Source organism: Molothrus ater, chromosome 3 (assembly GCF_012460135.2).
Source record: "Molothrus ater isolate BHLD 08-10-18 breed brown headed cowbird chromosome 3, BPBGC_Mater_1.1, whole genome shotgun sequence".
Classification (NCBI taxonomy): domain Eukaryota; kingdom Metazoa; phylum Chordata; class Aves; order Passeriformes; family Icteridae; genus Molothrus; species Molothrus ater.
In genome coordinates, this window is record NC_050480.2 from 9,754,681 (window position 1) to 9,826,095 (window position 71,415).

General features: G+C 45.1%; 1 protein-coding gene and 1 long non-coding RNA gene across 3 annotated transcripts; one reads left to right on the forward strand and one right to left on the reverse strand.

Annotated features, from left to right (window-relative positions):
* Nucleotides 1–1,760: 1,760 nt before the first annotated feature.
* On the reverse strand, nucleotides 1,761–53,646 carry SYNDIG1 (synapse differentiation inducing 1). Its single transcript, XM_036380271.2, has 4 exons — nucleotides 53,360–53,646; nucleotides 42,843–43,393; nucleotides 35,009–35,146; nucleotides 1,761–3,534 (listed from the first exon to the last, which is right to left on the reverse strand). The coding sequence occupies exons 2-4, from the start codon at nucleotides 43,320–43,322 to the stop codon at nucleotides 3,376–3,378; spliced, it is 777 nt and encodes a 258-aa protein (XP_036236164.1). The 5' UTR covers nucleotides 43,323–43,393; nucleotides 53,360–53,646; the 3' UTR covers nucleotides 1,761–3,375.
* On the forward strand, nucleotides 53,570–57,403 carry LOC118684967 (uncharacterized). Of its 2 annotated transcripts, XR_004979911.2 has the most exons (3): nucleotides 53,570–53,704; nucleotides 53,987–54,066; nucleotides 54,161–57,403. It is a non-coding gene; the product is annotated as an uncharacterized LOC118684967 (long non-coding RNA). The 2 variants fall into 2 exon arrangements; XR_004979910.2 differs by having other exon boundaries at nucleotides 53,987–57,403.
* The last annotated feature ends 14,012 nt before the right edge of the window (nucleotides 57,404–71,415 follow it).

A 71,415-nucleotide genomic window follows, 5' to 3' on the forward strand; every position in this document is an offset into this window, starting at 1 on the left:
AGGGAAAAAAAAATCAATGGAGGTAGCAGGGAGTTATGAAATCCTGTCAGATGACAGATGCAATATTAGTCTCTGACCCAGCAAATTATTTGCTGAGTGTTTCTGTTCCCTTGAACTGTGAGACTTTTAGAAAGAAAGATTTTTTTTCTTCCCTCTCAGTGAACCTCCAGCACTCCTCATGTATCTTTTGAGGTTAATCCACAATGACATCCTACATTATACAATTAAGTTGGAGCTTTCTGACCCTGGACTTAACAGTTTGGGATTTTTCCTTGCAGCTGATCTTTATCATCTGGTTAAAGACACCCATGCCATTTCTTTAACACCTCCTCATTGAGCCAATATGGCAAAAAGCTCTCACTTCAGAAAGGCTTCTCTCCTCCCTCTCTGGGGTGGAAAAGATCTATTGTAAACTAAAGAAGATGTCCCTGTATCCAAACATAGGAGCTCACTGCATATGGACCATTCCTACTGTTCCCTAAGGATGAGAGAACAACCATGTGGGGTAAACTGGTGCTGTCTCAGAGAGAGCAGGTGTTGGTGGCACTTTCTGGTCTTCATGCCATAGACTTGGAGGATTTTAGATGTTTAGATGATTGTATCTGCTCTGCCAGCCAGAGAAGTTGCAGCAGGCCATGACAACATCACTTTTCTTAGGAACACACAGGTGCCTGTTCAGCTCCTCATGACCCAGAGCTCAATCAGCAAACTGGACCCCTACTAAGGCGCAAAAGCAACCACTGGGAGCTCTATCCCCACTCCCATCTGCAGTGAGGCCCAGGTCCTCCTCCCCAGCATGCAAACCCCCTTTAGCTTCCTTACTCATCACCCTGGACTGCCATTCCAAGTGCCAGCTCCATGTCACACCGTGGGTTGCTTCAGGGTGTGGAGCACAAGAACATCAACTTTCATCCAGGTGATGTTCCCAGGAGTGCTCCTGCTATGCAGGTCTTTCACACAGTGCTGCTGTTCCTGTTTGCTGCTCACTGAGGGGTCCTGGGCACATGGAAAGCTGAGCTCCCTGTGTTTGGAATGCTATTTTTAAATCTGGGTGCAAGGGTCCCTGTGGTATTTTTAAGGCTGCCCTTGTGGGAATGTTTTTCCTAGCTCCAGAGCTGGCTTTTGCCTCTCAGGTTAATATTCAGCCAGCACAATCACCAAAGATCATAAGGCAGAGTCGTCAACCATAAGAGTGGTTTTAAAATTGTATTATTATTATTGTTAGGCTTGCTTAATGACCTTCCTGTACCTGTATTTGCTTTCTAATTTTTTTGAACTCCAGGTATACTTCAAATCAAGTCTAGGAAATACTAGTTCCTTTCCCTTTAAGGGAATAATCAGTGGGTTTTTATTCAATACCATGTACTCCAAAGCTCAGGCTTTATGAGAAAAACTGACTGATTTCCCACAAATCACACATAATACATATGTAGAAGGGACACGGAGTACATTGCCAGTCTCCAGGCTTAGCTTGTAGCCCAACAATTTGCCATCTTATGTGGATGACATCCCTGTCCATGGCAGGGGGGTTAAATCTAAATTATTTTTAAGCTCCCATCCCACTGAAATCATTCTATGGTTCTGTGAATTCAATGCCAAAAACCTTGTCAGTGACTCCAACAGGCTTTTAGGTCTAGGGACAGCATGAGATGGTGCATACAAGCACCTCTCAAGATAGCTGGACTGGGTATCCTGGGCCAAGTTTCACTCAGTCTAAACTTCACATCCACCCCAAAAAAAAGTGTCACACGAAGCACCAGTAGCTGTATACCACGTGTTTTAATAAACCGTATAGCTACCAGAAAAATAGGATTGCATGTGTTTGTTCTCCCCCCCCCAAAAAATAAAAGAAGTCAAATTCAAACCAAAATAATGGAAACCTAAAACAAGGGAAAAAAACTGTCCCAGAGCAAAGATGACACACGATACAGAGCTGGAGGAAAACATCTTTGATGACATCCTTATTCAAAGAAACCATGTTTGTAAAACACGAGGCAGTTGAATAATAAAATGGTCACTGATTTGATTGGTTTTCCCCTCTCTGTGTAAATATATATGTAGCTACATATATATGTCTATGCTCTTACACCCTAGGGTGGGACAAAATGGTTAGACAAAAAAAAAATAGTTGAATGCTGGGAAATCTGTAAGACAAAAAATCATTGGAGTGTGGGGAGCAAGTAAAGAAGAAAATAAATGTATCATTTCAGTCAGTGAAGGAAAGACAAGGTTCAATTCCCCTACAATTCACCACTGCTCTGCTTTTTGGGGAACAGACTTGTCTCTCCATGGCTATGCCGTGTCCCTGATGCACAGCTGAGCTGTGAGCTTCTGATCTGAGTGGTATTCACTGGTCTGTGTATGAGCAGGACCCCAGAAATGTATGAAGCATTCCTTTCTCTGGTTAATTCCCATGCTTTACCATGATTTTTTTTTTTAATTAAAAACTTATTAGTATTTCAGGTTGCGTTTTTCCCCAGGTTTCTTGCACTGACTGCTGTGCAGGTCTCCACAGCAAGGTGGAGCAGCCCAGATGAGCAATAATGCCACAGTAAAGTGCTGTTATCACAATGTGACTGGATGGAGGAATTAATTTTACAACGGGTCTCACGTTACTTCAAAATTGTACTCTGTCTGCAGAGCCGAGTCATGCAGTTGTAACCTCAGCTGTTTCTCACTGAGTGGGCCTGTGGGGCACACCTTAATCCAAAAAACAAGGAAAGGAAGTAAAAATGTTTTTAATTCCCTTTTCTCCTTCCGTGGAAACCTACCCCCAACAAGAAGAGTAGGCAATACCACTCTACACTGAGGTGTCTGATTCCCTCTTAGGCAAATGAGTCCTGCATTCAAAAGACAAAACAAGCCATGGTCTTCCTGTTGTTTTTATATTGCTCTTTCAGAGAACCAGTCACTGTCCGTGCTTTCCCAGACCTCAGTGCCGTGCTTAACAAGCAAATTAAGCACAAGCTCATGCTGGCTGCAAAGTTCAGGTGACCAAGAAGGTAATAAGAGAACAGCTCAGTTTGCCAGATGCTTGTAAACACCATATTGAAAAGAAGGCAAAGGCAAAACACCCTTCTCCACACTTCCCCCGTCCTTCTTCCTTTTATTTTTTTATTTTTTTCATTCTTTGTCTCTCTTTTGCTCTTTCTTTCTCTTTGTTGTACAGGGGTTGATGAAGATAAGCAAGACTTGTGCATCACAAATGGTGAAACTCCCCCCAGCCCCTCCCTACAACAATGCACAAGCCCATCTCATCCTGTACCTGCCCCCAAAAGTGTTTGTCTGTTTTTTGGAAAACCGCTCAGTCTGATGTGCTGGGGACTCCTGCAGTGCAGGAGCTGGCTTGGCTGGTTCTTCCCCCTTTCCTGAGGCTCATAGATGGTTGTTTTTTGACAGGTAGGCAATAAGAGCCACAGCTACCCCGACGTAGATGCCAGTTCCAATTGTGATGGACAGGACAGCCAGGAAGAGAGCTCGCCGGGAGCTGGAGCTTGCGTGGTGGAAATCCCCCTTGGCCACTGCTTTGTTTGTCTGCAGGAGATACAACAACAACAGATACTCATTTGTTTTACCTGGTGAAATAAAGGTGTGACTCTAATTTCTTAGCTGAAACAGGATCCTGGGATCTGACAGGTTAAACTGGTGGGCAATCAGACATTTTTTAGTCAAATGAGATCAATTGCACAATTGAGATGGTGATGGAACAATCATTTTTATAGAGCATGGTGTGGTATCAAGGAGGTACACCAGTAAGAGATCTGTCAGCTACAAGACAAGTCTTGTATAAGCAAATGAGCTCCTTAAGTTCTGCAACATTCTTTGTTCCCTCATTACAATGAGTGAGGAAACCTCAACATTTTAATTGTGTCTCCACAAATGATCGATGTGCTGGGACACTTTCTTCTTCAGAGCCATCTACTACTCTATTTTTTTCTTTGTCATTTTTTTTTGTTTGGTTGGTTTTTTTTGTTTGCTTTTTTTTTTGTTTGTTTGGGTTTTTTATTTTATGTTTTTGCTCCTCAGACCAATCTGCAGCAGCCAAATGACAAGCTTCCACACATTAAAAAGGCCCCAGAAAAACTCTTGGGCCATTCTGTCAATGACTTTATTAGGAGAACTGTCTCTTCTCATTCATCAACCTAATTTTTTAAACATAATGCTCTATGAATATTTCAGGCAGAAACAATATCAAACAATACAGGCGAGGCTGCGGGCTGGAGGGAGCTGTTTCAAAGCAGCAAGATAGAAATAACACAGGTTTACACACCTGCTGTCATGACCTTTGGTTTAGGTGGGGAAAGCATCCTACTCACTCTGCAAAGCCTCTCAGCAGGGTAGGTAACCAAAGATTTCATGGTCTTCTTGTCTGGAACCACCAAAGACTCAAAAGAAGATTTCTTTTTAAAAAAATGCCAGGACCTTTTGGGACCATGTTAGTCATCATCAGCTCTTAAAAGTGTGAGCAAGGAAAGCAGAGAAAGCTTTAGAAAGAGCTGGGCCTTCAGCTCCCCTCAGAGACTTCCCCCATGCACCTGCTGCCCACCACAGACCAGTCTGGAAGGTTCCTGTTTACTGAAGTTGAGGTAAATGCCCAGCAATGAACATAACAGAACTTTTGGATAAACCAAGGTTCGACCCCCCCAGAATGAAGGGAAAGTTTTAAAATGATAGAACATTTTGAAATTGGCATTTCTTAAATGTCACTTTATGTAACGGAAAAATCTGCAACGTTTGGGTTGACCTCTTTTAAATGAAACTTTGTGAAGTTTTAAACCTGCATTTCTTTACCTAAAAATAGGTTGGAAGTCAAAGGGAAAAGAAGCCATTAGTCAAAATGTCAAATAATCTGAAAACTTGACAGTATATCTTGATTGCTTCAATAGAAGAGGCTGGATTTACCAAAAATAATGAGTTAAAGACCCAAAAGGATTCAGAAGGCTGATTTTTCAAAAACTAGTAGCCTTTTTTCTGATAGAATCTTCAGTGTAGCAACAACCCTGCTCAAAAGCAACAGGGTTTATTCCCTTGATGAACTCTTTGAGGACAGCCCTGACCTTTGTGAAAGGATTGGATCTATGGTGAAAAACCAGTTATGTTCACCCAGCCAAAACCAGATATCTTGTATTAGTCATGTGCTGCCATGAAGTTTTTGAATTATGCAGCTCCAGACAACATGATCAAAAGTGATTTTTCTTGGGGAGCACACCCGCGCCTTCACAGAAATTCTAGTTTCCAAAAAATTACCTAATCTGAGTGCATTTTTTCCTCTTAACTGAATGCATACTTTGTAATTTAGGAGAGTTAAATTCCCTCCTATATGGAATTTTAACTGTAGACTCCATTCGTAAGGGCGTATGGGAAGGACAAATCTTATAGTTCTCCTTTATTCGGGTAAAAAAGATTTACATTGAGATGGAGAAACCAACCACACAGAAACCAGCTTTTTTCTGTGAAAGAGTAATCTGAAGGAATTTGCTTAGTAGTAAGAAAATTCTTTGATGCATTTCCTAATTAGCAAAACCCTCACATTGTTACTCAATGTCATTATATGAAAATGACAGCATTTCTGCAGGTTTAAGCTAAAAGGATCTGAAAATACTTACCAAATAATGTACAGCTAAGGCCAAAAATAATAGTTTAGTGTCTAGCCAATAATGAACAGTTTTTCTTGATTTTCCTTTTTTTTTTTTTTTTTTTTAAACAGGGATCAGCTCTTTGGTGGTTTTGATCACTTTGAGAAAGTCCCTTAGGACAAATCCAACCATCCCTTTTCATACCTGACACAAAGAAATTACATCCTGCTGAGTTTTCCACGAGAGATGTCTGTTCTTTGGCAAAATCCACCAGGTCAAGAAATGTCTTGTGAGACCAGACAGCCAAATCACACCCAGCTTTTTCTATAGCTTTTTCAGCAACATCTGCTTCAGAGAACAGTGTAGCCAGGACTGGTGCAAGAATGAAGACCCAAATGCTCTACCAACAAGAGTTTAATTCACTACAGACTCATCAAGCTACTCCAGGTGTCTCAACTTTTTCTAATGCACTTGAAAGTTGCTGAAAAAATTAGTGTTCTTCCTGAACAAAACTGTGTTATCTGTGGAGTTTTACAGTACTTCTGTCCACTCACTTCTTCCCTTCCCTGGCAAGGCTGTGGCTGGCAGACAGATGATGGATATAATAATTTAAAGCAGGTTTTGGATGGGAGCAGGGGGCACAGGCTGTGATGAAGGTTGGTTGCTACAAAGCTGAAAAAGGGGATTTTTGCAAATACCAGCCACCAATCAATCTTCTCTTTAGAGGCTTTGAAAGTAAGCCAGAAAAGTGAAGAGGGGTGGGGGAAGAAGGGGTAAGGAGATCTGGAAGTATTATCTTCTTTTTTTTAAAACTAAAATAATGAATGTCTTTTTGAGAAACACTTTCAAGGAACTTCCCTGGAGGTTCAAGTTGAGCTTCTGCAGACCAGATTCAGGGTGTCTCTGGGCTGCAGGTTTTACAGGCCCAGACAAGATGAATAATGTACCTCCAAGCTGCAAGGCTAAAACATTCTGCTGCATCCCACAGTGACTCATATATCATACTCTCAAAATACCTCCTGGTACGCAGTATCTGCAAACAAGAAACACACTGATCACAATCATTAATCCTGCCTCTTCTCCCTGAGGCTGGAGAGCAGGATTGGCTCCATGCAGGAGGAGAAGAGATTATCATGACCCCTTTGGCCAGATGGTGAAAGGATTTCTTTTCACTTCGTGGGAACAAAGAGCCAGAAAGGCCAGGGATGCACAGGCTCCATGCAGCCACTAGCCGGATTCTGAGTTTTACTTCTTCAAGTGACATGCAAAAAAAAAAAAAGGCACAGAATGAGGACTAGCTCATACAGATGATGCTTCTGCTCCTGTATCTTCTATCTTTCTTCTAGTTAAACACTCTTTCTTTATCCTCTTTTTAACTTGCCTAAACTTGTACTTTTGCTGATCTCCAATTTTTGGGCAGTAATTCCACCTTCAGGCTTACACCACTTACTTCCACTGATGGTGAGAAAAAGACTCCATGGATGGGTAAAGAGTGAAGTCAGGATCTGGCTCTGGACCTTGACAATGCCAGCAGGGAGGTGTCAGTCAGCTGGGGAAAGCATGGGACTGACAGACACTCAGCACAGGGATTGGGACATGGTAGGCTGGGTTTCAGTCCTGAAGAGAGCATCAAAAGGTCTGTGCAGTCCAACCAAACAGCTCCACAGGCAGAAATTATGGAGTAAATAAAGACAAATTGTTCTTTGCTTTGCCAGGTATTTGGAAATTCCATTATGCCCACGGTATAATGGAAAGTTCAGCCTGTGGGGGCAAAGAGCTCTTCCAGAAGTTTCTGTAATTTCAGCTGGAAGGATGGCCCAGGGAATGGACATGAGTCTCAAACAGACATTTGTCGTAGACATCTTTTATGAAAAATCCTTTCCTTGGGATTTTTCCTCCTGAGAAGCTGAGAGGCCTCAGGAACAAAATGTAAACATGGATTATCTGCTGCTGTGGAATGCAACAGGTGGATCTGTGATTGGCCCATCTTGGTTGTTTGTAATTAATGGCCAATCACAGCCCAGCTGGCTCGGACAGAGAGTCTGAGCCACAAACCTTTGTTATCATTCTTTCCTATTCTTAGCTAGCCTTCTGATGAAATGCTTTCTTCTATTCTTTTAGTATAGTTTTAATGTAATATATATCATAACATAATAAATCAACCTTCTGAAACATGGACTCAAATCCTCGTCTCTTCCCTCAACCTGAGACCCCTGTGAACACGGTCACAGACCTTCTCCTTCTGGAAATTACTAAGGAAACAATGGAGAGCAGGTGTCACCTGAAATGCAGGTACTTCCAAACAGATCCAAACAGCTTCAGTCCCTCTGTAGTTTAATCTGACCTTTCTTCCTCCAACCTTTCAAGTGGCATTTCCTGCATTGTGAGCACCTCCTTCTTTTCCCTGCAATACCATGTTAACTTCCAGCCTTTACATTTTCCTGCCAAGCTCCTGAAGAGTGATGTGGCAGGTGGAAAGCAGTGGCCTGAGAAATGGCCCTTCTACTGCCACCAAATTAAATGATGCTGAGTTGGTAGAAGGAGACACACTGGGAGCAATATTTATCTCTGGAAATCCATGAAAGGTTCAAGAGAATGGAGTGTGAATGAGGGGATGAGGGTGTAAATGAAGACCAGCATGAGTCTGTCTCTTTTTCATGTTCAACTTTCATAAAATCTGTGTTTCAGCCATTGCACCATTTTGGTATCAGAGAATTCTGCTGGAATTTGAAAATATGGCATAGGCAAAGACATGATTCAGCCCCTGGCTGGTGTTGCCTGTGGCATTTGATTGTGTCTCTGAGTAGAGATAAAACTACAAATGTTGGGAACAGCAGGAATAAAAGACCTGAATGAGCAGAATGCAGAGAGATGTTTTTAGACAAGCTCCACAGCAACAGCTGTTCATTTGCTTGCACTGGAGAGAATGAGACCTCAGCCTGAGACACAAAGGCAGTTCTCTTTTTCCTGGCATATAGAGGAATTTAGATGTTTATGCTAAAGAAGATGATTTTGCCCTTCCACTTTCCTTCTAGCCCTCAAGCAGATGTTTTGTGATGAAAGAGAAGAAAATTTGCAAAAGATGAGAGGTGGGAAGCCCAGTTTACACATAAAAATTCAGAGACTTACAAGTCCTTGCTGTTGTACAAAGTTTTGCAAGGTGTTATTCACAAAGTGCTTATGCACAAATCTGCCTGGGGAAAGTCTCCTCTCCATGTCACAAGGAAAAGCAGGGTTTTTAGAACCCTGTGATGATTTTGTTAGGGCCCTCCCGAGGGCCCTGCTAGAGGGAGGTTCAGGGGAAAGCTGCATTCATCTCTTTGTACCTTTAACTTGTTATGTAAGGTTGCTGTAGAGAGCAGATTCTCTTTGTCCTGATCCAAACCTGCTGCTCCTCCCTGCAGTATGTCCACAGTACTAAAGGAGAGGGAACCTGCCCTGTGGGGCTGGTTTTTTGTTTTTTGTTTTTTTGTTTGCTTGTTTGGTTTGGTGTTTTTTTGGATTTTTTTGTTTGTTTGTTTGGGATTTTTGGTTTTGTTTGTTTGTTTGTTTTGTGGTGTTTTTTGGGTTTTGTTTTGTTTTGGTTTTGGGTTTTTTTCCTGTGGTTCCTTCTATCTGTCTCTGGTCCTCTTCCTCATTTGTGATGCCAGTGTGTGCTTTACATTCATAACAATGTCTCTTCCCTCCAGCATGAGTCACACAGCATGGGAAGGGGTGGAGGATGCTGCTCAGTGCTGCCAGAGAAGATCTCAGTCCTCAATCCTCACCTCCCACCCTTGGAACAGGCAAGAATGATGGGAGTTTCTGCCTTGGGCACCCACCCTGAGCCACGTTTTGGGGGAGAACAAGGGAAAGACAACAGGCACAGTTTTAAAACTGTCTCTGGGGTGGTTTCTCCTCCTGACATGAAGAGATTTGATCAGAGAGTTAGTTCATCAATTTCCTCATCCACAGGTGTCCCTCCAGAGCTGAAACTAAATCTCTGGGAATTATAAAGTCCCCTAGCATATTAATGATTTTTGATATAAGACTAAGAACTCTGGAGGTAAGGTTCACTCATTTGTTGATCACAGTACCTTTCCCAGCTACTTTTTTTGGGATTACAACCACCCATGGTTTCCCTGTGTGTATTCTGTGTCACACTGTTTATCTACTCCCAATTTCATGTGTTGAGGGCTTTCAGAGCAGCACTTTCTGAACTGTTATTGGCAGAACCTGGTTTCCTTAGGAAAGTTTGTTTTTTGCCAGCACAAGTGGTGAGTACCACACCAGTTATATGGGATTGTCCCTGGAGGGCTGTCAGCACCCAGGGCATCCCTCTGGCTGTCCTGAGCAGCCAAGACCCCTGACAGGGGTCTCAGAGACCCTGGCACAGAGCCCAAGATGCCTGTGGCTTTGATTATGACCTGTGGAGAAAGTTACCAACCATGTATGAAGATCAGAAAGCCCCAACAGTTTAAGTGGAATATTAGCGAAGTTATCACGGGGTGGAAAAGTAGATTTTAGGGTTTTTGGTGTGGGGGTTCAGGGGGCAAGATGGAGGGAACTGGGCATGTCCAGCCTTTCTCCTTCTTCTTTTTGGCCTCCACCTTCTGCTGTGATGTTGGCACTTACAGATTGGTTTAGAGTAGAAGCTCACTGTCTAACATAGGTGATAGGTACTGGAAAGTAATTGCAAACATTGTACATGTAGTTTTTAGTATAAAGATATAACACCATCCTGGGGGCAGGCAGAGGGCCTGGACTGTCTTGCTGAGCTGACCTTGGCAGGCCAGGAGAAGATTTTTTATAGATAAGATGCAATAAACAACCTTGAGACCGAGAAATGAAGAGCCCTGTCTCCTTCTTCAAGCTCCAAGCTGGGAAAAGAGACTTTGGAACTTTTCTTGGAGTCACTCTGACCAGCTAGAGATCCCAACAGAGGGCGGTTCCTGGGAGTTCTGCCAGAGCAGCCTGCAAAGTCTGCAGTTCCTGTGATCCTCACCAATGTGGTTTCATTCTTCTGGGAAGGAGATCCACCCTGAGCTATTTCCTGGGAAATATTTTGTAATTCAATATGTTAACTAAAAGGGTAAGAAGTTAGCAGGCACTGTGGACTCTGCAGCACCTGACAGTGAATGTGAGGCAACTTGTTCATCTTCCCTTCTGTTTACCTTGTGTGAACTCAGCTTTTCAAAAGAGTCGCCAAAGATTGAATGATGAAGATCATCTCTTTCACAGGAAAGCTTTTTTCCCCTTTCCATTCCTCTACTTTCTCAAAGTCCACAAAAAACCCCAACAATGGGGAAAAAATACCTGAATCTTTTTTTTTTTCCTTGCATTACATTTTTGTTTTCTTTAAAACTTAATCCTCTTTTCTCCCTCTGTCCTGGAGACACAGCATAAGTGATGCAACTGGCTTTAGCAGGCAGGCACAAGGAGCTTCATGACCAGAGGGGTGATTAACAGGGAACAATAACCATACTCCATGGATTGTGTTGAGTGGGATATGAGAAAAAAATGCCTGACAAAAAAATACTGAGGAAAAAGTCGTTCTTGGGTTCCGTTAGTTCATCAGAAAGAAATTCTAAGGGCAAGGAGAGCCACAGGCTGTGAGTGTTTTAACCATCTCTTCACTAGGCCAGAATGTTTAGTCAATTTGCTTTATAACTGGAGAGAGCACCAGCTAATTAAGAGCCTGATGATCCTGCAGCACTCTTGCCAGGCAAACAACTGCAGCCCGGATACATCCCACTTAGGCTCCTGTCTGAATTAACATTAGCAGGCTGCCTCCAACCTCCCTGTGGCCAGGTGTAAGGACAGGACACGATTCCCTTCTCCCAACACTGTCAAGGCCACAGAAGGAACTTGCCCTAAGATAAAGTCACCACAGTGGCAACTTGAAATAAGCACAGGTGGCAGAAATTTGTCACAGAAAGGTGCTAATTCCAGGCCTGAGGGTGTGTCTGATTAGGACAAAACTTCCCCTTGTGGCATGGTGTCAGCAAGGAAGAAACTGCTGGTGCACACATCACCCCAAAGGATGGGAATGGCATGTGTGCTCCATGGATACACAGAATTTGGACTGCACAAAGGTGGAACCCCCAGAAAAACAACTCTCTGGGGCCTCCCTCATTGCCAAGAGGGGTGAAGAAGGACCAACAGGAAGCTTCTGGATCCACAGGTGGTGATTACCTTTTGCTTGATCTCTCTCACCCCCTCATCTTTTCTATTTCTTTCCATCTCTCTACCTCATATTTACTATTAATTAAAATCTGTATTATTGACTTTGGCATGTGATGTTATCTGCACATTAACTCGAACAGGGGCATCTCTCACCCACTGGATCACAACACTTGGAAAAGCTGGAAACTTTCTCCAAAGGTCTGAGACCAAATTCTCCTTTGGATGAAATAGAAGAATTAATGTTTTTTTCAAAGTGGCTACAAAATAGGGCTCAAAATCTCATTGTTTCTGAGCTTGCAAGATCCTCTAGAGATAGATCTGTGTCTTTTACACACTTCTCACTGGGAAATCCTGCAAGGAAAGGTGGAGGCTTCAGCAAACTCAGGCTTCTGCAATGTATGTGGATTCCACTAAACTTCTATTTTAACACCAATTAGAGAGAAGTCTAACTAAATCACAGGGTCACCAGGATACAGAAAGTGTCTACACAGAATATTTGCTGGTTTAATTGTATTGCTTTAAGATGCAAATCAGTTTGCACTGAGCTCTTTGTATCAGCCAGCTCTGCAATACATCACTTTGCAGGGTATGAACAAGGCTCTTTTTCCTTTCAGAGGAAGGCTTTGGTTTTGAAAAGATGCAAGGAGCTTTACTAATGTGTGTCAAGAAGAAAGTGACTCAGTTAATCTGGATCTGGTGTTGGAAGGATGCATTTGACATAGCAGGAAACACTGAAGATAGATGATGAGAGAGAGGAGACAGATAAACAGCAGGAAGCCCTAAATTCAACTTCAGAAAACTCCTGGTGGTCTCAAGTCCCCAGGGCAAGTAGGAAGTGCCAAGCTTGGCGCCACAAAGCCCAGTCCACAAAAAAGCAGGATCCCAGGAGCTTCAGTTCCTTCTGTTCATATCCACAGCCATCCCCTAACAGGAGCAGCACCTGCCTGCTCCCAGAGTCAGCATTTTCCTGCCTCCTGGCTTTGGCTCCCAGCCAGACAACAGCAGCAAACACAGCTGAGTGTCTGGAAATCCGGGTTTCAGGTGTCTCCAAGCTCTGGGATTCCTCCTGAGCAGCGACAGAAATGACCCTGGACAAATCTGTCTCTTTCTTGCAGACACTTAGGTGGTTGGGGTTTTTTTTATTTCAAAAATTTAATGTGTTACCTTTCTCGTCTGATTAAAATTATTAACATTTCTTTCCCATATATAGCAAAATATATATGGACTTAGTCTGGACTTAGTCAATTAATTTAAGTGCATTAAAAATACAACTGTGACATTCCATAAGATTAAAAACCCAGAAGGAAAGTTTTAAAAGTTCTAGAGGAGAAGAAGAGGGACATCTTTTAATAATTTTTTTTAAAGTCTAACTCTATTGAAGATTAATCAGAGATAAAGGCAAGGAGCTGAGATGAAAATTTTCATTCCTTTCTGACTAAGAGTAGAAAACACTGAAAAAATGTGTTGAACACAAATGTATGCCATCAGAATTCTTTTTTAATTATGGAAATTAATTTTAGGAGTTTCTAGACATAATTTTGAACTATTTATTGCTGCTGCTGAGCTTTTTTGTGTATTTATATATATAGATACACATTAACTAAACCTTGCAGATGAAAAGTTTCTTTCCAATTGAAAATAGCATTCCTTTTGTTCTGCTTGAATATGTATTGATAGGATATGATAAAGTATTTCTGAAATATTTTAGGACACCTTCTGATACAATAAATTTCTCAAAGAAACTCTTTTCTGCAATGCTGTATATATATTCATAAATATATGTATTTATGCACACAAAGCCTTAACAAATCAACAAGAATTTGGTGCATAAATTCCTATTTGGCTCTTTAAGCATTCCATTTTTAATTGCTTTTCAGTAGTCAACACATTTTTCTTTTGCATAAATGTGATCCTACTGAGGAATCAACTCCTCTTGTTGAGGCTGGGAGGTTTAAGTGAATAAACTCCTGGGAAGAGATGTTCTGGACCTAGGGGAAATTTTGTCTCTGCTGCTGACTGCAGACTTGAGGGTGTACTTTGGAAAGCACAGAGCTGAGAAGGGAGACACTAAGGAAATTAGTCCTGTCCAGGATGCTCATTCTGTGGGGGAGACCTGGTAATTGCATTACTTAGTGTGATCACTGCAGCACAAAGAAAATATCTGGCATCCTTCCTGCCTAGTCTCCAAAACCATCCTTGGATGAGGAAAGAATTAGGAGAAAAAAATGTTCCATAAGAGAGGCACCATACCAGACACCCATCAGAACCTGTGGGAACCCAGGAAATTCCTCTGGCTGCCCTGGAGGGCTCCAGACCCTGCCCAGGGGGCTCAGAGACCTTGGCACAGAGCCCAAGACCCCTGTGCCTTTGATTTAGCCCATGGAAAAAACAATTACCAACCTTTATATGAAGAATTACAAGCCACAAAAGTCTAAGTAGAGTGATAGTGAATTTATCACAGGGTGAAAAATAGATTTTTTGGGGTTTTTAGAAAGGGGGTTCAGGGGGCAAGATGGAGGAATCTGGGCGTGTCCAGCCTTCCTCCTTCTTCTTCTTCTTGCCCTCCATCTTCTGCTGTGATGTTGGCACTTTTGGACTGGTTTAGAGGAGAAGCTCACTGTCTAACATAGGTGATAGGTATTGAGAAGCAATTGTAAATATTGTCCATGTAGTTTTAGTTTAAGAAGATAACACCGCCCCAAGAGCGGGCAGAGTGCCTCAGACTGTCCTGATGAGCGGACCTCAGCAGGACAGGAGAAAGAATTTTATAGATAAGAAACAATAAACAACCTTGAGACTGAGAAATGAAGAACTCTGACTCCTTCTCCGACCGCTGGGCTGGGAAAAGAGACTTTCTAATGTATCCTGGGGTCACTCTGAGCAGCGAGAGACCCCGAGAAGCACCTGCCAGTGCCAGCAGCACTGGCTGCAGAAACTGGAGCACATGTGCTGGAATCTCTGGGTTCAACTCTGTGCTCAGCACAGGAAGACTCAACGAGATCCCCTTCCCACAATGGGAAAACTTCACCAGCTGACCTGGAGCAATTCACTGCCATGCATCACCACCGCTGTTGGCATGGGAATGGGAGGTCTAACCTTGTGTGAAGCTGCCAGCACCCTGAAATTACTGCTCTGCCTTTTCTATGACTCAGCAACTGCAAGACAAGAACTCCATGTTCCCCAGCAGAAGCACATCCCAGAGCTGTCATGCCAGCAGATACCAGCCCCTCATCTCTTGTAAACAAAAGCCCTCCCTCCTACAACTGCAGCACTCAGAGGCTCTGCTGGGTTTCAATGGGCAGGGTTTGCACGAGTGTGGGTGTCATTCAAGGAGATTTCTCTCTTCCCCCACAGAAGAGCTGAGCTGTAGGTGTGCAGAAGACAGTCAGGTGAGCAGCTGCAAGGAGCCCAGCAGCACCAAGAGCCAGCCAGGAGGGTTTTGCTCATCCTTCCACTGCACAGCGAGCAGGGCAGGAAGCTGGTGATAAATCAGGGCAGCTCTCCAGAAACAAGGCTGCTGAAGAATGAGTCACCTGCCCGAGTGCAAAGAGCTTCTCCCAACAGTTTGTCTGCCTGCATCACGGGGAGAGCAGAGAGACCTCCCCCCTCAACTGCAGGGCAATAAGAAAAAGAGTAAATGAGGAAACCCTGCAGGTCTTGTAGCACAGAGCTGTTGGTTTAAGTTCCATGATTTCATGAACATCTTTCTAATGACCTTAACCTAGGCTTACTCTTCCTCTGCCTCCATCGTGCCTGAGTCAGCTTCTATTCCTGACCTCAGGAAGAAAGCAAACTGCCTTGAGGCATGGATCTCCAAGGATTCTCTGACTCTGGTGCTCTTTTTGTCCAGCACCTCAGCAATGCCTGCTGTCACCACCTCATGGTATTGTTTTCTCCATGCAGCCTTGCTCCCTGAGTCTCCTGTTGCTGTACTTAGAGAAAGCAGTAGGATGAAGTAGTGCTGCAGCACTTCCTATGCTGGCACTCTGGGACCACTTCATTTTTTGTTTTCCAGGGCCCCAAGTCAGAATATTTGCTGCTTTGATCATTGCTGGTGGAAGAAAAAGTCAACCCCGGGGTCTCTTCTCCCTTTAACAAACTGCTCCACAGCGGCAGGGTTTTTCCTCAGTGGAAACCCGTTAGCACACAAACATAAGTCCTCATTGCCCAACAGGGAGGGCAGAGATTGCTAAAAAGGATCTTTCTTCGTGCCTCTCAGTAGTCATCAACAACCTGTTCAAGTTTTTTAATATAAAAATATTCCAGTGTATACAAACAAAACCATGAAGTCTGCTTATTTTCTCTTTCCCTCTCATTCTTTTGCATACATATAGGAAGTGTCTCCTCATCTGTGATTTAATTGGCCTGGCTGTTTATGCCAAAAGAAATGAGTCACAGGACTCGAGAGCTCTGCTCTCCAGCCTGTTGGCTTGTCTAGCAGCAGGTGGGTCAAGCCTGAGCAGCAGCTGCTGCAGCTCCCTGTGTGCAGGGCTGTTTGTCTGAGTCCCTGCATGGAGGGGATGGCTGGGGAGAGGCGGGAATGCACAAACACATTCCCTGCAGGAGCAGCCCATCCATATGGTGCGCTGTGTGAGGAGGGATAAAAGCCTCGGCAGGGCACCCTGGCTGAGCAGAGGACTCAGCCTGGCAGATGCAAAGCTCAGCAAACAGTGCAGGCCCCGTCCCCATGGTGAAAGGATTTTGCTTCTTGTTATTCCATCCCTTTCTTTTAAGGTGTGGGGAGCAGGGTGTACTACCCTGGGCATCTGGCAGGATGGCAGCATCTGGGAAGGAAATATCCTTCCACATGGAAGTCCCTTTGCTTGGGCTGTCTCATGTCCAAGATCACTCCATCACATACAGGCAGGAAGAGGAGTCCTTCAAGTTTGCTTTTCCTGCAAAACCCAGCTGAAGACTCTCCTTCCTTGTTAAATACTGGATGTCACTTTTCCTGGCAGGGATCACATGCCACAGTGCCACAGCAAAAACGTCCATCTGTCAGCTGAGACACTGAAAGTGCACGAGTCAGGGGCTTCACCTCAGCCTGGGGAAGGCTAGGGACCACTGTGCCTCAGGATCTGACAGCTCACAGGATCCATATCTTGGATTTGCTTGTGCCAGGGTTTTCCCAAGACCTCAGCCAGCTGGGAACAGATGGAAGGGGCAGTCAGTGCCAAGCTGCTTTTAAAATCCACCTCCTGTGTGGGTTCCTAAGTAAGAGCAGAGTACTGAAGGAAGACCTGCTCTGCCTCTGTGAACAGCAGTTGTTCAGAGTAATTCTTACCTCTTGTGGAGATAAACAGACCTGTCTGATTCACTCAGCTGCAGTTTTACACAAAAGGCTATGGAATATGGTGGGCCCCGTCCACAGGTGGCAGCAAGTCAAGCAAGGTGAGAGTCTGGATGCAAAGATACCAACAGTGTGGGTGCTTGACCTTCCACAGTGCAGATGTGGAGATACAAAGGAGAGCTACTCAGTGAGGCCCAAAACCTGTCCTGGTCTGATGTAACTGTTGCATTTGTCCATCAGAGGATTTTAGCAGGAAGTCATGCAAGTGGAAAAGGATTTGATGATTAATTATTTCAGAGTTTGCTTGTTCGCTTCTCCTTCCCTTTCCCTCTGTCTTCCTCTGTCATGTCTCCACCTCACTGGGCTAATACATGTTTCATGACTGAAATACATCCTCTCTGAAAATATTCCACTGAAATATTCATGAACAACAGTTTTAATTATTTGCTCAGTGCTTAATGACTTCATGGCAGCCACTCTGCCAGAGGCCTAAAACAACTGTCTGCTTTGGTGACCAGCACTTTCCCATTGTCATCCTCTTCTCCCTCTCTGTGTCTTACTTTTTTTAAACTGTAAGTCCTCAGGGATGGGCTGAAGCATTTTTCTTAATATTTCCAAGGTCTTTGATTTGTAGAACTCCTAGGAAAATAGGGAGCCTTTTCCTGGACAAGCGCTGGTGGCAGTAAAAGAGACACAGATGTAATCAAGAGCATCTTAGTGACACGAAGACAACTGTCCACACTTCTCTCTTCCACTGGAAAACAGCAGAAGGCCCCAACACTTCTTGGAACAGGACACAAATGTTATTACAGTGTGGCCCTTTGTTGCCCTTCAGTTCAGAGAGGAGGTTCTCACAGTGGCAAGGATGCCAACCCCAAAAACACTCAAAAGATATATTGCACTTGTAATTACATTTCTATCTCCCTCTACAGAAAAGCTGTCTGCTGCTGGAGGAGATATTTCCTTGTCACAAAAGTAGTTATTCCTGCTCATACAGAGTGATTCCTTGGTTTATTGTGCCAACAGCAGCATCGTAAGTACAACATGCAGAGACAGGAAATCACTGTCCCAGGGCACAGCTCCTCCACTCCTGATGGCAGTGGAACTGCAGGACTCTGTCCTTGACCCCCTCAGCAAATGTCTCAGTGACATTTCCAACCTGCTGCTGAGACAGATTTAAGATGTGCTCTGTGGTGTCTGCCTGCTGGGGGCTGAATAGAAGTATCCACTTGAGGATACCCTTTCAGGGCACGTCAGCAAATACATCCCACAGGAGAGCAGCAGCCAGAAAGAGGGCCTTCAAATGTCCTTCCCCATCTGGGATGATGGGGAGGCAGGGGAGTTCCAGGAAAGGGGAAGTTTTGAAGCCAGAAGGCTTCCTGACACCCCAGGGAGGTGGTGTGGAACAGCCACAGCTGCTGGTGATTTTGGCAGCCCTGGGCAGCAGGGCAGATTGGAATGGTGTGCGCTGAATTTCTGTGTGGGACTCCAGAGTGGGCTGGAGGTGGTGCTTCATCTCTCCCCTGTGCCATCTCCCCTCCTGGGCAGGAATGCAGGTTGAAACTTCCTTCTCCAGCTCAGTGTTAGGCAACATGCCAAAGAGCATGGGGAAAGGGGATGATAAGGAGAAAGGTAAGAGACCCTGCTGCAATGAAGAGTGAAGAATAAAGTGCTGGAGAACTCAAGCGGCAATCTTTAGTGGCCTTTAATTTCTGTGGAATTTGAAATTTATTGTCATTTGTATGTTTTACTCAAAAATCTCCTCTTGGCAAATTCAACAGAACATGAAGGTCTTCACAGCACAGAGTGGGCTGGCAAGGGTGCTTTGATTCAGAAAAACATTGAAAACTTGGTCAGACCTGACTTGTACCCCGTTCTACAGCAACCTTCCCAAACCCATGAGAATGCCAGGCCTGAGCCTTTCTCTGCAGCACGAGGGGCCAGTGGTAGATGTGTTGTCCTGCCCTTGCCTTGATACTGGTTAACTGACCTATATTTGGAACCAAATAATTTCTGTGCAGAACTGAAAAAATTGCCAGAGCAGTAGAAGAAGTGGCACTGTTCCTGCCAGTGTCAGCTGATCCCCGTGCGGAGCGGAGGTGGCATTCGTGTTTTGCAAATGGGCCTGAGCTGCAGCTCTTCTCACTGCTAAGCTGCTTTTGAAACTTTCTGCAACAGCTTTTTTACACCCACCCACGCAGGGAATGACACGCTCCCAGGGCTGCACGGGGAACTTAGCAACATTTTCCTGCTAGAAAGACACACAGGTAGCAACAGCAGCCAGATCTGAGGCACCTCTCAGTGCCTGCACCACCTCTCCTGCCCACCTTCCACGCAAGAACACTTCCATGCCTTGTCAGGGGTCTTGCTTCAAAGAACATGATCAGCCCTCGGCATTCATCATCTCAGGGGCAAAGCAACATCTCAGGTCACACAGCAGGGCCAAGGACAGCTTTGGGTGCCCCCAGCCCCGGAGTTGAGCCTGGGTGACCTGCTCCTCCTGTGGTTGGTATTCCACCATAAATGGGTGCAAATGAAGTTCTTCAGAGCAAGGACACTTGGTGATGAGGCACAACTGCAGCTGGGAGGGGATACAGATGTGGGAAAGCACCAGCCTAACGTGCACTGGGATTTGTGCATGTCCTTGGTGTGCAGTGGCATGGAGAGAGTTTCTAAAATTCCTCCCATCAACACAGAGGTGAGGACATCCTCCCACAGCAGACAAAGGGACAGACAGGACCAATGTGCACCAACTCCTTGAAGAGGTCTTGATAATTGTGTCTCAAAAACCCCATGGAATTCCCCATTGCAGACCCTTCTGAGAGACAGCAGAAGTGAGATATCCTTGTGGGATAACAAAAAAAAAAATAGCAAGAAGTTTGAGGAAGAGGTTGGAGAGGCAGACTTTGCATTGGTAGCAGATGTCCCAGACCCCAGTGGGACAGACCTGGGGTGTCCGATGGCTCCAGACAAGTTTGTTTCTGTGGTTCTGTTTCATGAAACAAAATCCAGTGCTCATGCTACTTTGTTGGTACTGAAGGACTGCCTAGAGTATTCTCATGACAGATGTGTTGCTATGAATCCTTGGAAATCTCATCTCTAATGCTGCCAGGCTTGGAGGAGAGACCACTCTTTGGGATCCAAAAAGGCTGGAGATCACTTCTTGCTCCATTAGCAGTTCCTCAGCAAGTCTGAGGCTGCACAAATGCAGCTGAGCTTGCAGAACATCAAAGAATGGACACTTGAAGGGACAGTAAGCTTTCATCAGTGGGAAACTTACCCTGGGAAGTGTAAAAAGGCTGGGAAAGTACACTCAGCTACTTCCCCTAAACAGCCTTCTAGTCTTCAAGGGAGGTTGCCATGGAAAAAGAACAAGTTGGAGATCTCAGATCCCTTTTGTTTGTTTTGTTACTTTGTTCATTCCTTTGTGCAGTGAAGATCCCAGCAGAACCAGCAGGCTGGCTGACACAGCCAGTGACAGATCTTAAATATTAACAAACAGATCTGCCTTCTGCAGCTTGGAGCAGCCTTCCAGAGAGGGGTGCTCTGAAAGCAGCTGCTTGCTTGCATGGTCTGGTTGAAGAGGATGTCAGAACCATGTGCAGGATCCAGAATTGGCAAAAGAGGCTGATTAAAATAGCTGTGAGTGCTGGCAGAGCACGGACTAAAAGTGCTCCTGTTCTAAGTGGGTAAGTTTCAATGGAGGAAATAGCTGTCAGCTGACTCAGCCATTGAGCCCCAGCATCCCAGGAATACTGAACCCAGGGGGAATTTTTACTTTCCTCACCAGTAAACCTGCAAGGCAGAACCTGAGGTTTACAGAAACAACCAGCAGGGCCTGGCTGGGAATTTTTTTCTCCATGTGCTTTATGTTTGTTTGCCTGTATTATGACATTAGACAGAATGGGGCAGCTCCCTGTGAAAATTTTCTTGGGGAAATGTAAAACTGTTCTGAGAAAAGGGAAATATTTTGGTTCCAATTCCAGCTCCACCAGGATGCTCCATGCCCAGGAAGCTCCGGGACGTTCCTGCAGGGACTCCTACAACCACTAAAGAACACAAATGAAAAGCAGGGTAGCAATTCTGTGTGTTGGGTTTAAGTTCTTTTTTTTTTTTTTTTTCAGCAGGGAGGGGAAATAAAAGGAAACATTCTGCTTTTGGAGCAGCTGTCAACCCCTTTTTTGATGGCCAGAAATGTATCAGCACAGCCTCTTAGACTGAATTTGTAACTATTCTTAGATAAATGTAACTATAAAAAAAAAAGTGACTATTCTTAGATATTCACTTTAGGTTTACTGAGTATTAAAAAACTCCTGAAAGTCTTCCTGCAGGAGGAGGCTACTGACTATTTTCAGAGTGTAGGGGAGTTAACAAAATAAAGCAGAAAATAACTCAATTTTAGTCTAAAAATATGCAGACTTGATCTCTGCAATCCTAAAAAGCAGAGGGGTCACCATCTAGGAAACTCACCAAAATATTATAAACATGACCTCAGACCAAGTGAACACAAACAGAACACAAATTGCTGTGACAGGGATCTCATGTGACTTCACCAGCTGAAGGACACAAAAGTTGCATGAAAAAGTGAGAAATCGTACAAAATGGACATTATACCTGAAAACAAAGGAAGCATACAATGTTTCATGGATATAAAGAATAATTCAGAAGGAAACAGCCTGGAGTCCCGATCTGTCCCATTACTCAGAAACAAAGTATAGACCTTAAGTAGAAAATTAAATCCTAGAGCCTTAAATGCACCCATTTATGGGAAATGGAGACCTCTTATCTCATAATGCAGGTTTTCCAGAGCTGCAAAGTGATTTCTAATCATCAGTCCCACCTCACTCCCATTTCTTCATAAAAAGCTTAGAAATGTCAGAACTGGAATTTGATCCTAAGGAAGATTTTTGAAGTCTGGAAAGACTTCTTAGGTTGAAAAATTAGTGGGCTTTTTGTGGTTTTTGGGTTTTTTTTCCTCCTGTTAAAGAAGAAATGAATGGTGGTAAAAAAGAGGCTCCAGGTATTTGCTGCCAACACTTTTCTGCTCTTTGCTGCCAACACTTTTCTGCTCTTTGAAGAAATGAGCTACCTTTCAAAGCAGCTCTTAGTCAGGCCTGCTCACCTGCCTCTATGCCTTGAAAGAATTTTCCTTTCCTAATGAAGTTGGCTTGGAGACACAGACAAGACAGTACTCACCAACCCCAAGGTCTGTAAATAAGATCATTGGGAAAAGACTGCAAATGCACCAGATATCAAAGTAGCCAGTAAACTAATTTAAGAAGGAGATTGATTGCTGCTGTGTGAAATTAAAAATTACTATGCTTTTTTTTTCCCACTGAAATTAGTCACAGAGGAGAGGCATGTTAATAAATCAGTTCTGGTGCGTAGCAAACAGGCATAAGGAAAAGTAATTAAAAGCTTGTAGAGATCTTCATCTGTGTCTATAAAAGCTGCAAAGCCATTCCTGGCTGCTCATCTAAACCTTTTGCCCATCTCTGCCTAGGTGAAATGATAGTCCATTTCACCCTCTTTACCTCCAGAAAGCTTTTTCTGAGATCAAACCCATCTCACTGGACTGTTTTAGTCATCCTGAAGAGTGTGTGGAGAAGAATATAAATACTTCCTGCCTTTCCCATGCTTGGAGAGCATTCCTGATTTTTCTCCCTGTTCATCTCTTCTCCAGCCTTGTTCCCTGCTCTGCTCTGCAGCATTGAAGAGCCTTAGCTGCCCTTCAGACATTGAATTTAATGATCCTGGTAACTGTGCCACACAATAGAAGCGCAGGCAAAAGAAAGAAGGAAGAGTTGGCACAGGCAGAGATGCATTGTGCTGAATTTTACATCAGGACCAGAAGGGTTTTTATTATATGATTTTCTTCTTTACAGCTCCCAGCAGAGCAGCAAGTGCACAGATAGGCTGTAAACCCATACAGTGCAGTCTGTATAAATCACAACTATAAAGCCATCTAATATTCCCTCGTGGTTATCCAGCACCCTCAGCCCTATCAAAGCCAAGAGGGCCCATTATTGCTGTTGGTGGCATGTCTCTGTTTGCAGAGATAAGAGAAGAATAAAGAGGGGGCACAGCTAGTGGAAGGGGCCAAGGGTACTGGGGATTCCCAATACAAGACCCAATTATATACCAAATATAAGGAGACTTACTCAAGAAATTTTATGAGGCCATGACAAAATGGGTTTCAGACCTCAAGACCTTTATCCCTAGCTGGGATTTTGCCCCAGAAATGAGATCCCTGCTCCTAACTGTACCAAAATGCCCCTTCCACATACATCCTGACACTCAAGGAAGCAGATGCAATGGCTCTGAAAGATGATGTTGGAAGATGTTTCTCTAGGGGGGAAAAAAAAAGAAAAACAACCCCTGTTTTGTGAGCTAATGAGCAGCCCTGCCAGCTGAAATGATCAGTGGCACATAATTTCATGTCAGGAGACATTTGCCTCCTGACAGCCATATTAAGGGGGTCCAACTGGGTGTTGATGTGGTTATCCTTTCCTGGTAGGTATGGAGATATTTTCCACAGGCAGACAGGCTGCAGGCTGCTGATCCTTCCTTGCTGGGGCTCAGAGGCAGCCGGCTCTCCCAGAGATCCCTGCCACAGAGAGCTCATCAGGGAAGTCAGGGTGTCGGAACTCAGCACATCCCTCTGGGTGTCCAGAGCTGCCGAGGACCCTGCTGGGGGGCTCAGAGACCCTGGCACGCAGCCCAGAACACCTGTGGGTGTGACTGTGACCCCTGGAGCAAGTTGCCAACTTTGTATGAGGACATGAAAGACACAGGTTTGAATAATGTAATAATAAAATGATCACAGGGTGAAAATGTCGATTTTAGGATTTTTGATATGGGGGTTATGGGGACAAGATGGAGGAATTTGGGGTGTACCCAGCCTTTCTTCTTCTTCTTCTTCTTGGTCTTCATTTTCTGCTGCGATGCTGGCACTTTGGGATTGGTTTAGAGTAGAAGTGCACTGTCTAACACAGGTGATAGGTATTGGGAATTAAGTGTAAATATGTTATACATAGTTTGTAGTATAAAATGACAACACTGCCTCAGGGGTGGTCAGAGTGCCTTTGGCTGCCCTGCTGAGCGGATCTCAGCTGGGCAGAAAGAAAATTTTATAGATAAGAATTAATAAACATCCTCAAGACCGAAAAGCGAAGAGTCCAGAGTCGCTCTTCAGTTGTGTGGGCCGAAGCAGAGATATCCTGCGCATCTCAGGGCAGCAATTACCAACAGCAACCCGAGAGCAGGGCATCCATGTGGAGGGGGAGCAGCTGTCCCAGCCCCTTCTGCTCCAGAGGGAAGGATTAGCCCATGCCCACAAGCTGCTGAGGCCACGGTGAGAGCATTCCTGGGAGCTGAGCAGGCAGATGCCATGGGAGATGGATTGGATTTTCATGTGCTGCCCTGGGGACAACGATTTCCTGTGGGTTCTCAGCATGTTAGAGAACACAGGTGCCATAAAACAAGTTGAAAAAGGAGCTGTCCAGCAGCATAGGTGATGGTGTTTGCTCATGCAGAGCTGCACTGCCAGCTCTGACAGAGCACACAAGGTTTCCAGTCAGCAGAGACCTCACAACAGCAGTAATGAATGTGCATGGGAGGCAGAGAGGGTGGCTGGCTTGTGTGTGACTGCAGCTCCTGAGACGTCACTGGTGTGTGCCCCTCAGCCTTTTCTTAGTGGTTTCAGGGTCAGAGGATGCCAGGTTCTGTAAAAGCATGTGATAACAGACCCTTTCTCTTCCACCAGCTTTTGTTCTAAGGCCTGCCTTTCATGCCCTGAATTTCCAGCAGATCACCTCTATTTCCAGCAGCTGTATTTTTTTACCCTCCAACCCGATGTCCCCAGTCACAGATGTCACCCATCAGGGATGATCTAGGGCTTTATTGTTCACAGTGACTCATAAAAGCCATTAGCTCTGAAAAGTAGCCCACTAAATGTAGAAGGAAATCAGCAAAACAACACATGACAAAGCAGTTGTGAGAAGTGATGTAAGCCTTACTTGGTGCTATGTGGCTTTGAATTAATTCACATCCACTTCATGGGCTCTGCTTTTGCACCCAGGTGATGTACAAAAAGGAGTAAAGAATCTTTTAGTATTCCCCATTCTTTAAGAGGACACTGTGTCTGTCTCTAACGTAGTTTCTTGGTTTAACATTCTGAATAAGAACACGGTGGTGACAGACAGATGGACAAGATGAACTTAAAAGTCCTTGCCATGTGCAGTGTCTATGATTTCATGAGTCATTTCAGTCAGAAAGAGAGGTAATGAAACATTTGAATGGAGCTAAAAAGACATGACATCATGGCTCTCTTTGCTCTCTTTGGAATTAGTAGTAAATTAAATTAACCTCAGCCATTTATCATTAACAAAAACCCCTTTAATTTGCTTTCCAATAAATACGTGCCCCCTCTCTCTTAAATCAATTCACCAGAGAAAAGTGAGAGGCTTTGTCCTGCATATGCAAAGCAGAACAATGTGGTCCTTGAACCACCTATAGAACTTCCATCATCAAAAACAAATCACCCACAGCTCCACCACAGCTACATCCAAACACCAACTAAAATACTTAACTGCAGCCTTTAGCAGCAGTTCTTGTTCTGGCTGCTTAACTGAGCATCCTTTCCATCTGGGCTGGCTGAAATGCCCTGGTGAGATTCCCTGGGCACAGCTGCTTATGCCTTTCAGAGCACTGCTGTGTCTGGCTGGTTTTAAAGTCAGGATTTTCCTTGAGACATCCAAACTCACAGTGACACAGTTTTACAGGATTCACCAAAGGGACCTTGAGCTGCTTAAAGGACTCCCTATGTTTTTGGAGGGTTACATGGACAAGGTTCAAGCCCTCTCCCTGCAGGTCTCTCCTTCTTCCACTTTTGATTTTTCTCCTCTCTTTTCTCCCAAAACAGACTCCATGATTCTGCTATGCTTGTGGTGAAAAGAATAAATAGAAAGTCACCTTGCCAGAGTTTACAAATGGTGGTATTTCTACATTTTACCATTGATACTCAGGTTGTAACTTGCTAGGAAGAATGTTCTTACTTGACACAATTAGAGTCACAATATCTGAAGCTTTGGAACAAGGTTGTTTGAGGAAAATTTGCTCAAGTTTCAACAGAACAAAGTCAGACATGGTAAAAATAAGAGAAAAAAGCCCTTGAGATTTAAATATGGATTTTGACTCTGAGGGGTACTGAATGTGCTGGGAAACAAGAAATTTGTGCTCTCAGCTAGAGAGCACACTAGAGACAGCCACTGAATGTCACAGGACAATGTGGTCTGCACCACATTTGACAAAGTGAATCTTTCAATTATGTGTGACATCCTGAGGACACATCAGGAAAGGCCCAGGTGATGCTCAGGTCAGTCAAACTGAGACTGGGTGAACACCTGAATCTTTAGCACAGATAATTTGGACAGTCTTGGGACCAGCACTTTGACAAGATCCCATGAGGTCACAGAGGTTCCTGCTTTACAATGGCTTCTGTGTAAACCTGGGCTCCTAATTAATTGCTTAATTAGTTACAGCCTGTAGAAACCTGCTCAGAACAATGCCATCTGTGCAACAAGGTCAAGGAATGAGGACACTTTTGGAACAATGACTGAGTGTGGTGTCTTGAATTAAATTCAGAAATGTCAGGCTGGGACAGTTACTATTTAAATTAGTACAAAGTCCCACGTGTCTCTGGAGCAAATCCCACTTCCAGGGTTCTCACACCTGGGAGGATTTGGAGTGTGCTCTCTGCCATTATCAGCCCAAGGACCACCGCCAGCTTCTGCAGCACGTCCTTGTCAGAGCAAAGGGAAATGCTGGGAGAAGCTACTTGGTTTGGATCTGTGGGAAAGGAATTCTCCACAACTCCTTCTACAGACTCCTCATCAAATGAATGAGCCACAAAAAGTCCAAATGCAAGCCAGACAAAAGCTCTCTGAACAGAACTGGGAAGAAAAATTGCCTTTCTTGCTCCCACCACCACATTTCTACCCCTCCTGGTAGAGACAGGACTTGTAAGTAAAGGTCCCTCATGGTGATACACCTCATAATTCTGGGACAGACAGAAACATCCATTGGGAATGGGAATTCCAGGTAATGTCTGGTTGGAATTGCACCCTTTCTCCTGGATTTCATGATGGTAGCAGGATGAAGAATGGGGTCAAGCAGAGACTGCCAAGCCCATCTTTCCCAGAGGATGCTGTAAGACCTCTTCTTTTGCCCCTGGTCTTGCCCATCCTCTTGGAGGAAGCTGAGTCCTCCTGCAAACACACGTGGGCTGGCAGGAGCACCCCTGACTCTTCCACACTACTCAGAAATAATGCAAGAAATGGCAATAATGCAACATGTGGAAATGTCATTGATAACTTCTTGTTCATCACAACCCATAATGAGTCTATTTAATACCAAACTGGCATGGGGGAAGGTTTTCCCAACATGAAAAAGCTGAGTTTTTTTCACCCCAAGCAGAAAAAAATTGCAGATTGGTTTTAATACCAAGAGTAACAGTTTTATTGCCAACATGACAAAAATGTCTTGATAGGTATATTTGAATCTCTTAGATGCAAATTGCACAGATGCAGGTAGATCCTGGTCCATTTCTTTTTAGCTGGTTCTTGTAGCTTGTCCCAAAATAAATATATAAAAAACTTGATCTCTTTCCTACTGCTGGGAAGTCAGTCAATTCAATGAAGAATTACCATTGTCTGGGAGGCATCTTTGGGTGCCTAGCTCACTAGATTCAAATCTTCAGAGAGATACTCTGCAGCCTGTTTGAAAGATATGCGTAGATTGAAATCAGAAGTGATCAATTTCCTCTGCTGTGCATTCAAACAAAGTAGTAATTCAGAAGCCCTCACCAAAAGAGATGCTGAGAGATAGCAAGCTGTATATTCAAGATTAGAATATAGCCCTGAGTCTCTGGTACATGATGTTAATCTTTGATAAGAATATTAAAAAACTCTGTGTATGTTGCAGACTGATAAAATATTAACCTCAAGCCTCCAAGACACCCTCATCCATTTACTGCTGCCTACACTGAACCTCAAGTGAGAGGGGCTTCCTTTCCCTGGTCTTGTTTTTTAAAGGGTGCTGCCACATCATGAGATGAAAGAAAGGTCTATGCTATAAACAGCACCCAAAGAGCTGCTCTAGATGAAGGTGCTGCTCTCCTTGCCACAGCAGACTTCAAAGCAGATCATTCACCCCCTTGCATGTGAAGACCTTCAGCACATCACAAAGCATTTTGGTCTTCCTTGACAATGGAAACAGACATTGGGATGGCCAGAGGGAAGGGACCGTGTTCCATTCCCAGGAATGCAAAAAGGTCTCTTTTTTTTTTTTTTTTTTTTTTTTCCTCAAGCCTCTTTCAGCAGGGCAGACATTGGGAGGTGCAAAAGAATGCATCCTGTCTCTGCCCTCAGACTGTGAACATGCTCCTTCTGCTTCCTCTCCTGAAATATAATTCTTCCTGGAAAACCTACCTTTGCAGATGGAAAAAAAAATGGAAGTATTTAGCTGAGATAACTGAGGATTACTAACAAAAGCCTCAAAACCATTTCCATAATCCTGCTAACAGCATCTCTGCTCTCTACATTTAAAAAAAAATTGCAAAACACTAAAACTCCACTGCCTAAGACTAAAAAGTTCCTTAAACTTAGTCAGAATTGCCTAGAAGTCAGGGAGACTGAACCCCTGATCAACGCCTGTGGAATATTTATTGCCCTACTCTTCTGATGACTCCACCAGAGAGGCCTCAGAGTGAATTTGTGAATACTACAGGCACTTCCAGCTTAGTGGCAGCTGTGGACTGAAACAATCCTCACATTCTCATAAAACTGTGACATAACAAGTCAATTGCAAAGCAACAAAAAGTAAGAGCAGGATAAAGAGGGTGCCCTCCTGGCATCAGGATATTTTATACCCTTGAAGTATGACTATATTGACAGGTCTCTGGGGCTATATCTGGCTTAGCAAAATGTGTGAGGCATAAACAACTGGCAGAGAAAAATTCATGTACAATACTTGCTATCATGCAGGATGCTCTTGAAAATAAAAAAAAAGATCCCTCATCTCCTCAAATGCTTCAAGTTGGTCTCTCTCCTATCTCAAAACTTCCTTGTAATTAAACACCTGCATAATGAATTAAACTCTCCAGGGAATGTTATTTGCCAGCTACTTTTTCAATTATTTAAAATTAGCTTAAGGGCTAAAGCAATCAGGTCATTCATTAATTTAATTCCTTTTTGTAGCCATACTTCGTGACTTGGAAATGAAGCTACAAGATCAAAAGGACAAAGAGGAATGAAGAGGAAATTATACAAGACACTTACAAAGTTCCCTGGCCCATGACCTCAGCCAGGATGCACAGTCTCTGCTGGTACACAACACACTCTAAATGGCCATTTTCTTGTGCAGACAAACACTTCTCTGGAGACATCTTCCCAAAGGGAAAAGTTGGCAGGAGCAACGTCCGTGCACACGCAAAGCACTGGCTGGCAGCCAGCTCCCACTTGGGCAGATGAGAACTGGAGATGCTGGGAACTCATCAGCCCCACTTCAGAGCAGCTATCTTTGTCTGCAGAGCTGCCTGGGGGAAGGAAGAGGGGAAGAGATCCTCTTCTACCCAATCCAGGGTGAAGCTTTCCTCTCTCCTCCCAAAGGACCAGAAGTTGCAAACTTCTTGAATGCATTAAACCACACCACAAGCTTTTGGCAGAGGCAAAGGATGTCACCCAAATGCCCCATGTCACCAGGGGCCAGGGTCATCTATTTCTGAGCTGCTTTTCCAAGCACAGGGAAGCCAGTGCTCTCTGATGGTGACATGTGTACCCGGCTCCTTCAGGAGTGTCGTGGCTGGGAAGAGAAGCCTTGCTCCTTGATTCCCCTCTGCCTGGCAGATCTGTCCCCTGCCTGATGGCAGTAAGGGGAGGAGTGTGGGCCAGCAGCCAGCTGTGACCTTCTGCAAGGAGCCCATGGCCTGGTGGCCTCCCAGGACCGGGGCTCTCATGTGAGTGCAGTGGCCACACCGTCAGCACTGTGCCATCGCAGCAAGGCAGCAGCACTGGGCTCCTCTAGGAAAACTCCTGCCACAAAAGGTTTTTGCAGTTCCTTGTGAGGAGGAACTGATTTTAAACTATTTTCACTCATTCCTAGCACAATTGGGTTTAATTGTTTTACACATCACCTTTTGCAGCAGAAAAACTGCAACAGTTCAGAAGGGTAAGAGGGCACCTGGGTGTGCCTGTACTTACATGCAGAGAGCTGGAGAGAGGATTTGTTTTCTGATTGAGCAGCACAGAGAGCTCAAACCTTTGTGTGCCAGCCAGCAGAGACTGGGCTGGGCAGCCCCAGAGTACACACAGGGCCCTTTACCCAATCTCTGTGCTCAAAGAAACAGCCTTGCTTAAGCAAAAGAATTGTGAGACTTGGTATCTGGTCCAAGACAGCAAAACAAAGGCCTTTTGTTTCCATTAAATCTCATCATCTTTAGACAGCTCTTTTGTCCAAGCATTACTTGGACCAAGAAATAATGCAGTGTGGAAAAATCTCTTGAAAATGCAAAAGCCTCCTGTCTGCTTTGCTAGCATTGCTTCAGCAATGCTGACCAGCATATCCTGTAAGTATAGATCTTGGCCTGTCACTGCCAAGGAAAGAAAAATACCACACTTTTTGTTCTTCTTTTGCCTTTTCTTCTTGGATATAGGAGGTTGCTGCATCCCCTGTGCAAACACACGCTCTTGGCTGTGTGTCAAGCTCTTTATAATAGACCATATTCATTCTTTCTATGGAGTAAAGTGGGACAGATAAGAAACAAAGCAGGGTGGATGGATAAGAGCAGGGCATCACCAGCCAGGCTGGTGGAGTGTGGCACATCATTCTGCTGTTCTGTCTCATTGTTTTCCCTGTTGATACAGGGACTATGAGCCACCTTTCTAAGGAACAAACAGCAGATAGCACCTGGCTATTATTTCTCTGTCCTCTTCTTTTGAGGTTGGATGTCAAAACCTTATGCCAGAAAAGCAAGGACATTGAAATCCATACATGTATGCTGAGCACTGAAACCCTGAAAAAAGCTAGAATTCATGTTATTTTCTACCTTCCAGTGGAAACATGAACATTCTTTCCTTCTCCCCAGTGACTACTGAAATATGTCAGAATACAGATATTTTCCTAAAGGCCCTGTCTCTGAAAACTGGATGAAAAGTAACCAAATATTTCAGAAGTTATCACAAAGAAAGACAAGCTACTCTTTTTTTTCTGCTCACATAGGCCTTGTTTCTGTGGGAAAACTGTAGAAAATCCTTTACCCAGTGAGACAATGTGAGCAAATAATTACAAAGCTTTGCATCCTTGCATGCCCCTGCCAGGGAGGCAATTACAGCAGGGAGCCAGAGCAGCAGACAGGCAGGGATTGCTCCCCTGTGCTCCCAGGGCACTCTGCTGCCTGGCAGGTCCCAGCTGCTGCCAGGGAGGAGGGAGGGAGGCTGGGGAGGCCATTTGAGAACCTTAAGCACGTGGAGAAGTGTGCAGAGGGGTTTTTCCAGGTGTGTGTCCAGGTCAGAGGTGGGTGCAGGCATTGTGCACGCTCCTGTTCCTGCCTGAAAGGGAGCAGGCACAAAGTGAAGCTCATTCATAGCATCAAAGGCTCAGCTCTCCCATAATGAATCTCTGTTTACAGTAGGGAGGGAAATGTGTGACATGGTATTGCTCTCATTCCTAAAAATAAAAGCAGGGAGAAAAAGAGGATTCATGCAAAAAGACCTTTCAAGATTGTTACCACCACCCCCCAGCCCAAGCAGAAAGCCTGACAGCCCCTGAGAAATCATCTGACAAGTTCAATGGTAAACTTGACAAGACAAAAAAGATATATTTTTAAAGTTCTTTCTTTGATTTATGAAGCTTCACACTTGCCTACCATCTACAATGCTAAAAATATCTTTGGAAATAAAAACTGAGGAACCCTCAAGACTCCAGAGGGTGGAGATTTATAAAAAAATAAACATAATGAGGTGGGTTTTTGATCATACACTGCTTGTGGGGAAGAGGTTTTGGTGAAAGACATAATTTACTTTCCTCTTTCCAAAAGTTTGTGCAAAATGCACAAAAACTCCTTTGATTGAGCTCTTCAACAGTTGACTAATGAGACAATCCAAACAATGGCAAGCCTAAAAACTCACATGCCTCATTCTGGAGAAGCAAATGTGAGAGAAGACAGGACACAGGGCCCCATCCTGAGAGTGGAGCTGAGAGGAGCACAGGACTGGGCAGCTACAGGAGGTGGGGACAAGACTCTTGTGGGAAGGAAAACACAAACAAAACCAGAAGGAAATGACTGAACAAGTGGGCAGCCCAGTGATGGCCTCAAAGCTCTGTGTTTTTCTGAGGGAAGATGAAAACCAGCAAGTCTCAGCTTTGCTTGGGATAGGATCACCAGGTGACATCCTGCTTGGAAAAGTGGATATCCCAACGGGAAAAAAACCACATTGATCTTTCTTAAAGAGCACTTCTGGATCCACTGCTCCTCCCTGCTGGCTCAACTGTGGATGCACATCTTCATTGCCACCACAGAGGCAGACCCTGCACAGCTGCACCCCTCAATACAGAGGCTCTGCAAGAAGCCCCAGGTCAGCAGCATGTTAGCAAGAGCCTTGGTGGAGACAGCAAGTCCCACACAGAGCAGAAACATCCCCTGCAGGAGAAACTCGGCTTTCATGGAGCACAAACCCCCCAAAATTCAATCATTCTGCTGGTAAGAAGCACCTCTGCTGTCTTACAGCATCCAACCTTGTGTCATTGTTTTGCAGCATGACACGGGCGTACGCGTCATAAATGCGCCGGCAGGTGATGCAGGAATGAACAGAGCACCCATGCCTGTGGAATGAGCTGTACTGCAGGTACACCTGCTGCAAACAGAGGCTGCATCTTCAAATGACCAGATTTTTAAAACAAAACTCACTGCCAGTGCTGTATACTGCATCAAAGAACCCGTCCCCCATCTCTGAGTTTCCTACGCGTTATGATTTATTCCCAGGTGGCCTTTTTGCTACAACTGCTCAGGAAACTTTGGAAAACACAAAATTTTCAAGAGCTCAAGCAACTGTAAAAAAAGAGGTTTGATCATGAGTAGCAAGAGTTGATCTTTAGCTATACCTCTGGCTTTTGATAAAGAAGGGGGAAAGCTGGACTATTCTTTTGAATTAACAAGTGATCTCAAATCTTATGAAGGAGTTTAAGTTGAATGATCTATATAAACAGAAATCACATATATGGTTTATGTGTCCAAGTATGAGTTGACATCACTGTCAATATCAGCTTAGCAAGGTGCAGTGTTTTGGTGGTTTGTACCAACTATCTCAGCAAGTTCTCAGCCACAGGAGGTTTGGGCTTAATGTTGGTTTCATTTTTCCCCTGGAAAATGCCTGTTTCTTGGATGTGGGATTTTACAGAAGAATCACTTTTTCCACGTGTTTTCTCAGGGCTGTGATGGACCTGCTGAATGGGAAGGCAGAGAGAGAAAGTTGCTCCCTGGGAGCTTGGGGAGAGGACAGAGAGATGTGATTTTGCTGGACTGGAACAAGCTGGACCATCTTTCTACAAGAGATTTGAAAACTGAGTTTAGGCAGTCACATTCAGCTGTTCTTCATCATTATACTGAACCAAAAACCACACAAGTTTTGGTTTTCAAATGCCAAAATCCTTTAGCATAGTACCAACATTTTTCCCTGTATTCATGCTTTTCCCACCTTTTGTATTCTCCCATGGAAGACAGAGGTTCCTACAGACTCATGCTGGCTCCTGGGATCCATTCACAGCTGCATGCCCTGGCCTTTGCACACTGGTTCTCAGCACATTCAGCTTCTCAGCCATATTGTTTTTTAGTATTAATTACATTGATTGGGGGGTTTTGTATTTATTGGATCATGCTGTGCTTTCTTTGCTCAGATAAAACTATCTCACAAACAATCAAAACTCAAACAGTCAGAACTTGTTATTTTCCACAGGACAAACACTAATTGTCTCAGAGGCTTCCCAGAGCAAAGACAGACTGTTCATTTGAAGTAAAAAAAAAAAAAAAAAAAAAAAAAAAAGTAGTTCTCTACCTCTTTTTGAGGTTTTTTTTTTTTTTTTGATTTTGAAGAGTAGGATTCTTCAGATCTGAAGAGCCTTCTCTGGTTTGACAAATCAGCAGGGCTGGTAGATGTTTAGTGCAGGCAGATTAGAAAGACAGCTGAGAGGGTGAATGTGAAGGGTGCTGTGGAGCAGAGACTGTAGTTTGCAATAGGCACTAGAGAGAAATATAATCAAATGTTTCCTCGTAGTCACTGATGAGGCTGCCAGTGTGACTCCTTCTCTGTCACCTCACATTATCTGCCCTGCTGGGAAACTCAGTAATTACACTGCAGACACTTGTGGAGACATACTTGCCGAGACAAATGATGGGCACGAGGTGATTGCGAGTTAAGAAATGTTAAGACTGCCTCGTGAAGAAAACAAACCAAAACACAGTCACTTCTTTGGTAAAAAAAAAAGATATTTGCATATTAAAATTTGAAAAGAAGAACTGACTGAGCAAATTTTTTCTGTGGGAAAGGAAATGGTTTCTGGAAAGCAAATTCACATCTGCAGAACAGAAATTATTTTTATTCTCCTGGAAGGATATTCTAGCTTATCAGCTTGGGACAAGTAGATCTGTTTACCCAATGGGAAAGCCAAGTGTTTGAGCTATCAAGGGTGTTTTCTATTCAAAAGCCATGTCCACAGAGGATTCTTAGCTGGATATATAACCTAGCATGGAACCTGACCATTGCCAACTAAAAGCTAAAATAATTTGCAGACACCTCCCTCAGCAAAGTATCTCAAAAGGCAGCCACCAATACCACGGAGACACATCCAGGTGGGGAAGATGCCACCCCTTGAACTGCCTTCCACTGCCCTGGAGAATGTCTGGCAGGAGATGTTTTAACTTTACCTCATGGGACAGGTAAAAGGCAGCAATTCCCAGTGGCCAGAAGCAGCAGAGCATGGAGAACACAGTGAGGCCAAGATGATCCCTTGGTGGCATCATCAGGAAGTTGTCTTCACTCTCGGTGTCACTCGAGTAATCGCTCTGGAGCGGCAAAAGAGAGAAACATAGATGTGCTGGTTAATGACATTATTGCTCTTCCTCTGCCATCAGCCAATTCCCTGATCATTTGACCATTTCTCCTCCTCTTCCTCACCCACTGTGTCACAGACTCCATCACTGTTGCATGAGCTTGAAAGCAAGAAAAGACAAATGTAAAGATATCACTGCAGGCAGCTGAGAAGGAAGCCCATTAAAGGAAGGGGCTCTCTAGTCACATGAACCAGGGTGAATATTTCCTTTCAAAAATAAAGGAGGAGAGGGAGAGGGAGAAAATCCACAGTACTGCTGAAGCCACCCCTTGAAATTGTGCACTCACCTGAACAGGTGAGATACAAAATCAAAAACTGCTTTTGATTTTTCAGGTTTTTGATTTTCAGGTTTTTGTGTACTGGCATAGTATCTATGGAGACTACCTTTCTGAAATTTCAATTGCCTTTTCTTTCACATAAAGATGAAATGGGGAAAAGATTTCTCAGGTAACTTTGGCCCTGTGCTGAATCACAAAATTATCAGTTATGCTGCTTCCCAAAGGCCAAATTGACCCACCAGTGAGTTACCAAGGGTGAGAGAATAATTCTAATCATACAGTCCTGACCATGCAGACCAACTGTGAACCAGAAGGGTGAAAAAAAATTCAAGAAATCCCAGAAAGAAATCCAACAGCAAAAGGTACCTCAACTCTTCCAGTTAAACACTCCTTTCCCCAAGCAAACCTTCCTTCCCAACACACTCTCTTACAACAGGACACCTCATCCTGAGCTTACCAAGAAATCTTCTCCATTCAGAACCCCCCCTGACATTGGGATAATTGATAATTTGGCTACCTAGCTCTCTGTCTTCTCTTATTCCTGGATCTGCAAGAGCTTCACCCTGACACTGAAGAAGCTGGATATTAGTCTTGTTGAGAAGTCAGAATTATATTTGTCAGTTAGGGTGCCTTTCCCTTCCCTTCCCTTCCCTTCCCTTCCCTTCCCTTCCCTTCCCTTCCCTTCCCTTCCCTTCCCTTCCCTTCCCTTCCCTTCCCTTCCCTTCCCTTCCCTTCCCTTCCCTTCCCTTCCCTTCCCTGGCACCATTTCCCAAGTTTGTTGGAGGAATCAGGCATTGGAAGGCAGAATGCCACAAAAAGCATCTACACAGGAAGGAAGAAAGAAGGGAATCCAACTCCATTTGTAAGGTGCATTTAAGATGCAGTTTCATCACAGCCTGTAAGTGCCTGAGCAGATAATTTCTGATCAGAGGCAGCTCTTTCATTCTGTAGAAAAGCTGAAGTGACTGAAAGAAGAATAGAGGAAAGCAGACACAAGGTGCAGATTTTTTTAACAGAGATGGTGATGAACCCTATTCTGCAGTTGTAATGGATTTTCTATTTAAAAAAAAAAACCAAAACCTTTTCTTAAATCAAGGCTGGCTACTCCTAAAAGCTATGAGCTTTACCTCAACTGAGACATTACAATTGCTCTGCAGACAGCCTGCCAAGCACACTGGAGATGTCAGACAACAGGGTCTGCTCTGCACTACAGCTGCCAGCAACCTCTGATGGATATTCAGGAAGCAGCCCTTTTACTTTTTTCCTTCAAAGCAACGAATTCAGCAACATGCACACACTGCATACAAAACTAATTCCTTATGGGGCCCTGTGGGATCTGCCTTCAAATCCAGATGGTCCAGTGCTCTGGTTTGACAAAGACCAACACAACGCTGCTCCAAGTTAATATGTGGTCTGTTTCCCTCCACACAATGCCTGCTTCAGTAATGTGGTTAAACAGGATGACCTGTTCTGCCAGCACTCTGCATCCTTCTGCTCTCCTGCAAGTGTTCTGAGCTCACCTCCATGCAGCAGATGCTGAAGGCAGCAGCTGGATGGAGGCTCTTCTGCCAAAGGCTGTATCTAATCACTGCTCTGCCTCCACACACTCACTCATCCCTGAGCAGCAGGGGGATGATTATTTATTATCTTTATTTATTATTTACCAGAGCAATTATCTTGCTGATAACTTCTTAAGAGGTGATGTCTCTAAAGCCTGCTATTTATTTAATTTTGCCTGTCTATTTATTTCTTTCTCTATACAACTTTGAGTTTTGCACTTGATTGCCTTTCAGTTTTAAAGGCATTTAAAGGAGCCATAATCCCCTAACCCTGACCTGCTGCAGCTCTTCTTGTTTCCCCAGCTCCCAGTGTAAAAATTGCCCTGTCAGTCAGGCAGCCAGCCTTGCAGAATGGGCTCACAGAGGTCTCTCCTTGCTTGGAAAACTTTTCACATGTAACTTGGCAACACCAAAATGCCATGGGCAAAATCCCCTGGATGCAGCTGCCCAGGCCTATTCTTCCTCCTTGATCCCTGGACTTTGATCACCTCCCTTGTGGTGTTTTCTGGACCCCCACAGCCAGGCTGCTCCTCAGGAACTGGCATCCAGCACATTGCCACTGGAAGGGGATCACTGCAGACAGAAATGAACAATCTGCACTAAAACAAGCTGGGGCAAGTGCTGTGACCCTTCATGATTGTCCCCTTTTTGCTTCTCAGCTGACACAGCAGTCCTCAAAGACGTGTGCCAAATACCCACCCTCTACAAATGACAGGAGGCAGCTCATGCAGGGCTCCTGCCACTCACATCCCAGGCTGCATCCCAGAGACATCCCTGGAAGTGATGATGAGAGAGGGAATTGCTACCATTAACAAGATTCATAGGAGGGCACTTGGACACTGCTGAAGGTGACTTCCCAGCCGTGCTCCCTTCTTCTGGAGCTGGTTAATGGAGGTTAATATCCCTTGGCAGGGCTCAGTATCTCCAGACTTGAGTGGCTTCTCCTTCAAAGGAGAAAAATAAGTCAAATGCAAAGAGTAATCACTCTTGTAACCTGTTAACAATGTGCCTTTGAAGGAGCTCAGAGATATAAAGTGTGTCCTGTGGGTAGGATGAGTCAGTGCTGTGAGTGCATACCTGAGTGCCACTCCTCTTAGGAGCTCATGCCTGGGCACCACACCTCTGACAGCACACCTGTGCTCTTCTGAGCATATGCCATGGGACAAAACCACTGAAAATTACATTCCCATATTCTCAACACAGCCCTAGATGAGCTTGGGCAAGGTATTTATGGTGCTGTTTTACTCCATTGCCCAGGTGCAGAATGGGAAAAATGCTGTACACCCAATTCAGAGGAGAGCTGTGACAGCCAGTGAACTCATCAGTAAAACCAGGCTGCATGGTCTTTGGGTTGCAGAGCTCTCTGGAAAGGGAACTCTGCCATGCACACCCCCAAGGAGTGTTCAAATATGCCTTCTGGATGCCTACAGCCAGGGGAGGCTGAGGACACAGCCCAGTGCAGGACCACAGGCTGGAAGCATTGACAGAAAGCATGTGTGATTTCATGGGGCTTGGTGGGCATCAATTTCCTCAGGGTCTTCTCTTCATGTTGCAGAAAAAAACATGTCAGGAGGTGCTTGGGAATGGTGAGAAGAGTGGTTGGATGGAACAGGATCCAAATTCTATCTCTACAATTTCATGCTCAGGTCCAAAGGATAAGTTTTCACCACAGAATCCAGCAACTTCTGGTGGGAAAAAAAAGAAGAAATGTATACCTTGAAAGCACTACATTTCTTTTCTTCTTTCACTCCCAGAACATTCTATTTATTTTGCTTTTAGAGATTGTTTCAGACAATGCTGGGTGCTGGGAAAAAGTAAGAGGGTTTTAAGAGACAGCTCCAAGGTATTCTTTTATGCGACGTAAATGAATAATTTAATTTGCTGCCATGAATAGCTTGGGTTTCTCTAAATAAGCAATCTACCTAGTGGCTAGGAGGGAAACTAGCAGCAGTATAATATGACAAATGCTATTTTTGGATAAAAGATGGCACATGAACTCTAACAGGAGGGTATTTCATCTTGTAACTCATTTCATATTTCACTGCCGCCGCATTTGACAAGTTGTCTGTCTATTAGTTGTGGCATAAAGAACTCATAAGATATTTATAAATTTTACAGAGATACCTAAATAGGGAATCATTTGATTTCAGGGATGGGCATGGAAGAGAGAAGTTTAAATCCCTGACAGAACGTGCAGCCTTCTGTTTTCATGCCTGGAAATTGCTGGAGCAAAGCAGGGCTCTATATGCTAATGAGAGCTGTTTCTGAGATGTTTTTCCCTCCAGACAATTATGATTTTCTTAGGCAGACTGAACAACACTCCACCAGGACCTGAGAAGCACTGCTAGTAAAAAATCCCTACAAATAAGTTGTGAAATGTTGCTGCAGGGTACAACCCATGATCAGGATGTCTCCTGCTCCTCCGTAGCACCTCCCATGTTCTTCAGAGTCCCCAGGCTTGGGAAGACAAGAAGATGTCTCCTTCCCAGCAACTTGTCCAAGACATGTTGAGCTGGATAGACCCATCCTGAGGAGGCTGGTGGCTAACAGAGAAGCAAACCCTGCAGCTTGGCTTGGTCAATTCTTCAAACCAAAACCGAATTTATCAAAATGGCTGTGCTTTTTTTCCAGAACATTTCTCTACTGCAAAGTTTTCTGCCAGAGAACAGCAACCTTTCTGCTTATCAAGAACTCTTTTCAAAAAGGCAATCATGTTAGAGCAGTCTGACCTGCAATAAAATTATTTTCTGCATGTGTCCCTCCTGAGAGTCTTGCACTGAGGTGGGGGGGGGGGGACACTAGAAAGGGAGGAGATTGATTTTTTGGCATTTCTATGAAATTAAATATCCATCCTCAAAAACCCTAGGTAGGCATACTGGTATAAGGCAGGCAGTGCCAGGGAGACATGGAGAAAGAGCAGTGACTCACAGCCCCATGTCTGGTGTGCCTTCCAGAAGGCATTTTACAGAGATGCTCAAGCTGGGACTCCCCTGACAGGTGGAGAACAGGAGGTAGCCCTCAGTTTTCAAGAGGAAAGAGCTCTTCTGCACAAAGCTGTCCTCTTTGCCAACGTTTCCAAAAAGGGGCTAGTTTATAGAGTTTTCTCCCAGAAAGAAGTGCCAAAGCAGGCATGAGCCTTGGTCTGCTCTGACACTCTGCAGCTTCCATGCCTTGATCATCTGTGGCTTGACAATCAACATGACAAGATACACAGCAATGTCCTGTGCCACTCTCAGTGCAGACTCAAACCCTTTAGACTCTCACAGAGGAGAAGCAAAATTTGCATCTCTGTTGTGCCACCCTCTTCCTCCTAACTTCTGCTCCCAGTCCTGGTACTCGCTCTCTCCCATCCCATCTATTAGCAACCTAAAAAAGCATTTGCTTCTTGTCAGTGACTGGCAGGGAAAAAACTTCTTCCTAGTGTGACACTTTTGCTGTGTGCTTCAGGTGCTGGTTTTGTGTAGTTAACCATCTGGCATGGTTCATCACCTTACACAGTGACTGTTTGTCCTTAAGGAGTTCTCTTCCATTCCCAGAGTCTCCATACATGAATTTAGGTCTCTTATGAGGCTGTGCTCCGGCCAAGCCCAGGAGGCCCTCATGCATCTGGCCACACAGACACAGCCTCTGTCCACCAGCTTCTGTGAGCCAGAGGAGCACAACACAGCAGACACCTTTTTTTCTGGTCTGGTGCTGTCAAATTCCTCTCTCCTCTCCTGCATGACCAGCTGCATCTGCAGAATTTGGACCTTCCTGGAATGGAAGCTACTTGCCATGCTGAGCTACTTCTGCTGCAAACAGATGCTCAGCAGGTTGGTCCTTTGGGATCAGGGGAAAGTTCATGTAGGAGTGTGAAAATCTCAGTGCAGCAATGGAGACAGACCCTGGTCTCAAAGCAGAGGTTTCTAGCAAAACAAGTGTTTCCAACTAACCAGGTCCTTATCCAAACCATGCCTGGATTTCTCATCCCCTGTTCCTAGCGGAGGAGAAATTTTGATGGAGAGGACAGCCCATGGGGTGGTGTGTACTTTGTGAATGTCTTACTCTGAGCACTTTGTACACACAGGTCATGATGGTTGTGCATACATCTGTATTTGTTAGCACAGTGTCACCCCAAAGGGCCAAATGAGACAGGGAGTCTGTGGTTCCACATACTCTACATCCATTCAAGAGCTGCCACGTTTCATCTCAGGAGGTCTGTTTCCAGAGAAACAGGTCAGAAGGAAGAAGGAGCCAGGGAAAAGGATGCACAGAGTGTCAGAGCATGTTACCAAAATTTACTGTCTCATTTCTCCTCTTAAGATCAGGGGAGGATGAAGTTCTGCAGCTGGTTTCTAAGACACAAATGCTCTCTGTGAAAAGCTGATCAAGTTCCTCTAGTACCACTTTGAAGAGGTTTTTTCCTTATGCTGCTCATTTTCCCAGCCTTTTTTTATCTCATTCTCCAGAAGTTGACTCAAGAATGTCTTCTTGACTTGAATTGATGAGAGTGAGATTTTTTTTTTTTTTGCTCCCTGAATATCAGGCCAGATGTGTCAATAACACCATGTGTGCTGCAGTCACTTGTGTCACTACTGCATGAGAGAAACTGGGGCAAAAAGAAAGCAACCAGGAATTTTGTTTTGATTAAGGAAATTATACTTCCCACAGCCAATTCTGAAATTCTGTGGAAGGGTGTGATTTGAGCTAATAGTCTCACATGCTTCAGAGAGAAGCTTTCTGTCTCCCTGTGGAAGCATTGAATACTGCATTAATGGCACGCACTGTGAAAAACACTTCCCTCTTCCCACCTTATCAATACAGAGAGAAAAGAGAATAAAAGGGAAGTCAATCTCTTGCTGGATTTCCCCTGTGCTGATCACAGGGTGAGACACTGGTATTACAGGAGGTGAAAATAGAAATTTTAGGGCTTGTTGGATCTCGGTCCTGACCAAAAATCACAGCAACAGAGAAACATGACCAGTGTCCCTATCTCAGCTGTGACATTCATGTTTGAAGGCATAGCTTTGCTCTATGACAGACAGAGGGTCTTTGCTAGGTTAGGAGTCTCTCACCAGTGGTGGAGGAAGTTTTCAGATCACCAGCATTGCTCACCCTCCATTCCCACAAAAACGCGCAAGCACAAATTCCTGTCACACTTAGGCCTCTGGTTAAAATTAAAATAAAAAAAAATTGCATCATTTTAGAAAGAACAAAGTTGTTTCCATAGTCTTCCCTGTTACTTTACAGTGAGCAGTCAATGAGGCATGGGACTCCTGAAGAAAACATTGCATTTGAGTCTAAAAGTGTTCAGCTCCATCAGAAAAATATCATTTATTTCAGAGATATGAATCCACTGCAGCTTGAAACCCAAAGACTTCTGTTTCTGCATTCATTCCAAGACAGAAATATGTTGTGTCTGAGCCAATAATTTAAAACATTCTGCTCAAGTCAGGTGAAGGCAAGAGATGATGTTGGCCTGCTGAGTAAGATGGGCTCCATGCAGATAGACAGATGCACCCTGCCCCAACATTACACAGCACTTAAGCACATGGGTCTTCCTCTGTTTCTGACCAGCCCCTTCAGAGGCAGAAGGGAAATGCTGATCTCCTTTAGGGCCAGTGGGAATTTTGCCATCAGTATCCACAGATCTGGGACCTTACCCAACAAATAAAGATGAGCAAATTCATTGTCCTAGTTGGAGGAGAAAGTGATACAGCTGACCCAAAAAGCAGCTGATCCCCTGCTGTCCAGCTCTAGGGGATTGTACACCTAATTTCAAGCACACCCTCCTCCTCCCAACCTTCCCCACATATCCCAAGTGACATCTGACCTCTAGTTCCTGGAAATCTTCCTCTTCCTCCACCTCATAGGAGAGGGTGTGGATCTTGATGTCATCCGCAGAGAGGTCGATGAATTTGCTGTCGGGGTACTCCAGGCTGTCCTTGGCGGGCGAGCGCTCCTCGATGAAGGTGGTCTCGCAGCACTCCGGGCCCAGGCTCTCGCCCCACGAGCGCAGCACGTTCTCGGAGTAGAGGATGATGTTGGGCCTGTAGTGGGACTCCACTGTCTGCTGCAGCATGCTGGGGTCCAGCAGCTGCTGCACGGGGTCGCTCCTGCCGTTCTCCGGGCGCCTCGGGGAGGACAGGCCGCCCGCTCGGTGGCTCTGGTACTGAGGGGTGGGGTACACAGAGACCAGGCCATCCCGGCTCTCGGCCACTAAGTTCCTTGTGTTGATTAAACCATTCCTTTTCCCAGCCTCAGTGATCTTACTGTGCATCAGCACGCTGTTCTGCTCAACCAAGCCATCCATACTGGGAGGTGTCCGAGGCCTTTCTTTTGCCGTGCCTTAGAGCTCACGCCGGGTGAGTGGCTCCCATTTTCCTGATGAAGAAAGGGAACAGAAACAAAGGTGAGGTTTAGGGGGACAGAATATAAGAAAATAAAGATAGTGTAGAAAGTAATCTTGCCCCTAAGGAGCTGCAGCTGGGCCAATTATCAAAGATTAGGAACAGGCCTGACTTTACCAAGCCAGAGCTGCAAGAAAGGAGAAGAAAAGTGCTATAAAAGAGTGGGGTGGCTGGGTGAGAAGGGCACTGGAGTCATTTGGCTGCTTTGTGAAGAAGAAAGAGTCAGAGCTCTGAGGAGGTGCCCACAAGAAATACACCAAGAAGATACGAAACTTTTGTGATAAAGAGACAGCAGTATGGAACCCCTGAAATAAGATGGCAACAGTGAGGTCAAAGGCAATGAATTGAAGGACTCAAGTCAGCTTGTCTTCTATACAGTCTCAAGAGAAAATAGAGCCCCATATACGTGCACAGCCTGATTTAGTTCTCCAAATATAGCCATTCAGTTCCCCAAATATTGCCCCACTCAGGGAGGCAAATTCCCCACATCCATAGGATGCAGGAAAGCAGACGAGGTGAAATGTCTTGGTAGTGATGGACCCCATCAAAGAATGGCTTTGGTGCCTGTTCCAGCCTCCCACAGGGACACAGCTGTCATCCTGGAAACAACATCCCTTTCCTCTAAACACTTTGTATAAACATTTTGCCCCGCTCAGGGAGGCAAATTCCCCACATCCATAGGATGAAGGAAAGCAGACAAGGTGAAATGTCTTGAAAGTGATGGACCCCTTCAAAGAATGGCTTTGGCACCTGTTCTAGCCTCCCACAGGGACACAGCTGTCATCCTGGAAACAACATCCCTTTCCTCTAAACACTTTGTATAAGAGATGGGGAAAAAACCCAAAAAAGATCAAAACAACAACAACAAAAATCTCCTAAAAGAACCATTTTCAGTTCTCAGAAATCTGCAACTGCCAAAGATGGGCAGGTGCTGTGTTCACCTGTCAGTGTCTGCAGCCACCCTTTGCCCTTGGCAAGTGCTTTACTATCCTTTGAAAACCAATTATTTTCAGCCCAAACAATTTCTCACCAGGCTGTTTGTTTTTCTCAGGTGTAGCCAAAGGCAAATGCCTTTTTAAATACTTATGTATTGGCCACAGGAACTGTAAATTCATGGGTTTGTTTCCGGGCATGAGCATAAAAATTACAGATGTGCTACTGCCTTCGAAGTTCTTCATATTAGATCCTCTAAGACCAAGTTATTAATGCAGGATTACCTGTCCCCATTGTGCTGTCTGGAGGAAACCAAGAATGAAATACACAAACACATAAACATATGTAATTTTTTTACTCAATGCTTTCTATTTCCCTTTTATGTCAGACAACCTCTAACAGAGCAATGTCCAGCAAAAGCCCAGTATTATTTCCTCTTAACTCCAGACTCCAAACACCTTCAGTCTCTCTTTTGGATGCAAGAGGTATTTAAACCACTGCTAAGAGCTGTTTTAATGCTACCAATTAAGCAAGAAACTTGTTTAACACACACGAGAGCTTGACCCAGAGTCCTGCCATGTTTACATTCACAGCACTTGGTTTAACATGCAGAGGCCCCATTTTTATTGTGTTGTCAAGTAGTTCAGTGCTTCTCTTAAGCGAACCAGCAGGAAAGCTACAGAAGAGAAAATCCACCATGGTGGGATCCCATGGAAGTTCCATGTGCAATCCAGGTAGCAGGAGCATCCTGCTGGGCCTCCAGCTGCTTGAGCACAAACCTTCCACTTCCTCCTCCCAAAGAAACTGCATGAAAGTACATCCCCATGGGCAGAAGGTGAGAAACACTCATCCACTAAAGAGTAAATTCTCAGACTTCGCTCAGTTTCTCCCAACATGATGGTTGATGCTACACTCCCTGATGTGTAACATCAACCATCAATCCTTCACCCAAAAAACTGCAAACCCTCTTGCAAACACTCTTATTCCTGCCACCTGACAAGCAAAGTGAAGTGGTCAGGAGGAATATGCCACAGATGTAGCAGAAATTGGAGAAGACTCACCAACCAAACAAATAAATGCCCTCCTAGAGAGATGTATGAAGAGGTCAACACTTTGTCACTGCATCAATGGCTGGAAAACTTGGGTCATGCCTTGCACCTACCTGTGGTCACATCATTTCAGCAAAGTCTGGCTTAAGCAGCACTCAGGAAAATGCCATTTTAGGGCAGTTTTACTGCATGCCTTGGAGCTGCTTTGTTTCTCAGCCCTACCATGGATCTAAACATCTATATGGCAGGTCTTTACCTTCTGTGCATTTCAACCAGTGTTGTAAACCAATATTGGAGATTCTGAGTGACACTTTCCCCTTGGTAACGGACAAAAAGTGGGAAAAAACATCCAAAATGAGGCGAGGACAAGACAGGGAGCATCCTTCCCTCACAGAGCTCCCCTGATAACAGGGATAGTCCATTGCTCAGGACATCCTCCCTGGAGTCCCACATAGCAGGGCAGGCAGTGTGCCTCAGGGAAGGTCAGCAGGGAGATGTGGATGGCAGCATGCAATCAGGGTAAATGCTTTAACCCCAGGTGCTTTTTAATCTGCAGCTGGCTGCCTGCCCTACCAGAGCCTGACCCTACTGTTCTTGGCCCTGCAAGAGTATTGCCTAATGGGAAGAGGCTGATGAGACTCGTGCCTTTGCAGGATAATACACTAAGAGCGGGGAAAAAGAGAAATAAAGAATTATATTAGTATTTCTCCTGAATGGCATTCCCCAACTTGAGATGGAAGTGTGACAGAGAGTGGCACATGGTCACTTAGGGGCAAAAGGCACCTGTGCCAGTGGCTCAGAGCCTTTGTCCTGCCTGCAGGAACCCCTTGCACATGGATCCAGCCACTCCACTTTCACCAGGGGCTCTCATGGACATGGCCTGGGCCAGGCTTGCAAGCCTGTCCTAAAATTAAGATTGCCCTAGTTTCCAGGTTCCCTGCAGCCCAGAATCCCTGGATGTCAGTGCCAGAGCAGGTGACCTCTGACAGACCACCTGAGGAAACTGGGAGGGTGCCTTCTATGCAGGAAGCCAACATTCAAAGCATAAAAAAGCTCTCATCACCTATGGCCACAGTGAGGTTTCAGAATGATGTTGACAGGAAAATGAAATTCATCAGAGCTCTTGAAATAAGAAAGCTTTTCAGTCTGCTCCAAGATGCAGAGTTAATTTTAATTGGGTGGATTCAGGTTTCTTCAGTTTTTGCATGGTTTTAATTGTCCCACAAATCACTCACTGGCACTGAGGCCAACCAGAAATAATTCTGCATTTTTATACTTGAGACTGGAACCAGAAGGAAAAGCCAAGTTCAAGTTATTAACAGATAGATATATATAATCAATATATCAACCTTCAATCTAATGTTTACCTTGGGGTTAGACATTTTTACCCCAGTCTACTATAAAAAGTGAGTCCATTAATTACTTTACCCTTCGCTCTTTCCAATTTCTTGGATTCCCCCCTCCTCCTTTCTTATTTTAATAAGAAGCTGCAAGCAGTGCCAAGATCTCTAGCCTGCAATGCTGTGGTTTATTAAGCTATCACTGGTGTTACAGCAGAGCCCAGCTACAGTGAGGAGCTGCACTGAGAGCCACGCTCTGCTGGGTGTTCTGCAGCCTCCTGCTATGATGACAGTGCCTGACAAACTAATTAAGCACAGGGTGTGAGACAGAGAAATGCCAGCTGTAAGGAGGGCAGCGAGAGAACAGCGAAATGCTGTGCCCCAGGTTTGAGCAGAAGCCAGCTCTGTTACTGCCCACCATCCCAAAACTCCTTTGCTCTCCTGGGACCTGGCAGGATGCTCCTTTCCTCCTCTCTCCATGGGACTTTGCACAGCTTAAGGGCTCTTCAGCCTTCTGGAGACCCTCGCCAGGCACCCAGTGTCCTGTGTGAATAAGCAGTTGGGAAACTCTGAATGCAAACCCCTGAATTCTGGGCAAGCCATAGAGTTGAAACATTGGGCTGTGGCTGAGCAGCCCCAGCCACCTCCTCAGAGCAGGCCAGAAGGACATTCATCCACACAGACCAAGCACCACCAGCCCAGCAGACTGGTTTGTTGGCAAGAAAACTGGAAGGTGAAGGCAAGTGAGGCTGAAGGCAGAGTCCCCATCTGCTGTCAAAGCCTGAGGCTGTACCCTCTGCCATTCCCTGCAGATCTGGCAGGTCATCAGCCAGGAAGAAAGCATCAAAAACTCGTGTGCTTCTGCATGGGGCTGCTGGATGTCAGCAGAAACCTTTTCCCCATGAAGACAGTCAAGCACATTGGGAAAAAGCTGCCCAATGAGGATTTGCAGTCTCCATCCTTGCAGGTTTTGAAGACCCAACTGAATGAAGCTGTGAGGATTGTGGTGTGATCCCAGTTGACCTCTCTGAGCAGGAAATAGAGCTGCAGACCTCCTGAGATTCCTTCAACTTGATCATCCCATGATTTGAATCCCTCTGATCCTTACAGGTTCCCACCTGTCTCCCACGCTCCCCAAAAGTACTGCTCCCAAATCCCTCAGTGATGCTCAATCACCAGCATGGCAAGAAGTGGTAATAGTGACCCTTTGTGCCACCAGCAGAAGGTGATTCAGCCCCAGGATTATCAGATTCAACAAAATGCCCCTGGGTTTGAAGCTGGTTTCCCCTCTGCCAGTGCAGAGAAAGCAGAGGGGAGAAAAGCTCTCTTGAAGAGCAGTCAAGCCCCTCATAAGTTGCAGATTCCCTGGCAATGAGCTCTCAGGTAAGAGGGAGTTTCTAAAGCACAGTGCAATAAGCTTCAGAACTGGTTTGAGGCATTCCAGACATTTAGAAACTGCAACAACAAATACAGACCTTATGCATGACAGAAATCACAGGCAATGTATGGATCTGGAGTGCTGATTACAAAGTGAAATATTTAACAAAATGAAGGAAAAAACCCCTTTCCCACTTGTATTTTCCTTCTTTGATTTAGCCGGGCTTATTAAAGTAGGTTTTGTTTCAAGGGAATGCTGTATTTCAGCAGCTGGAATTCCTTTTACTCTATTAAGTAAACTACAGGGAGTTTCGTAAGGCAGTGCAACTTACTCACACTGGGAAAATTAGGAATGCATGCATTAGTGATAGCTAAATGTTTCATTGCTAACAGTGGAATTAAAAAGACCTCCATGCTATTTTAGTATTACCAATATGCAGCAAATCTGCTGTGAGATGTGATCTGTCCTCCTAAAAACCAGGAACTTGGAGAATGGTGAACTGCCCAAGGTCATGTCAAGACAGAGCTGGAAATAAAATCCAGGTCTCTTGATTGCCTGTGCAGAGATATATGTTAAAACAATTACCATCTGCATATCTGCCTGAATAATTGATTGCTTAATTCAGTATCTGAACTAAAGAATGGAGTGGGGAAGAAAGGAGGAATTACCTTGTGTTGACCTAATATATAATAATGTTATTCCTGCAACAAAGTATTTCCTTTTGAGCAGATGGAATTATTTTGCCTGAGCTAAAATGAAATGCAATGTTTCATTTATTTATTTTTAATTGAACAAGCTGGCCCTTAATTCACTATGCCTCAAGTTGCCTCCAATTAAAAAAAAAAAAAAAGACACATTCAGACTTCTGCAGCAATTCTCCTTCACGACTCAAATTTTTCAGCCTTAATTCTTAGTGGGGTTCAGTCTGAACTCATAACTTTTTTCATTCACAGCACTTTCCAGATAATAAATACCTGGCCTGACTAAGAGCATCTTGCTCTGGTGTTAATAACCCTGGGTGGCAGGCACTGGTGTAAAAGCACCTTGACACCTGCACCACTTCTGGCAATTACTCTGCAGAGTGAAAGTAGTCAGAAAGTCTGGCTGTGTTTTTCCTGCTGTGTTTTCAAGAGGATCCCCAATACTGCAGAGCAGGAGCATCCTATTCCAACCCCCCATTTCAAACTGGGGAGATTGAGCCATGAGGAGCAATTCTTACTCTAAGAGCTTCCAAAAGAGAAGATGGAAGTCTCTCCCATGAATACCAACATCACAGCATCCCCTGGCCCTCTTTCTTTGCCTGCTGGCTGAATCCTGTGCCTCTCCTTGGACCTAAAGTCCCTGTTTAACTTGTGACACAGACAGGAGCACCCAAATGTGGATGCAGGACTGGCCCTGCCAACTCTCTCCAGCCTCATTCCTGATGGGCAGCCAAGCCCCCAGAGCCCAGTTCTTGCACACACCCTGCTCTCTGCCTCTGCTTGCTTTCCCACCCTGCAGGCAGGGAGCAAAGCAGGGCAGGACACTGCCTCACACTCTCTCTGCATGTAAAACCCCCAGTGCTGTGCTCCAGGCTGGGCTTGAGGTATTCCTGAAGCACAGATGGGAAATAAAGAGCTGACACAACAGGAAGACAGTGTGCTGGTGCAGACTCGGTGCAAAATGGAAGTTTCTGTCCCTCCTGCCCCAAGCAAAGCACTCCAGGGCTGTAAGTCACTTTGCTAGAAAAACACTGCAAAATTACTGGAGTCAGTTCATCTGGGCAAGGATGATTAGAGTAAACAGATGCTTCTGGGGCCATAAAATCAGCTGTGCTCCATAAGACAGAAAAATTGCAGAGCCAGGACTATACCATGGGACAAAAGCCTTACAGAGTAAGTGATTTAGCCATGGCAAGAGTGGTAGCTGCAGGCACACAGGGCAGGCAGGGGAAAATGAAGCAGCAGCATCAGTGGGGCATAGTTTGACCTTTACAGACCTTTATTAACCCTACACTCACCCCTCCCTGCAGAAACAAAAATGGAAATGAGTCATGCTGATGCCTATTGGAGTCAGGGCATTGTCTGAACATGAAGAAAAGCCCTGTCCTCTTTGTTCTCTGGGAGGAGAAGGGATATAGGACCTCAGGGACTTGTGTATGGGAGGCACAGACTTTCGGCTGGCAGCATATCCACATCACAACCTTGCCTCCATGATTTTGTGAACCACATGCAGCTCACATGTTGAGGAAGAGAGGAGATTGTTTTCCTGCAAAGAGCACAGGGATAGGAGCTGGAAGCTGGGTGGGTGACATGGGGACATCACCCACTGGGAGAGGACTGGATAAGTCATTGCATGTGGGGGGCAGCTGCTGTGGGAGATGTCCTGAAGCAGCACACTGAGCACAGCTGCCCTGCAGCACCTGCCACCAGGCTGGATGCCTTTCCTAGGTCCTTTCTCTAGAAGCTGAACTGTTTGATTATGTCCCATCCCTGGAAGTTTTCTGGTTGGATGGGTCCTGAGCAGCCTGAGCTAGTGGAATGCATCCCTGTCCATGGCAGGGGGTTTGGAACTACTTAACCTTAGTATCCCTTGCAACCCAAACCATTTTATGATTCTGTCCTTTAGCAAATACCATTTTAGAGTTCTTTGTTCTGCCTGGGGATTTTTAAGGTGTCTGAGCAGTCAATCAAAGCACACAAACCCCATCAAAATTCAGCCAGAATTATGCCAACTTGGTGTGAACAGTCAGTTCATTCTTCTCGTGCCTCTGTCAAGCCTCAAAGCATAAGGACAGAAATGCAGCACAGATTTGGACAGTTATTGATAAATGAGGGGACTTTGCAAATTCAGGTTTTATAGGGACACACATGCACATACACATCCATAGGGATGCCAGGTATAAAACTGGCACTGCTAAAGGCATGCATGGACTCACACCACTCATGCACTGCACCACTGCTTCAAAATGCAGTCTTTGCTTGTGCAGTGAAAACAACCAGTTTGTCACTCTTGTGATTTTACAGCACCAAAATTGAAATTACAAAATCTTTTGATTCTCAGGTGCTACAGGTTAGAGCAGCCCCACGTGAATCCTCAGGGTCACAGGCATCTACATCTGAAGATGAACATTTTGCTGTGACCCTATTATTCAAAGTAGTTTCCAGCTTTTTTTTTTTGCCAGAGAAAGGGCACTCAGAAACAACTGACATGATATCTGGAGGATGTGTATTCAGACACTTACACACAGCCACTCTTCATGTTTGTCAAAGCAAAGCCAATGAACACGCTGAGTATTTTTCTCCTGTGCGCACCTCTGCAGTTATTTTTCCTTTTTTTTTTCCCCAATTGAACTGTACAAACCATAACCTGTAAAAATTTGAGTCTCCAAAGTGAAGATGACAAAATTTGGGCTCTTAATAACCACATATGTAATCTGCAATCTTAACAGCCACATGGACAGTATTAAATAACTCTACTAGAAGCATTTTAAAGCTGTCTGCAGATATGAATTTGCTGTAGAGAGAAAAAAAGATAAAAAACCTTATCCAAACACATTGCACATTTTCTCTAATACTGTCCTCAGAAGAAAAAGCATTTTAAACCCTGAGAGCATCCTTCCTCAACTTAAATGTGTTGTGGTGGTGCCTGTGTACACCAGTACTGCATTACATCTGCATTTGTATAAGGAAGAGCCCTCCTCTGTGTGTGAGATTTATTCCAGAGTGTGTGGCACCAGTGGTGTGAGACATCTGCCTGCCCAGCTAATGAGAGGAGACTTCATTTAATTCCTACAAATGAGTTTATCCTACCCTGGCACGATCTCTAGTTACCAAAACTGCCAATAAAATGTCACCTTGTCCAGTAAAATCAGTCTTTGTCTTAGGAGCAAGGTAATTTGAAATTAATACAGACCATCAACTTGCAGCTACTTTAAAGATGACAGTTAATTAACTATAATTAAAACTAAGTCGTTTAAATACATGAATGTAGGAAAGTGTATTCTCGGTTCTGACTGCTTTTTAGGATACACAAATATCCCCCTCAATCTGCCAGTTAATGCATCATCTTGACTTTAAGACCATCAAAGCATCTTTTAATTGTTGCTAATGCTCTGTTTACACCAGATTAATATCTAATTAACTGTAATTTGAATATTTAATCTATCTGCAAAGTTTAGATGATTTTTTTTTTTTTTTAATTCTATCAGAGGCTACAGCTTCCCTCCGGTGATTTTAAAGGCACAGTTCAACAGATTGCTCTCTGGAGCAACTCCTGCCACTCCTGCTCCCTGTTCTGCCCAGGCTGGGGGGCGTTTATGCCCCACCACCACAGCCAGTCCCACACAGACCCTTGCACCTCTCCCCCTGCAGCACGCTCCTGGCTGGGGAGTGCTACCCATCCTGCTCCAGGAAGGCTCCTACTCCTGGAGTGTCAGTTCCAGAAAGGTCTCAGTGCGCTGCCAGCCTCTTCCCACGGAAGAACTGACCCCCTGCGGGATGCTTTAGTGGTACCCGGGTACCCCACCCAGAAGGACGTGGCAGGCACGGGGGACTCCCCCAATGTCACCCCACTGCCACCGATAGCGGGGACCACTGCTGCCTCCTTGCTTCAACCATCCCTTTCCCCAACTTAGCTCTCACTGCTCTCAAACTAGACCATGGGAAGGCAAAGAAATTCAGTCCGGCGCCTCTCCGGAGCAGGATAGCGAGGGGAGCGGGCAGCTGCGGCCGCCAGGAGCTCAGCACCTCCGGAGCTCTGCCTGCCCCCGGCTGGGGCTCTGCCCCCGCAGACCCCTGCACAACCCCTCTCCCCCTTCCCTGGGCTGGCAGGGCGGACGGGAGCCGGGAGGAAAAGCTGCCACAGTGCGCTAGGTGGGATTCCTCTCGGGGAAGAGGAGGGAAGGGAAAAGGAGAACCCCGCGCGCACTTTCCCTTCCAATGTTCCCAATCTCGCCGCGCACTGGAAAAGCCTCTTCTCATTCCAGACCCCGCCGGGCAAGACCGGCCATGGTAATTTGGGCTTTCCGCAGGGCATCGGGGAAGCACCTCTGCGGGCGGCCCCGCTCAGCCCCCGCGCTTCCCTGCGCTCCCCCGGAGTCCCTCGGCCGCGGCGGCTGCGGGAGCCGCGGTGCCCCCGCCTCCGCTCCGCGCTCCGGAGGATGCTCCGGGGGATGGATGCTCCGGGGATGCGGCGGAGCGGGCGTTTGGCGCATGGCTGCCCGGAGGGGATGGGACAGGCTGGGCTGGGGGGTCACTCACCTCCCTGCAAGGTGACCCGCGGCGCGGTGCTCCCGGAGGGGCGGCTCAGCGCCCGGGCGCTCCGCCCGGCAGCATCCCCGCGGCGGGGGCGGCGGCGGGGACCGGGCCCGGGGGATGCTCAGCGCCGGCGGAGAAGGGGCTGCGCCGCCTGCACCGCCTCGGCGGCACTGTGGGCTCGGGAGGAGGAGGAGGAAAAGGAGGAGGGAGGGAGAGAGAGAGAGAGAGAGGCAGGCGGAGGGAGAGAGGCAGGAGGAGAAGGAGCCCTGCGCGGCAGCGCGGCCAACTTTCCTTCTGCAGCGCAGCAGGAGCAGCCTCCCATCCCTCGGTGTGTAACCCCCGCCCCGGGTGAGTATGGCAAAGCCCTCCCCTCTCCGACCCCCCTCTGCTCCCTCTCCTCCTCCTCTCCAGGCCTTTTTCCCTTCCATTCTCCTCTGTTCCCCGCACACCCGGGCTCAGCGAACCCTGGCGGGCACCGCTCCTCTCGCCCCAGCCCGGCTGCCGAGGGACTCCGGCACTGCTCCCCCAGGCCACCAGGGCACTGCCAGCACCCCGGCACAGCTCCCCAGGACCATGGAGAAGCTCCAGCAGCTCTGGAGAACTTTAAATGTTTGTGTTTTATTTTTATAGCGTAATGCCGAGCGCGCTGCGCTGCGTCCCACGGCATCGAGGGGTGTTCCCCGCTCTCCTAACAATCCTGCGTGACAGGGGTAAGCCGTGCTCATCCACTCCTCTTTCCATCCCCAACAGCCCTGCTAGCCAAGTCATTTGCCTAAAAGCTTCTCTGTCACCACTTCTTTCTAGATGCTTCAACATCCACGGCTCAAAACGCTGCTGGGAAATCACATGCTCCGTTTAGATCACTGCTTCCCTTTGCCTCTACAGGGACAGAGACACGAGGATGGAAAGCCCTGGTGCATTTTTGTTGCCTCCACCTCTCTGGGTTATGGGTTCTGCTTCTCACTGCTTGCTTATCATTTGTTATTCATAGTCCCCAAAGCAGGCATGCCAAATCTTTGCTGAAGGAGAATGTTCAAGATTCAAAGCATACGTTAACTCACTTGATCCCATCTTAGGGGTTTTCCCCAGCCCTGTTTTCTGCTCTTCAACAAAATTTTATTGGTGTTCCAGACTCACTTGGTGTTTAGTATATCCTAGTGGTACTCACAGAAGATTTTTCTCTCCATCTAAATATCTGGTCCCCTGTTCATTCCTGAGTTATCTGGAGTTCAGGGAGGCTTTGTGTCTAAGAGAAAACAGTTTCTTCCATAATGTAATAGGCACTGGGAGACGATTCATACATAATCAGCGGAAAGAAATAGCCCCAAATTATGATCACGCTGATTCTCCAGAGTGTTTTCCACCTTTACTTTCTTGTGAATAGAAGTCTCTTAATCACCATCATTATGCCTTTACCAAGTAACACTTTTAGGCCTTTCCATCCTGCTTGTACAGGGACATAACTTTAAGGAGGGGTTGGCTTGCAGCCAAAGGTATTTCTGCTCCTACAGTGCAAATTCATCAGCCATCACTGCTACTGATTGGAGATACCAGCTGGTTTGGATGGATGGTGAATTCCTGCTGAAATTCATTTTTTAGGGACCAAATTTATTTGTGAAATAGGGGGAAATCCAAACAGATTTATTGGGATTTTTTTTAAGAAAAAAACTTCATTTATGCAGAATGGATGGGGGAAGGGATTTCTGGATCATCAAATCAAATCTTCTTGCTTCCAGGCAGTTTGTTTCCTTCTGACACTTCCAAAATAGGGTGGGTTTTTTTTTTTCCATAATGTTATCAAAGTGAGATTCAGTGACATCAGGGAAGTAATAATTTCCTCTGCATTTGCCTTTCTCCCTGAACCAAACTGAGCACATTCTTCCTTCAGTCTGGGAACACCATGGCACTTTGTGTCCATGAGGAAACCTGGACTCATTTGGTTTACTTGAATTTTTCAGCAGAACAAAGAAAATCTAAGTAGAGGAGCAAAATCACGATCCAACAATGACAGGGGTTGCAACCACTGCTACAGACCAGGACATACTTCTCCCTTTCTTTTAGTTGGCCTCTTCTCTTGCCCAAAACCATCAAAGAATTTACCAATACACTAATTCACTCATAATAAACTAGTTTTAATTATGCCACTTTCCTATGGCACTACATTTGCCATAAATTGTCCTGTTCCTTTTGCTGGAAAGGTGATGACTGTGCCTGATTTGATTTTTATATTTGCAGCTCAGTGGTACCCTGCTGACTTTTGAAGAAAGTTCTTCAAATAGCAACAGAGAGGGGCCTGTGGTGGGGCAGGTGAACTGCAGCAGGCTTGTTTGTGATTTTGGTGGTTTCTCTTCAGGTGCAGCAGCATCACTGAGAGTCCTCCTCAATACCAGGTTGTGCAGTGCATCCTCAATGCATTGTGCCAGCACAGTTCACAGATTCTCATGGCAAGTAATTGGGGGGTTCATGTGTCTAGCAGTGGTAACTAACCCTTTCTTTTTGTTTCTAAAGGTGCTTTCCTCCACAGCTGATGGAGATGCAGGAAAGTTGCTGTGCAGGCAGAAGCACAAAGAGGAGCACAAAGAGATATTTGAAAGGGGCAAAGGTGGGGAGGAAGAAAGTGCACATCCCTGGGTCTGATGGCTGTTGGAGCAGGGCAGCCCATGATGGCTTGTGAGCATCTGTGGTCCTTCAGTGTCTGTCTGTGAGGAACTAGGGATTTGGGAGCCATCAAGGCAGGATGTCAAAAAGGAAATGCCACCTGGAAGCAGAAATGACCAGAGATGTACAAACAGCTTTTCTTACAAAATGCAGGTTTGTAGGAGGCAAAGAAGGGATGAGACTTTGCAGGCATAGGTCACTACAGCTTCAGGGAAATCATTTCACCACGAGTCACTGTGAGCAGGGCTGTTACAGGGGGAGTGCTGACCCAACAATTGGCCACTGCCTTCAGTGGAGGCACCCTGAGGAACAGCACTCAGTCCTGATCTTGGGTGCCCTGGGAGCTCTGCACCACAGCCTGGGAGAGCCCTTGGAGACAGAGCTGCTCTGAAAGCTCCAGGGCCAAACCAGTTGGGAACCAGCACAGAGTGAAAGCAGGAGAGAGTCCTGGTCTGGGAGCCACACACACAGTGCTGTGGGAACAGAGCTTTGTGGTAGGCAGCATTCCTGGATTCCAGAGAACCATTAACTGCTGCACCCACTGAGGTGCTGAAATGCTCTTGGGAGAGTCAGGTTTCACTGTGCTCCTCAGCTGCCCAAAGCCAGAGTCTGGGATGATATGATGCATGCTTGGGACACCACGAGTGAGACAGAGGAAAGGCAGAGCCTTGCAAGTGTGCTGGTGGTCTGTAGGAAGAGCAGCAGCACCACCTATCACCGGAGAGACAAGGAGAGAGGACACACCAGGTGCTGCTCCCCCTGCCTGTTCTCAGTACGAGACTGGAGCCCAGATTTTGGAGATCACCACAGAAGAACTTCCTCTTCATAGCAGAAGAACCCGGCTTAAATCTTTCACTGCACTCCTTCTGCTAAATCTTCCTGTGGTGCACAGCTAGCAGAAGGAGAGGGAGGGGATGGAAAGGTGAAGGTTTTGGAGAAGGGCTGAGAGCTGGAATTTACAGAATAAAAATAATGACCTTCAGGTCTACAATACCCAAAGAATTGCTCATCACTCAGAGGGCACAACTAGGCCCCAGGACCCTGTGCTCCAAGTTGTGCAGGGCTTTTGTCTCATGCTGTCAGTCAAAAATCCTGGCACCAGAATTATTGGTATGGTCTCAACCATATGTAGCTTGATTATAATTCAGAGTGATGGAACAGAGCAATCAGGAAGTAGCCCAAAATCTGTAATTTCTTCTTGCCAAAGGCAAAAAGAATCCAATCCATGTAATTGGATCCAACCCCAAAGGCGTAGCCAGGAGTGCTTTTAACTTTCTGAGAAAGAAAAATTGGTTAGCTGAAATGGCTGAGCTGTGTGGGTGCTGAGGTTCATGTTGATTTGTTTGCTGGTAGTTCTGAAACCAGAATAAAAATGAGAGTTTGGATTAAGCCAAGCTGAGCACGTTTTTTTCTTATTCTGTATTCACAGCAAATCGACAAGCAAAAGATACAATTTTTTGGCTGAGTGAATGATGTAGCTTAGCTCAAGATCAAATATTTCATTGCTTTGAACTCTTCTTTATAAACTGGATATGCATACTTACTTGCAACAGAGGAAAAATCTAAACACAATCACTGTCTGCCTAATTAAACCAGAAGTGGCTGCTAGATATCATCTGCCAGGAGGATGAAGGAGGTCTTTGCATCTGGAGCTAAATTAATTTGGAGGGACCTGTTAGGAAAAGTGGGACAGCACTAACCTTTTATGTATTCCAGTCTCTAGGAAGGGTTGTCTGTATCTCCTTTGCCTTAGACAAGTTGCTTGAATTCAGCCAAAGCAGTCCAGTTTCTCATTTGTCCAGGAGCTGGGAGACTCAGAGGCTCAGAAAAAAAAACCCGCACTGCCTTTCTTTTGCCATCTGTGCCTTGCCTCACTGCATACAGCCCTCGTTTTTGAACTTTTTGGGATTCTTCCAGGAAGCCTTACAGCAAGTTCTGGCAGCAATGCTTTCCTGTCCAAAAGGTGGCTCTTTGACCAGTATGGGCACCTCCAAGGGAGAGGGAACTGTGTCATTTTTGTGCTGCCTTGCACTGGCCTTTGGAGGTAGAGAGGAAAGGCACAGCTTAGTGCTAATTGAGATGTGGCCATCTGTCAGACAGAAAACATGCCAAGGCCACCTTGTGACTTTTTTATGAAGGAAGGAACCAGCCACTGGTGAAATATTTATGTGCTACACACCTTGTGACTTTTTTATAAAAGAAGTAACCAGCCACTGGTGAAATATTTAGGTGCTGCAGACATCGAACCAAGTCAAATAACCAAATATCTGAGATGATAAAGTTCCTCTTGGATGTGATTAAGTATTGTAAATTCAGGCAACCCCAACGAGGAGAGAGAATGATGAGGAGGACTCCATCTTATCAGAAGGCTAATTAAATATTATATTATATCATATCATATTTATTATATTATACCATACTATACTAAAGAATACAGACAAGATACTTACTGAATACTAAAAAGATAATAATGAAAGCTTGTGACTCCTTCCAGAGTCCCAGACACAGCTTGGCCCCAGTTGGCCAATGAATCAAAACAACTCACACTAGAGTTTAATCAAGAATCAGCTGTGGGTAAACAATCTCCAAACACATTCCACATGAGCACAACACAGGAGAAGCAAATGAGATAAGAATTGTTTTTATTTTTTCTGAGGCCTCTTGCTGCCTTTCAGCTTCCCAGGAGAAGAACCCTGGGTGAAGGAATCATGTTCAAAGAATGTGAATGCCACAATTAAGGATCTCCTGAGTTATCTAGCATCTCACCTTTAATGCCTTTTTATCCACGGTGAAACTGCTTTGTTGAAATCAGACACTTTTTTGGAGCTGATTGCCATGAAATTTGACCCATTATGGATTGCTCAGGCACCCAGTGTGTAAGAACCTGTGTACAAACACATTAAGAGACAGAACTTTCCCCAAAAATCTGATACATTTTGTAGCCAGGACAGTAAAAGCAGGAGTTGGAGGCATCCAGTCCTGTAGGAGATCTCAGACCTGGGTTTATATCTGGGCATGCTGATGGGTTAAATTAATTGCTGATGGGTAAAGTTAAATTAAATAGATTTCAGATCATCACATTGAGTTGGTTCATTCCCTTAAAGAAAGATTATTGGGCATGTGGAGAAGCCCTGGATCATCCAGGCAGTGCCAAGGGACTCAGCACAAGTCATCGGTGGGAGATGCAACACCCTGGGACAGCAGCTGGAAGCAGGAGGATGCTGAGCTGAGTCTTCCCGTGTGATTCCCACCTTGGTAATTATGATTTCAGGAGAATGCCAGGCTCTTTTCTGGCTGCCTGCAGCCTACACGGTGTGGGTGAAGCCCCACAGCTTAGAAGCCTGAGCAGCAGCTGTGCACAAAGGACATGATGGGCTCCAAATTCTCCATCATCCTTCAGATTCAAACTAGACAGTGCCTGTCCTGTAACATTAGAAAAATGCTTTGGTGTTGGCAAAAGCCAAAAGAAAATTTCTTTTTCTTTCTGCACTAACAGGCTGTGAAAATAAAGAGGAGTCTGGTACCCAAGGGATTTGGGATTTGGGATCGGGATTGGGATCAGGGATCCAGGGAGGCAGGGGTTGGGAAAATGGGAATTTTGGGGAAATCAGGAATTTTGGTGTTCCTGAAGTGCCCCTGCACCATCCTCAATGGGATCCAATCTGGTACCCACGGGGTTGGGAAAAGGGATTTGGGATTCGGGATCAGGGATTGGGAATGGGATCAGGGATCCAGGGAGGCAGGGGTTTGATCCCTGGGAGTGAGGAATTTAGGAAATTTTGGCTGTTCCTGAAGTGTCCCCCAAACCATCCTCAACAAGATCAAGTTTGGTACCAGTGGGGTTGGGATTTGGGATTTGGGATTTGGGATTTGGGATTTGGGATTAGAGATTCGGGATTTGGGGTCTGAGATTTGGGATTTGGGAATTGGGATCTGGGATCAGGGATCTGGGGAGGGAGGGGTTGGATCCCTGGGAATCAGGAACTTGGGGAATTTTGGCATTCCTGAACTGCCCCCACACCATCCTCAACAAGATGGAGTCTGGTACTGAAATTGGGATCAGGAATTGGGATCCAGGATCAGGATTGGGATTTGGGATTTGGGATTTGTGTTTGGGAATGGGATCAGGGATCCCAGGAGGGAAGGGTTGGGAGAACAGAAATTTTGGGGAAATCAGATTTTCACTTCCAGCCTCCTGCTGCATCTCCCCGGATAAGGACGCATTCCCCTGCTCCTCAGGATGCCTGACAAGAGCCTGCAGACCTGTTAAGGCATGGAGGCAGTTTTAGGGCCTGGCCTCAGCGTTGTCTACCTGGACAGACCATGGAAAACCACTGGGCACAGCAAGAGAGGGTCCTGAACCTGAGAGAGAACAAGAGCGAGAAGCTGAGGAAAGTTCCAGACAGCTCCATGAGAACCAGTCAGATTTCCCAGGTGGGAGGGGAAAGATCCTGATATGAAAATATGTGGAAGGGCAGAAATATGGAGTGAGGAGACAGGCCAGAAGAATAGGACATCATGGCTTGTAAGGAGTGTAGCCAAGGAGAAATGGCTTAAATTCTCTTCAGTGGCCCCACAACATTTCACCAGATCCGCTAAAAGAATTAATCCATCTGGCTGAAAAATACCTAGCTGCCAGGAATGCTCATTGAATTAACTGATTGAATTGCAGAGGGGAACATAAATTTATTTCTCTTATTAATTTCCCTGTGCTTACCTGTCTTTTATATTTGATGAGTGGGGTTTTTTTTCACATGGAGTAACTTCTTAAGAGAGAGGACAGGTTTTTCCCAAAGCAGATGTCCTAACAAATACCCCAGAGGTACTCTGCAGATTCTCTGCATGTCCTGTGTGATGCAGAAAGCTTAGGAGCTCGTGTTCCTAGTGCCTTAGCTCCCAAGATGACATCCTGCTCTGACTATGGAGAGTTTTGAGGCAGGCATGCTCCTCTTGTCCTAACCTTAGCAGAACTTCCAGGCTCAGAGCACCAGGGCATGGGTTGGGATGAGTACAGGAAAGCTCCTCAGCAAGTCTGGAGCCTCAAAGACCCTTATCATTCCAGGGAAATATTTTTTTTTTTTTTTTTAAGATGATCTTGAAAAAAAAGGCAGCTTTTTGTCTCTTGTCCTTCATGGGAAGAGGTCTGGATCCCAAACTCCTTTTCCTTTTCACCTTACTCCTCAGTCCCAAAAATCTAGATTTTTTTTTCCTTACAATGAAGGGATCACCTACAGCCTGTGATTCTCTGCTGGTCTCTTTGTATATCACAATATATATTTGCATATATAGCAGAATTTTGAGATGTCTACTCAGGAAAGAGATCTGCAGTGGAAAAGGAAGACATTTTCCATGTAGAGACAATACTAAAGGTGCTCAGGGACATGTCAGGGCTCTGGTGTTCAAGAAAAATCTCCCAATTGAAATCAGTCAAGGGTTGTGCTTCCAAATTAATTGCATGCTTCTGTCCTTAGCATCTGGGCATGGAATCAAAACTGATGAGCCAACAAAGCAGCACTGAGCTGCTCCTGAGAGCAGTCACCATCAATAACGAGTAATACTGGGAGAAACACTCTTTGAAATTCAAATCACAAGGGGCATCATTTAAAAGGGAATGCAGGGGGAGCAGGAATACCATGCACCATACATTAATTGTCATGCATGTGACAAAATCTTCAGTGTTGCTGTTACTTAGCATCATAAAATTTATTCCCAGATTATGAATACCATAGCAGGGATGAAATAATTAAACTGGCAGCCCATTTCCTCCAAACTGGAGGCCAGGCCTTCAGCTGGTGTAAATCAGAGCAGCCACACTGCAGAGACTTGGTTTTACAACCAGTTGGGAAACAGAGCCATTTATCCTACAAAGGGAGAGCTGGAAAAGAGCACAAACCCTTCATCACTCCATGTTGTCCCTTCTGCCCCAGAGGGAGGGTAAGCAAGCAGGGCTGAAGTCACTGCTCACCTGGAACCTCTCCCAGAGCACACTGCAAACGATCTGGAAACGGCTCCCAGTGGATTTCATGAATTAAATTTGGAAGGTTAAATATTTAATAATATGCTAGTGGTTTCTTCCAAATTGGCACACCCTGTATCCTATTCATTTTATACCCAAACCTACCAGAAATACTCACAGATCTGTTATGGCAGAAATGCTGTATTATGTGGGCAGGAAAAAAGCTGGTTTAGAGTTCATCACCCTATCTCCCCTTTCAATCCCTCTAGCTTTCTGCCTGCCTTCCTGGCCACACTTGGAGACATTCCTTTAGTGTCACCCAAATTCTTAATCTCCTGTGGCATCCCAAAATGCCAGAGGTACCAGACATACATCATCTTATTGTATGGTTACCCAAAATATGTACATCATGGTCAACACCACCTCATCCAGGTTAACTTCTTTGTTGTTTTTTGGGGGGTTTTTCTTTTTTTCTTTTTTTTTTTTTTTTCATTTCTAGGATAGAGTTTTACACTCTTCATTAGTCAAGGCAGAGTTTTACAGGCACCATCTGGCCCTGAATTCTTCCATTAAAATTGCTTTTCAGCAGAAATTCTTTGAGGTTTTGGGGAGTTTTGTGGTTTTGTTCTCTCTTTCTTTCTTTTCAGCAGGTCTTTGTTCTCACTGGGAGCTTTGGCGGCTTCCAAAATGAAAATTTAACTTTTCTCCACAGTGTTTAGGTGTTGTAAGTCCTCATTTTTTCATTTATAGAAAACTGCAGTGTTTAAGGGCATGTTTTGTTTTGGGGCATATTTTTGGAAGAAATATCACAACTTCTGATTAAGAACCTCTCCATATTTCACAGCTCTTTCCACATTCCACAGTGGGCTATCCAATTAAAGCTACTTTGGATGAATAACCCCATACTTTTGAAGTCCAAATATCTGTATTTTTGGTGCTAGACCATTGCCAATATTTTTCTTCTTCTACTGACAAAATATCCTTATGTTACACCAGTTTTTATGGGTGTCTTGGAAATTTTTCTTTGCTTGATTAGTACAGATTTTCTCTTTCACAATAACTTGTCTCCTTTTTAAATGCCTCTTACCTGCAAGCAATTAGTCTGCCAGCTTTACCCACCTCTTGCAATCTACCTGTTCTATAAATTACTGGAATCACTGGGGCAGAAACCCTCCTCTTTCTTACATTTCTGTGTAACACTCACAAGGGAGGCAGAGAGAATCTAAGACTTGGGATTTACAACAGCCACTGCGCTTCATAATTAATGAATGATCATAATATTGAAAAAGTGGCTTTTCCCTCCTTTTTTCAGTCCAAAAATTTCATTTTCTCCAGGGAGATGGAGAGCAGGGTCCCACTGGGAAATTGTCTACTGATTACCAAGAGGAAAACCTACAGCAAATGATGCTGAGCATATAAAATGCAGAAATCAGTCCAGGCTGCTCAAGATAGTTGACAAGGCAGAGCTACTGGACCTGGATTGCCATGTCCAGCACAGTTCTGACCTCAGAGATGGTCAGTCAAAGCTTTGTCACCTCCAACCAGTGGAATTTCCAGCTACAACATGGCTACAGAGAAGGCAAGGAAGGAGATGTTTGCCTTTTGTGTAAATCAGCTTCAGCTGGGGTGAACTGGCATGGCTGATGTGATTAGACTGAAATTCATTAGGTAAAACCCTAAGGATCCTCTGGCCCATGACCTTGTCCTAACTCTGCTTTTTCAAAAGTGTAAAACACATGAACAGTTGGATCTACACTTAACAGAAACAGAAGTGTGCCTATAATCTCAGTTTTTCATATGCCAGAAGACTTGGGTGCAGGCTGCAGGGGCTGTGATTTCAGGTGGTTTAGTAAGGGTTTATGTTTGGTCCATTTGTTCTTCTCTGTTTGAACACATCTTCTCTCATCACTATCACTGCTTCGTATTTTTGTGGATGAAGCTAAGGAGTTTCACTGGAATAATTCTCTGGGATGCACTGAAACTCTAATGTCTCATTTTTAGGGCCAGTTAAAGAGGTGTTTAACAGGGATGAGAAAGTATTCAAGCACCTTGGGAAAATCCTGAGGAGATTGTTGTCTTTCATCCCTGAAATCTGAACCTTCAAGGAAAATGTTCACTGCAGAGCAAATTTAAAGCCTGCTGAGGTGCTTTGATGGAGTGTGTGCCTTGGCCTTTCTCCTCCCACCACTGCTTTGCTGCTAGACAATGTTGTGCCTTGGCTTTTTCAAACACAGATTTTCCAAGTGTCTCAAGCATCACCTGGACTATTCTCCTAAAATCACTCCTAACACTCCTGTCTTGGTAGGACACAATAATTCTCCCATTGAAGGATCACGAAATTCTCTAATTCCCTTGGATTTGGGGGTCTGTACTTGGCTCCACAAGGACCCTTGAGCATAGTTTTGCTCTAAATGCAGTCGTTGGGGAAGACTGTTGGGTTCCTCTCCAGCCTAACCCAGTCCTCTGGCATTTCAGTCTCAAAGCAAACTTCACCAAGGGAAGTAAGTTAATTTTTAACTGCATGTTTCAGCATTTCCAGCTCTTGGCTGAAGCCAGAATTTCAAAGAACCATAGAATCACAGAATAGCTGGTCTCTGAAGGGACCCATAAAGGCCATCTAGTCCAACCCCCTGCAGTAAGCAGAGGCATCTTCCACCAGACCAGGTTGCTCAGAGCCCCATCCAACCTGACCTCAAAAGTTTTCAGGGATAGGGCATTTATCACCTCTCTGAGCAACATGTTCCAGTTGTTCAACACTTTCACCATCAAAAACTTCTTCCTTATGCCTAATCAGAATCTCTCTTCTTTTAGGGCAGATTTCTTCAGAGCTTTGTATCTCCTAAGGGAGAATAAAAATCACCTCAGTGACAGCACAGGCTTGATATGGAGAGGCTTCAGAGGAGCCTCAGGTCCAGCTGAGATGCTGCCCATGGACACCAGAGGTAAAGGCATTACTCCAGGAATGAATCTGACCCCTGAGCAGACTGTAGTATGCTGGCACCAACCCGCTCCAGGCTGGGAGATGGTTTCCACTGGGACACTGAGAGCTGTAGCCCCCAGCAAGAAGTGCAGGGCCTCGGAGAAGCAGCAGCTAGAGCACTGTAACCACAGTCACAGCAGTTTGTCAGAGCTGCAGACTTGTCCTCAGTGCTGGGTGAAGGTGAGCAGAAAGCTGAGCCTGAGGGTCCCTGGAGTTGGTTCAGCCCTGGCCAAGCATGGGAGGCTGTGCCAGAGCAGTTCCTGTGTCTCCCTCACCCTTCCCACAGGTCCATGTCTGTCCCAGCATGGATGCTGAGCAGGGGCAAGTGGAAGCACTCAGCCAAGCACTATTTTATGCTGCTGCCTGATTGATTTTAAGCTGTGCTTGCCTGGCAGCACCCCCAGGACCAGTTATGTAAGACTGGACGTGTTTGTTTGCTGCCTGCAAACCCCTCGTGTGCTGGTAACACCTCAAGAGCCTGCATTCAGAACTGGAGCTGCAGCCCTGCTTGGCTGACACTGCCAGCTCTGCCCTGCACCCCCAGGGCCCACGGGGGGACAGCAGTGTCCCTGTCCCCAGCAGAGACACCGTGGTGAGCAGTGACCAAGTCTCAACTGCTCAGATGCCCTCTTTCCCCCCAAGGCTGGCTGGAGCAAGGGACATCTGTGTGTCCATACAGATGTGTGTGTCCATACTTGTGCTCGTGGCCTCTCAATGTCTCCTTGGGTGTTTCCCCACCCCAGGGAGCTGCTGCTCGCTTGCTTTGCAAGGGGCAGGAACTCCACTCCACCAGGACTGGGTGAGATAAAGCATTTCAGGACTCCTCTTGGGATTGCAGAGACCTGCTGTTGCAGGAATCTTTAAAAGAATCCTTCACATGTGATGAGGAGTGTTTCAAGCCTGTTTGTACTCAAAATGATGTTCAGTTGGGGAAAAGGAAGGCCAGGTGGAGAAAAAACCTTCAAAGATCCCTTGTCAATACCACACAACTTCATTGTTTTAAGTTTTTCCTAATTATCTACAATAACACAGAAGGAGAGAGACAAACTGTGCAGCCCTGGTGAGATCAGTTGTTGTCTTGCCAGATTTTCAGAACAAGCCTCTGAGGAGTCTCAGAAAAGAGAAAGGATGGCACAGCAAACATGGCAGAGCTGCAAAACAGCAGCTTTGATGTGTGAGACGGGGAAAAGCTTCTTTTTTGGGGGGGGAAACAATTTTTTGTTGTACTTTTTATTGCACTTTTTCTTATTTTTGTTGCACTTTTTAAATTTGTTGTTGTTGTTGTTGTTGTTGTTGTTGTATTTTTTATTGCCCTATTTCACAGTCCATTCAAAAGGTGAAGGACCAGCCACTACAGCCAGCAGCATGGGCCAGCATCTCAGCTGCAGTGGATGACAGAGTTTGTCAATCACTCCTCGGGGTACAGCTGCTTGCTCTTCCCAGAATTCTGCCAGGAGAAGTGCCCTGGCCAGACAGAGATGTTGGCAGCCCTCAGCCCTTTGCTCAGCTGCAAGGAGGAAACAGCAGAGCTTTCCCAGCCCCTGCAGCAGCCTACAGAACCCTCTGTGCATTTCTTAGAGGTTTCACAGTCCCATCAGAGCTATGGAGCAACCTGGAGCTGCTGTGGGCAGTGGAAGTTTTGCTCCTGCCCTGCCCATCTGCCTTTTGTCATTACTGGCACGAAGAACTCCAAAGAACAGCTCTGTTTCCTGCTGCTGATGTGAGATGCTATTAATTTGGGCCATGCTGGAGCTGGAAGCTCCCTGGCACACGGTAAATTTGGAATGGGCTGTTATCTCTAAGGGGACCCTGACTGGGCAGCTGCAATCTGATGGCACTGCCTAAGGGGAGACGAGCAAGGGCCAACTCTTTCTTTTGGTGAGAGAGCTTTGAGTGTTTAGAAGGTGATGAGGAGCATGGGGAGGCTTCTTAGACTTTTCTCAATAGCTCATTTCAGTAATTGAGACTCGTACTAGCTGCATGCTTAAGCAGACCATCAATCTCAGCTCTGTATGCCACCAAATTACTGGCAAAAGGGGAGAAGATGGGCTAGGCTTGAATAATAAATCTGCCCTAATCATCATATTAAGGGTTATCTTCATGGGACTGCTGTTATAAATCTGGTTATAAAGAAGATACTAAATAAGGAGCATTAGGGGAAGTCTTATCCATGTCAGGAAGCATTTTCTGAGTTGTCTCAGTATGCAAAGAAAGGCTGGGTTAAATGTATCTGCTGAAACATTTCAGTAGGCAGAAAAGTCGTTTTCTGAGAACTCGAAAATTTTCCCACCCCATTTGTGTTCCTCTTTTATTTTTACTTCATATGCTATGTTTAGCAATAAAGGTTTTTCAGTCAATTTATTTCCAAATCAGTTCTTTCTAACTTTTGCTCTTTGGGGGGGGCTCAGTCTTTCAGCTCTCTTGGTCCCCATCTTGTGGCTGAGGGTCAAGGGACAGCAGAGTCTTCAGCACTTTTCTGGGAGGTCATTAACCCAATGCAAAAAAAAAAAAAAAAGAAATTTTAAAGTAAGAGGGACCCCAGAATAAAAAGAATTAACATTTAAACCTCTGAGTTGTACTGACTGGAAGATTGGGTGCTGCCTTCTGCTCCCCAGGGAGCAGATTAGAGACCTGGCCATGTCCATCTCTGCGTGGTGGTCCAGTGAACAGAGCCCAAGGTGTCTCTTTGGGCCCTGCTGTCAGCCCAAAACCTGCTCTGAATTATCTTCCAGGTACACCAAGGTGGTTTTGGCTTGGGTGCCTCAGTACCAGCCTAGGAATGTTCTTCCAGCTCTTTTCCAACTCCTGGTCCTCCGACCCTCTGGAGTGACTTGGGGGAGAAATGAGGGAAAGCTATCAGCTTCATAAAGCTGTTCCCTTCACACTCAATTTTTGGTTTGTTTTTTTTTTTTTTGACATACACTGTTGGATTTTTGTATTAAGGGGGTTTGAAAAACTATTCACACACACACACACAACAACAACAAAAAAATCTGGAATAAAACCATCTCCAAAGAATGCATTTTGCATGCTTTCCACTAAGACAGCAGGGTTTGTACTTAGCTGCAGGACCTGTCTGGCATTGCCTCCAGCAGCATCTGCCCCAGGTAGATGCCTGGAGCAAGAGCTGCTGACTGACAGGAGACATGGAGAGGGTGCTGTGACTGCAGAGCTGTGGGTGGGGATGATGAGAGTCACCTCACAGAGGGGTCAAACAGATAAATATTCAAATTTTATTAATATTCTATTTGATTAGCAATCAAATAGATTAGCTGTTTCAATTGAGTATGAAGAGGCAACTTACTTTTTTTATTTTTAATATACTTTAGGCAATAGATATGCCAGAAAAAGACTGATGACATAAACTGGACTTATCCCAGAGGAATGGAAGGGGCAAAAGAGGTTTGCTGTGTTGTGGGGTGGAAGCAGTAAACACAGGGGCAAGTGGGATATGTCAGAGAAAAATCAGCAGAACATCATAAAGTAACACTCTTGGGAGGATTCTGGATAATAGGGAGTTTTATTTTGTCTATGTTTATTTGGAAATATAGTAAACAAGGTCCCTCTACAAATATCCCTCATAATATCAAAAATGTTTTGACTCCTTAGCACAAAATTCCAGACACTTCCCCTTTTCATGGCTTTGAATATTCCCAAGCAACAGCATGAGGGATGGAAAGAGAATTCAGTGGGGCCAGGGCAGTACCATTTACCCTCTGGGCATGGCCATGGCTTAGTTATTGCCCTCTTGCCTTTATGAACATCTTTGCATTTGCTAAAATTGCTCAGAATTGCCCATTTTTTCTTACAATCCTGTGTGCCCCATGGGACAAGTTCTTCAAAAGGCAAAGGAAAGACCAAGGGTAAGCAGCATCCTGCCTTTTACCAAAACCTTTCTTTTTATGTGGGATTCTGGTATGTACCTTGTGACAGCGTTCACAGGGGTTTTCGAATGAGGGAAGAGATGAGAATATTGACTCCATGTTTCAGAAGGCTTGATTTATTATTTTATTATCTATATTACATTAAAACTATACTAAAAGAATAGAACAAAAAGTTCTCATCAGAAGCCTAGCTAAGAATAGGAAAGAATGAATAACAAAGGCAGCTGTCCCAGACTCTCTGTCCGAGCCAGCTGGGCTGTGATTGGCCATTAATGAGAAACAACCACATGAGACCAATCACAGATGCACCTGTTGCATTCCACAGCAGCAGATAATCAATGTTTACATTTTGTTCCTGAGGCCTCTCAGCTTCTCAGGAGGAAAAAATCCTAAGGAAAGGATTTTCATAAAAAGATGTCTGTAACAGTACCTCCTGAACAGCGCAGAATTAAACATCCCATCTTACAGGTTGGCTTTAATTTTAACTTAATTTACTTGTGATCCTACAGCTTATCTTTTATTTCCAATGCAGTGTGTCCTGAATGCATCAGTTTTATCAGTATGGCCTGCTCACACAACCCCACAGTCTGCTGATCATCTTTGCCCTGAAGAATTCCACATTCACAGCCTGTTTCTTGTGGCACCAATAAAAACCCCTCATCTTCCTTTCTCAGAAAAAGGATGATTTGTTTTCCACCTTATTCTTAAGAATTAAAGAAAAAAAAAAAGAAAGAGACAAAGGGGGAAAAATACAAATTCTCCCTATGACATTCTCTTTTTCCAGCAGTTCCACCACTGTGTGCTGCATTTGTTGTCCTTCTAATGTATCCCTGTAGCAGGATTTTGCTTCTCCACCAAAGTTTTGGCCTGTCAGCTCCCCACTGTTTATGCAGCTATCATTAAACGTTCCTGTCATATCCAAACCTTGTTTTTCTCTCTTCATCTTTGCCAGCTCTCTGTAACCCGCCCTCACCTCGGCTCAGGGCCATTAGCATACAGAGCACGGTGGCTGCTGTTGTTCTTCTCATTATTTCCATAATGGCTCAGGCCAGGGGAGAGAAGCAGCTTTAGGCACTGTGCAAATAACAGACAATCCCTGACAAAACCAGAAAGCTCTAGCGTTGTTCAAAATAATAGTGAAATCATCCCTGTGAGTATCCCCACTCTTCCTTTAAAATATTCATTTCTAGCCATTGGAAAGCTACTATTAAATGCAATGTGTTATCCTTCTGGTTTTTTGACTGTGTCCTGGGTACAGAGACAAGGGGGTGGAGCTTTTAGCCCTGTCTATTCTATACCACACACTCTCCAGGAAGTGTTTTTATTTGTTTGGTGGTGAATACCCACCTTTTGTGGGTAAAAATCTAAATCTCTCTTTTCCACACTCTTTTATGAATATTCTTGTGGTTACTGGGATTTTTCAGCAAATTTGGGTTCTGACCTACAATTTCTCCCAGTGTTCCTCCATTATCAGAAGAGGTTGGGGGGAAAGGGGAGCAGCCTTGAGTGGGTTTAATTTCTCAGTTGGGTTTTAAACCAGCCCACAGAGCTGACTGTTGTACTCCTTCCTCATCACCTCAATTCCAGCTACTTTTAGTAATGCCATTGGAGCCACAGCAGGTGAATCCCCACAACTCTTCCCTTGCACTGTTCCCCTCTCTCCTTAATCCATTTGGGGGATTGTCCATATTGAGCCATCCTGGAGAAGTTTGGATTGACCCCCGTGGCCTAGAGGAGCAAGATTTGGGGCCTTGGATGGTAGTGTAACATGGGGCTGGCACCCAGGACCGACCTACAGGATCAGTAATAAATCATTAAATAGGTGGTGGGAGCATGGCAGGGGGGTGACACTAGATGCTCTTTATGGTCCCTTCCAGCCCAGACCATTTTTTTACAGTGGTTCTATGATTTCTCAGTGTGGGGCTGGAGGACAGAAGTGGAGGTGAGACCTCCCTGGCCCTCAGAGCTGCAGACACCAGAGCAGGATCTCCAGGTCTTGGACAGCAGGGATTTGCTCCCTCCATGCCCCCCACATCCCTGCTTCATCCTCCTTCTGCAACACATCAGCCACCCACAGAGCAGGCCAAAATAGTCCTAGGAGTCTTTTCCACCCTAAACAAGTCTATGATTCTGTTTATTGTATGATAATGGACATCCAGGAAGGTCCTTAGTCTCTCCTTTCCACTGGTAATAATTCTGGGAGGTTATTGCATTAAAGCTGTTTGAGTTTATTGTGTTGCAATTTAATATTTCTTTGAATAGGGATGGAAGAAAGGGAAGGACGCCATGGTCAGGGAACTTCAGGATGTGGAATTTTCAAAAACTGGGCTCTGTCCTTGGTTGAGGAAGTATTCTCTGACCAAGACAGCACTCTTCACATATTTGGATGACAATAATATTTCTGGCTGGTAGAGGAACCCTTAATTGATCAATATATGGAAGACACTACATTAATGCAAAGTTATTGTCCCCAGAAAATAAAGCAAAGCTAAAAATAGCGCAGTACATTTTGACAGAGCTTTTGTTATTTTCTTTTTATGCTCAGTTCCTTCGAGTCTGTCTTTTTTCTCGTCAGGAAAGC

Bases quoted from the DNA above. Each gene is read 5' to 3' on its own strand.
- SYNDIG1 (XM_036380271.2), bottom strand. From the start codon at position 43,322: ATGGATGGCTTGGTTGAGCAGAACAGCGTGCTGATGCACAGTAAGATC. The intron at 35,147-42,842 runs GTCAGATGTCAC...TTGCCGCTCCAG, and splicing joins AAGATTTCCAGGAACTAGAG to AGCGATTACTCGAGTGACAC. The intron at 3,535-35,008 runs GTAAAGTTAAAA...TATCTCCTGCAG, and splicing joins CCTTTTACCTGTCCCATGAG to ACAAACAAAGCAGTGGCCAA.